Source organism: Odocoileus virginianus, chromosome 22 (assembly GCF_023699985.2).
Source record: "Odocoileus virginianus isolate 20LAN1187 ecotype Illinois chromosome 22, Ovbor_1.2, whole genome shotgun sequence".
Taxonomy (NCBI): domain Eukaryota; kingdom Metazoa; phylum Chordata; class Mammalia; order Artiodactyla; family Cervidae; genus Odocoileus; species Odocoileus virginianus.
This window is the reverse complement of record NC_069695.1, coordinates 28515993-28588081: the sequence shown is the minus strand read 5'-3', so window position 1 is coordinate 28588081 and position 72089 is coordinate 28515993. Positions and strand designations below refer to the sequence as shown.

General features: G+C 39.3%; 1 long non-coding RNA gene across 2 annotated transcripts; it reads right to left on the bottom strand.

Annotated features, from left to right (window-relative positions):
- Nucleotides 1-47634: 47634 nt before the first annotated feature.
- LOC110123141 (uncharacterized) lies at nt 47635-67190 on the bottom strand. 2 transcript variants are annotated; one of them, XR_011482806.1, is made up of 3 exons: nt 66964-67190; nt 66358-66497; nt 47635-48004 (listed from the first exon to the last, which is right to left on the bottom strand). It is a non-coding gene; the product is annotated as an uncharacterized lncRNA (long non-coding RNA). The 2 variants fall into 2 exon arrangements; XR_002309443.2 differs by having other exon boundaries at nt 66868-67189.
- Between the last annotated feature and the right edge of the window lie 4899 nt (nt 67191-72089).

Here is a 72089-nt window from a genome sequence, read left to right as displayed (position 1 = left end):
ACAATTTTGTTCTCTCTTGATTTAAAATGAAATCCTTAATCATTTGACCAGCTGGCCATCACTGGTGTACATGGCTTAACCAAAGGCTGATTTAATTTGCACAAGTATTTAATATCTTTAGACTGTGGTAAATAAATGCCTTCTAAATGGAGCAGGATGTTGTGTTCTTATGGATCAATGATATCATAATGGGAAATGAATGTCATTTATATTATCTTGCTTACTAGAGGGTGAGAAGATATCTTAGATTTCTTTCAAGTCAGATATCTATAATTGGAGGGTCTTGTAACACAGGGGTACAGAGCTTGGGACAGTTAGGGCTTTGGCTCATGTTGTTTTCTGAGCTGAAATATTGTTTCTTTAGCTTTAAGTCCAATAGTGTCTCTTTCTGAGACTGAATCCTCCAGAATGGGGGAGACGTTCATCACGTGACCTCACATCTCGCCTGTACACACAGATGACATAGATGATGCAGTGAAATTACTGCATCACTGTGTCCGCACCATCCAACTAGAGTGTTTCGTTGACTATTACACCAGCGGGTCCAAGTTCAGACTCCAGTTTCTAGCAGCTGTTAAATGAAAAGTATTGAATGGGGAAATGAGTGAATGTGTCCAGACCTTGTCATTTTGATATGTAAAGTTAGTAAAATAGTCTGCCTAAAATCATGAGGGCTAACTTCCTACTGGGATGGGTTTTCTAAAACTTAAAAGCTGTGATTCTCTCAGGACAGTTTATACCAGAAGTCTTTCCACAATCTGGGATTCTCAGAAAATCCCCTAGTCTCACAACACCTGGCGGGGTGTTTCCTAGCTCTCAATTTGTGGGTAATTTTCTGTTTCTCTTTTTCAAATTGCCATAGCTTTTTATGCTTTTTTTCTTTTTTTGAGATTTGACACAATCTGAGATGTAACAGAGCTACTTAAAAAAACTCGTCCAATAAAAGTTTTAAAAAAGGCTTCCCCCCAAATTAAAAAAAAAAAATCTTTTTTTTTTTCGTACTGACTTGCAATTTATTTAAAGGAAGGGATTGCATTTATTACCCACAACAAAACTTAACACTATGCATTGCTTATAGGTAGTGATTAATAAATATTTTTATGTTGAACTTCATTAGCAACTATGACTTAAATGCAGCGGCAAAATGCCAAGGGACTTCGGCACAGTGGCGGTAGTTTACAGTGTCGAAGTGGGACCAATGGTTGATGCTAATCACCGCTGAGTAATGACCCCTCTCATCAGCAGGCTCCCAGGACTCTTGACAAAGCCAATTTCAGGGCCCCTGGCCTCCTGCTTGCCAAAGTCTGATAGACTGAGCTAATTTGTGTCCCAATTGCCAGCCAGTCATTTGCGAAGTAGATCAACATGGCATGGTGGTGAGAGAAACCCAACCAAATGGTAAGGATCTATAGGGAGTATCTGGTGCTTTTCAAAGTTAACACTCTTTGTAGGAAAATAAATCTCAATATTCCTTAAGTAATAGGATTCTATTTGCTGTTGAGGTTTCTTGGGGTGCCTGGCATTGTATGAGACCTGGTGAGGTAGGGTTGAATAAAACAGGTGAAATATTTTGTAGTTTGTTATGACAAAACTTACACATTACAAAGAGAGAATCTTATCTAAGCAGGTCAGATTAAATAGTCAAATATCTACATATATGAAAAATAGATGAGACAAGTTTCATTCAAAGTCAATGCTTGATACTGCCTTTGTCACATTACGGTCTTCAGTGCATTTAAAATCTACATGTAAATGCATTCCACAGTCACAACTGGATTTCAGCAATGCTTAAAAGATAGCTTAAAATGCACTATCTTTTCATTTACTAAAAAGATGAATCAGTCATCTTATAAAATTGTTTAACATCTGTAGGATTTATAAAGCAGAACAAAATAACCTTTTATTTATAAGTGGTTTATAAATACAAAGAATACAAAGATAAACATGTTAGCAGTCCATTATTTATCACACTTAATAAATTTAGGTGATTTAGAGGACTGTGGACTAGAAAACATTTCCTGCCAAACACTAATTTTTGGAAACGAAATTATTTAGGAAATAAGTATTTATATTTTAAATTCTGGTTACATAGAAAAATCAGTGTTAAATAAAGATGGCTTTATTAGATTTTGGCACTATATTTAAGGTACAAATGAAAACATTAAGAGGGAAATATGACAATAAACTTGAAGTTTAATGGTTTCTCTTATAACTAAAGAAAAAAACAGAGATCTGTGATTGTTGAGTTAGTTATAGTAGATAGGCTCATTCAAAATTCTTATGCATAAGAATAAATGATTGGCTTCAAAGTATTACCCTCAGATTATTTACTGATTACAAAGATAAAAAGCATCTTTACAGCAGAGAAATAGGGAGGATGTGCCAGTAAGTGGTAAAAGCTAGCATTATTGATAATGAATGAACGCATTATCTTGACAAAACTCTTTAATATAAGTGCAATATTTAGGGAACAACAAAGAAAATGCAAATTGAAGGACATTCTTCAAAAACAATATTTATTTATGTATTTTTAAATTTATTTTTGGCTTCGCTGAGTCTTCGTTGCTGCACAGGCTTTTCTCTAGTTGTGGCGAGGGTGGGTTCCTCTCTAGTTATAGTACAGAGTCTTCTCATTTCTGTGGCTTCTCTTGTTGCAGAGCAAGGGCTGTAGGACGCAAGGGCTCAATAGTTGTGACACACGGAGTTAGTTGCTCCTAAGCATGTGGGATCTTCCCAGATCAGGGATCGAACCCATGTCTTCTGCACTGGCAGGGGGTTCTTTGCCTCTGAGCCACCAGGGAAGCCCAAAACAATTAAAGGGATGTGACAACTACCTGCTGTTGTGATCCTTGACTGGATCCTGGATTGCTATCAAGGATGCTATTGGGACAACTGGAGGAATAAGAATGTGGATTTCATGTTTGATAATATATGGGCATCAACATTAATTATCCTGAATATGACAACTGACTTATGGCTATAAATGGAATATGTTTGTTTTTAGGTGAAACAAACAGAAATATTTGAAGTGTCATTATGACTGCACCTAACTCTCAAAGTAATTGGTTAAAAGAGAGAATAGATAGGAAGAAAATATGACAGTGCTAACAGCTAGTGAATCTAATCTACAACATTTATTAATATTTTAGTGGACATTCATTATACTATATATTTTCAGTTTTCTATAAATTTGACATTTTTCAAAATATAAAGATAGCAGGAAAATAGTCTCAGTTGTTGTTAAACCTAAGTTGGAAGAATTGCCAGGAGTGTTTATTAACAATATAAATTCCTGTGCTTTACTCTCATATCGGGCTTCCCTAGCGGCTTCCCGGGTGCCTCAGATGGTAAAGAATCGCCTGCAATGCAGGAGACCTGGGTTCAGTCCCTGGGTTGGGAAAATCCCCTGGAGAAGGGCGTGGCAAGCCACTCCAGATTCTTGCCTGGAGAATCCCCACGGACAGAGGAGCCTGATGGTTTGTAGTCCATGGTGTTGCTAAGAGCCGAACACGACTGAATGACTAATCACAGCACTGTACAGTCGCTCGGGGTAAAGAATGTGCCTGCCAGTGCAAAAGATGTGGATTCAGTCCTTGGGTTGGAAAGATCCCTTAGAGAAGGAAATGGCAACCCACTCTAATATTCTTGCCTGGGAAATCCTATGGACTGAGGAGCCTGGCAGACTATAGTCCATGGGATTGCAGAAGAGTCGGAAATGACTTAGTGACTAAACAACAAGAATAACCCTCATCTATTCAGTGGAACTGAAGTGGGGTCCACTTGGGCAAAAGCTACCTAAGGACACAGGAAGTAGACAGAAGTATCAACTCTTTGCAAGTCTATTCATGAATACAGTATTATTCTGCTGATTTGGTCCTGCCCACCCATCCCTTCACCATGAGACAAGTGCTCAGGCCTGGTGCACTGGGAAGACCCAGAGGGATCGGGTGGAGAGGGAGGTGGGAGGGGGGACTGGGATGGGGAATACATGTAAATCCATGGCTAATTCATTTCAATGTATAACAAGAACTACTGTAATGATGTAAAGTAATTAGCCTCCAACTAATAAAAATAAATGGAAAAAAAAAAAGAAATAGAAAAAAAAAAAGAAAATGGATGGATGAACAGCACTTGCTGGGTCTGGAGCTCTGGGAGGGACTCTGGAACCATGGTGTCATAAACCAATACAAATCCTAGGTGAAGGTTCTAGGTTGTCCATCATTAATGGGGTAAAGGTACTTTCTCAGTTTTGCATCCAGGTTCTCATCTGCCCACAGATACACGGTTACTAGCAAGTTACTTTCCATTTTCTTGGGAAGAGTGTGAGAGACAGGATCAGATGCTAGTAAACCTAGCATGTGGATGTCCTTTGAACTGAGCCACATACATCTGATCTGGGTTTTATTAAGTCCTGTAAATTTATGAAAATTGAGGGATCATTCATACAACATACAGTTCACTCATATATTATACAAGTTTAAAGAGATTTTTATTATATTTACAAAGTTATTCAAGCATTACCACTATTTAATTTCAGAATAGCTTTATCACCCTCCAAAGAGAACTCTGTATCTGTTGGTAGTCAAACACCATTGCCTACTCCCTCTAGCTTCCGGAAAACGTAATCTATTTTTTCTGTGTCTATGGATTTGCTTATTCTGGACATTTCACGTAAACAGAATCATATAATTAAATGGCCTTTTATGTCTGCCTTTTTTCACATAGCATATTTCCAAAGGTCATCCAAGGTGTAGCATGTATCAGAATTTTATTCTTTTGTATAGCTGGATAATATTTCATTGTATGAATATAACACATTTTGTATATTGATTAGTTACTTGGTTTGTTTTCCCCCCCATTTTATGGCTATTCTGAGTAATATCTACTGTGAATACTGTGCATAAATTTTTGTGTGGGCATACATTTTCATTTATCTTGGATATAATTTACCTGGAAGTGGAATAGCTGGGTCATATGATAACTCCATGTATAAATTTTTGAGGAACCAGCATATACTTTTCCAAAGTGACTGCACAAGTCTATATTTCTACCAGCAGAATATGAGGGTTCCAATTTCACTGCATTCTTGCCAACACTTCCTTCTGTTTTGTTTTTTAGAGTACCCATTTTAATGGACGAGAAGTAGTGACTCATTGTGCTTTTGATTTGTATTTTCCTGATTAGTGATGTTGAGCATCTTTCTATTTACTTACTAGCCATATGTACATCTTCCTTGGAGAAATGTCTATTCAAATCCTTTCTCCATTTTTAATTTAGGTTATTTTTGTTGTTATGGAGTTATAGTACTTCATATATAGGATATTAATCTATTTTTCATTTCATTGCCTGTGCTTTTGGTGTTATATTCAAGAGATCTATTGCCAAATCCAACATCATGAAGATATTCCTCTATGTTTTCAGAGTTTCTACAATGCTAACTCTTCTACTGAAGTCACTGAGCCATTGGAGTAATTTTTTTTTTATATGAATTAAGAGTACAGCTTTCATTCTTGCAATGTAGATTTCCAGTTTTCCCAACATTGTTGAAAAGACCGTCTTTTCTCCATTGAATGGTCTTGGCACCCTTGGAAAAAATTTCCTTCCACGTGGGGTGGGGTGGAGCCTCTTTAAAGGGGCCAGCAGTTTGGGAATTTGAGCAGGACTGATTCTCAGGGGAATGCCAGGGCAAGCTGCCTGGTGTTAGCTAGTTTGATGGGCAATGACAGACACAGCATCCTCCAGTACCTGGTCAGCTACTATCATTAAAAAAATGATGCCACCAGCACTTCTATCCCCAGGGAAAGTTCCACTAGTTTCCTCCGCCTCCAGCATATGCTTTAAACCTAGCCCATGAAATTCCTTCTCGTATGACCCAGTTGCTTTTCAAGCTGCTGCCTCTGTGCTGGGGCTCAGAACAAATTGATGAGAGTGAGCATCTTGGTCTCAGCCTTCTGGTTCTCTGGGACAAAAGCCCCACCAGTTTGCAAAGCCAGATGTTATGGGGGTTCAGCTTCCCATTGCTGGTCCTCTGGTCTGGAGAACCCAAAGTGGGGCTTGATCTCCTCACTGCTCAGGGGGACCCTGTGGTTGTACTATCCCTCCCATTTAGGAGTCACCACACTGGAGGTGTGGGTCCTGCTAAGGCTACATCTCGGCCCCTCCTACTATCTTGGTATGGCCTTTTCTTTCTACCCTTATTTATTAACAACACATCTGTTCTCCTGGTCTTCGGGTCATTCTTGGAGATAGCTGTCCTATACACAATGGTAGTTTTGGTTTAGGAGGTAACAATCTCAGAATTTTCCTGCTCCACCATCTTGGTCCAGACCTCCCTTATTTGTGTACTATAATCTAAAGGACACATTATAGTAAGTACCCAGTAGTACCTATTATTTTTATCTTCTCATCAGATTTTGGTTCAGTCACATGACCAGTTCCAAATTTAGGCCATGACATTTAAAGTGAACTGATTGAACCCTTTGGCAGATGGGACTGGCTTATGAAAAGAAAAGAAAATCTTATTTTACTAAACCTACAGTTCTACCTGCACTGTGCTAGATCTATATAATTGATTCTTTCACATTGACTGTTGACAATTTGATCAGTTCTTTGTGGCCAACATTAGTGACAGAAGCCAAAACAGTTTGGCCTACAAATATTGAACTTGGTAGCGTTATGAAATGTTAACTCACATCAAGCAGCCATGTAGCAGTTTAACAACACACATATTGGGAGGTTGAGGAACAAAAAAGCCACAGAGAAAAAGTCATTTGAGTGATGGGGCAAATTCTTCTAGGTCAACTACATTTGGAAAATGTTCTTTTTCTCCATCTAATATCCAGGGTTTCATAAAAATATTCCAGGGCAATAGTATAAACTTGGTAATGAATTAGCACAGCCAGGTGAATGCTGAAGTCAAAGTGTTAGTCACTTAGTTGTGTCCGACTCTTTGTGATCCCACGGACTGTAGCCCACCAGGCTCGTCTGTTCCTAGAATTCTCCAGGCAAGAGTACTGGAGTGGGTTGAATTCCTTTCTCCAGGGAATTTTCCTGACCCAGGGATCACACCTGGGTCTCTTGCACTACAGGCAGATTCTTTACCATCAGAGGCACTCAGGAAGCCCAGGTGAATGTTACATGAGTGGAAATTATATAAAAATGGACTTTAATCAATTAGTACTTCTGGGATTTCTCACATTGGAGAAATAAGATCAAAAACAGAGACAAGGATAGCAAAAAAAAAAAAACCAAACAAGAGAAATTGGAACACAGTTGTTTAAATTTGGGTGGTTGATGCTGAAAATTTTGCCTTCTAAGGATTCTTTGGATAGGGAGAGAGAAAGGAATTAAAATTGTTTTCTTTTTGACCCCAGAAAGTGACAAGTTTGCTACCTCAAATAATAACACAAGCACTATTGTGCATTTGTGTTCAAACTCACTAGCAGGTAAGGTAAGCAGGATTTGTTTAAAGAAATTTTGCTTTTTCTGACATAGGGATAAGGACAGATACTGCCACTACCATAGGTCTGACTTAACTAATTAGCTTCTGAAAGAAAATAGTTCTGGTTTCCATTTTTCAAATTCCACTGAAAAGGGGCTTGTTTATTACAGTAATTACACTATAAGCATCCATTTAAAGAAAACTACTATGGAAAATTTGATGAAAATGGGCTTTAAGCTTTCTTTGGACCCCATGATTTAAGATTTTTTCAAAAACAGAGCAATCTACAGAAACCTGAGTCTGTGAAGTGGCAGTTGCCACCCATCTAAATTCATGTTGAGTATTAAGCATGGGTAGAGTCTGAAATGATGAACAAACAGTCACTTAGACAGCACATATTGCAGAAATATCCCATAAAGATGCAAGAGTCTGCATTAATCATCTGAGCAGGACAATGTGTGACCTTTTCTAATAAGAACGGGAGCATCTAAAGTGAACATTAAATTTCACTGCGGCCCTATTTGCTGTCTATCTGTGGCATTCATCACTGCTGAGATATAAACGTCCTCAGACTTTTGGAATCTGACAATCATACTTCCTGGAGAGGGAATGTTCTGAGGAGTGTGGAAAGCTTGTTCACCCCCCAGTTTTGGCAACCTTAGAGCCATTATGGCTTCGTGTCTCTTTCATTATGAAAGCAGAGCAGCTGTTGAGTGAGCAAGGTTAACAAACCTTGGAAAAATATTAAAGTTAATTTGTTTGTAGGGCTTTCCTAAACCCAGAAGTTAGAAGAAGATTATTTTATATGGGCCCATTAGTCTTTCAATAGTTGAATCTGCAGAGCTACTTTTAAGATTGACTCTTTGGGTTTTAAGTAGATATTATTGAGGGTGGGCATCTGTTTAACTGGCATGTGGAGTCACGAGGGGCTGATGGGTTGGCATAGAAAGTGCTTTGGACTAATGACCTGTTCAGAGACTGGAGAGTCATGAAATCTCAGCTCAACTTTTGACATTTAAAAGCCTTTGAAATTAACTGGTGAATAGGATCAGTGTCCATACAGAATCAAAACAACTAGGTGGAGAGAGAAAAAGTAAGTATAAAAGTTATTTGGGTGAATTCAAACTTTAAAAATAAGATCAGTAAATTTAAGTCAACCAAATTTGAGCAAGTGGTAGGGAAGGATGACAGGAATGGCCTGAGGTTCGGTCACATCTACTTCTTAGGTACCCCAAAGCTATGCAGTCTTCTCTGAACCTCAGTTGCTTCATCTTGAGCTTGTTATGATGAGTCTGGCCTGTAGATTTAATTTGAAGATTAAATGTAATAGATAAGACCATAAGATTAAATAAAATAATGCCCTAGAGCCTAATCTTTATGTGGTTGGTGAACTACACAAATAGTACAGGAGTTGCATTTCTTAGGGAGTTGCATTTTTCAGAAACTCTAAGGGCCTTTCAGATAGAAAAAACAGAGTACTTTTAAGACTTAAATATTAATGCATATATATGGAATCTAGAAAAATGTTACTGATGATCCTATCTACAGGGGAGCAATGAAGATGCAAACATGGAGACGGGATTTCTGGACACAGAGGGGGAGGGACAGGGAGGGAAGAATTGAGGGAATAGCACTGAAACATATGCATTACCATGTGTAAGATAGCCAAAGGAAATATGCTGTATGATACAATAAGCTCAAATCAGATGCTCTGTAACACCCGAGAGGGGTGGGATCAGTGGGAGGTGGGAGGAAGGTCCAAGAGGGAGGGGACATGCATAAACCTATCGCTGATTCATGCTGATGTATGGCAGAAACCAACACAATATCGTAAAGCAATTATCCTCCAATTAAAAATAAATAATTTTAAGAAAAGGAACTTATAATGATCAAATCTAACTAAAGAACTAATGTCAAGGTATGAGAGCTATATATAGATGTAAACGGTTTTTATTATCTTGAAAAAGTGAAAGTGTTAGTTGCACAGTCATGTCTAGCTCTTGCGATCCCATGGTCTGCAGCTCAGCAGGCTCTTCTGTCCTTGGAATTCTTCAGGCAAGTATACTGGAATGGGTAGCCAGTCCCTTCTCCAGGGAAGCTTCCCAACCCAGGGATCGAACCTGGGTCTCCTGTATTGCAGGCAGATTCTTTACAGTCTGAGCCACTAGGGAAACCCTTTTATTATCATAGTATGAACAAATTAAAATATTTTATTTGGTTGAAAAAAAAGGATTTAAACCTTGAATGCTAAATATTTTGGATTTTGACAGAGGGACAATAAATAAGGATTTTTTTTAGAGACCTGCTCCCTGCTATTCAAAATATTTCCAGTTTGGGTTAAATATTCTGAATTTCAACTCTAACCTAAATGTTCTTTGTGAGGATCAGTAATTTGTGCACCCTGAGCAGCAGCATCTGTTTCTAGATTGGGGTCTAGAAGCTCAGTGTCTGATGGACTCAGGCCAAGGTTGATTGGCATATCAATCAAAGAGATGAAGCTGAAGGCCAGTTCAAAAGGGGTGGCTGGATCTCAGTCTGAGGAAGTTGAGATTTGAAGAACAGAAGTCCCCAGGCACTAGGGGTTGAAGTGTCTATTGAGAGGTCCACCTCAGAAGTCTTGAAATCAGTAGGAAATGGCACGGCCTGGAATTAATTGTCACCAGGCTAATGCGAGCTGTCTGCGGCTCGTTTCCCTCCCTGTAGCCCCTGAATGCTCTGAGACACTTTGCTAAAGGCAGAGCAGTCAGGGATTCAAGAACTGTAAGATCTTACCAGATCCTGTCCAGCAATACTCCTCCGTCTTGGTCAGGGTATGTGGTGTCAACACACAAAACATAGCATCTGTCACATCAGGTGAATTCAGGGAATCCCACTATTCTCAGGACATGTGTGATTGGAGAGACTTTGGAGAACCCCCCAGGCATCTGAGCCCTCCTGCATCTGGGCTTTCTGCAGGGTCATGAAGAGACCAGTGCTGAGTGCTCAGTGCAAAGCGTCCTAAGGAAGCCTCTAGAAGAATCTGTAGTAGTGAGAAATTGATTGCCAATGACTTTTGAATGTAATATAGGGAAACAAATATACTTCAAAATATTTTGATTTATTTTGATACTTGCATTCAGGTTCAATGAGCTGAGAGAGGAAAGAGGAACAATTACAGAAAAATGGAAAAGTGAGGAAGTGACATTTTTGCTTTTGGAGACCAGTGATAGAGGTACTCTGCCTTTTGTGGTTCACAAGCTTGCTTTATGTCAGGAACTGTTTTAGTTACTTAGCTCATCTAATGGCCTTTCTTTAGGCCTGTAAAGTTGATATTATCAACACTGCCATTAAACAGAGTTTAAATAATTTGTCCAAGGACTCAGAGCAGAAAGTCAGGTCTCAGATCCAGGTGTTTTAGCTCTGGAGTCCACATCCTCAATCCCTATGCCCAGCTCACTTCTACTTATGTCTCCATCCTTAATGCCACTTAGTTTCCACAGAATAGAAAATCACTGTATTGCTTTGCTTTGTCAGCATTCCCAGGAATACATAAAAACCACCTTTGTTAACTGGACAAGAACATGACTAACATTGACAAATACAACGGGCTCTCAACTTGCTGGAATCAATTCATGTAAATTAGACATTACCACAATGTCTTTAAAAGGAACTCATTCATTAACTTAACAAGTCCTCATTGAATGCCCACTACATGGCAGGCATTAAGCTAGATATATAGGGTTTTGTGGTGTGCTAAAGACTATTTAATAGTCTCATCCGACTCTGAAAAAAACAGCATGATATTTTAAGGTTGAAATATTCTACATTATCAGGTGGCAGACTTACACTAAAGATAAACTTCAGGGTTCACACTCAAGGTAAACTTCAATATCAAACTCCAGGCCTCAGGAGACTGCCTATATCTACCTTTAACTAGTATCAGCACAAAACAAATTAAAAGAACTCTATATATAAGTTTAAGTACTGTGTACAAATAATGCAGTCACACTCCTATAAAGGAAAAATTGATCAGTTCATTTACAAGAGAAGGATGAGAAACGTTAAAATTAAAGTCATGCCTTTCTGATATTTCTACACAGGAAAGATAGGGGGAGCATTTAAAAAGAAAAGAAAGATTTGCTATGAATCAGTGAGCCAACAAGTGTAGAAACATGACAAGAGTTTTGGTCAAAGGTTTTCTGCACTGTGCTTTCCATGACCTCTGAAAGCAGAGTATCAGACAACTGGTTGGAGAAAGAGTGAAAGTTGCAGTTCTATTATATAGTAATTTCATGTCAAAAAGGAATTAATTGTCCCTTCTCTTTGTGCTCTTGATAGTTGTGGTCAATGAATTGATCTGACACTGAAAATTAATGCCTGCCATATATTTTGTGTGAAATGATGATACTCTGCTTATCAAGTTGTCAAGGCAAGCCGTTACCTTTGCTGAGATATCTATCTGAAGTTTAGCTTTTCCAAAAAATTGAAAAATCTAGATGTTTTATGCATCAACCACACTTCCTATTCAGTGATGAGGTTCTCTGTACCTATCCAAAAGATCAGCATTCTCTTCAGTTTTATTTACAGGTAAAACATAAGTGAGGTAAAACACTGTGAGGACAGGAAAATTCAAACAACTAAAAGAAACTGATGAACAGGCCATGCTATCTCAGGCAGAATCATACAGAATAGTCTCTTTAAGAATTTCAGAGGTGCAAAATTCAAATACTGTTCAAGTGATTAACCAGTGACAGGTATGTACATCAATGGTTAGTTGAAACTTAAAATGGACTCAAGGTGTTTTGGGGGGCGGGGCTAAGCTTATCTGCAAAATGTAGATAACACTATCCTTGAACAATGTTAGAGATCGATGAGGTAATTTATGTAAAATGAAATTGATTGTTCCAGGAAAAAAATTAAAAAAAACCTCATCTACAGACTCATCTAAGTATTCTGGACATCAATTTTTACCTGATCTTATTGTTAATGAAGCAAATTAGTGCTATTAAGGAAAAGTCAACATTAAGTAGCAAGTCCTTCATCTGAGAGCAGCAAGGGGAATTTTGGCTAGAATCTAGAAAGAATCTAAGCTGATGTCTTTCCTATAGCAGATAAGCATTCTATTTAAGAGTTTGAATATACTGGCTGTACTTTAGTTGGTTTCTACTTATATTTTGTTTTTGTTGGGAAAACATATCCTCTTAGAAAATGATAAGAATGATTATTATTTAATAGTCTTGATAATCAACATCTATGTAGAATACAAAGCATTTAGTAACAAGTTGAATGTTTGCATCTTCTTATATTTATATCTGCAAAGGACCTCAATATATATATATATATATATATAGTTTATGTTTACTTGCTAAGTCATGTCCAACTCTTTTGCAACCCCATGGACTGTAGCCCACCAGGCTCCTCTGTCCACAGGATTCTCCAGGCAAGAATACTGGAGGGGTTGCCCTTTCTTTCTCCAGAACTATATGTGTGTGTGTGTGTATATATATATATACACACAAATATATATGTATACACTCTTGGATAGCATAGCTTAAAATGTATTAAAAATTTTTAAGACATTGATTATTTTTCAAGAAGCATGTTCTTCTGTGTGCATTATGCATTAAAAAAATTTTTATACAAGTTGCTACTTCACTAATGACAAATTGGCAAGGGATCGAGAGAAGTAATAAATGCATGTCGATTTTCCTACAAAATTCCCTTGTAATGTTAATAAAAGGGGCACAGTTACAATGTCAACTGAAGAACTGTTTCCTTTTCCAGACACTTGTTCTTAATGATGAGTTATACTTGAGGAAGACAAATACTGTTCTTTCCTAAAGAACTCATTTTTCCCCCATGATGGAAATTTGAAGTCTATGATTTGTCACAACTCTCAGCAGGAAGTAAAATGGCCAAGCATGGCTTAACATGTCATTTATTCAAGTAATGTGGTCTCAATTTTGTGGGTGACAAAATTCTCCATCTCTGGTTTGCCCTTGGCCACCATTTTAGTCAGTGATTACAATGAAAGAGTGAAGTTTGGACTTTCAGAGTGGCTTTATCCTGGCTCAAGTTCAGAGTCACCTTGTTCCATCCTGTAGGAATAAAACTTAGATGTCGTCCAGTAAGAAAAAGAACTTCACCATCACTAAGTATCTTAATTACTTTTCTGTATATGGAAGTTAACCTGAGCCTCTAAAGATATTCCTTCCATGTATGGTGAAAGTTCCCCAACAAAAATGTGCATGTAATATAAATAGATAACTTTCCAAACATTTTTAAAGAGCACAGCCCAAACTGTAAACCCTGCTGTAAAGGAAAGTAGCTTTACAGAAATCAGGGATTAGTCTATAAATTTGCATGAGTATGCCTCAAGCCTTAAGGACAGGATATCTGCATTGGCAGCTGAATGTGGTTCTGAATGAATGGAAATAAAGTCACCTTCCAGTTCCTGCCACTTAGAAGAAAAGCCACCAGGAAGGAACTTTCCCCAACAATGAACTGTTTGACACAAATCCTCTGCCCTGGTTGTATGGGCTGAGTACATTACTTCTTTTCATTTTATCCGCCTAACCTTTCTCTTAAGTCATACTGTATCTTCAAAGACCAAGTGTCCTTCAACCTCAATTTCCAATGCTCCAGTTTGAAATGTTAACAGTATTCAACTTTTCCCAAGTATTATACTCTAGGTCTGTGTAAAAATTAAAAACTTAAAATCTCATCAAAATGTTCCTGAAAAATCTCTTAAATATTTGATGAGAAAGAGTACAACCACTTGATTTTGTATGTATAACCTGCAGACATCTTGAAATGTTCTTCTATTAGTCAGTGTTTCTCTTTGACCCTCAACTAAGCACTTAATATTTTTCTCCAGGATTTAAGCAAGTCATCACCACCCACATTTTCTGGGCCATCTTCATAAAAAATCAGAAAACCTTTAAAATCATTTATACAGTCCTTTCATATGTCTCATCAGTGTACAAACACCTTTTCTAAAGCTTATTACCTTAATTCCTTGCAGGACACAGTCATTTGAATGGTTTCAGAGGAAACTGTCAAAACTGTTTAAAACGCTTTCTTTCATTTCTCAATATTTTTATTATATGTTCATTATATACCTTATGAAATAGTAACAACTTCTTGTTTAACTTAAATTTTGAACACTGACCCATATCAAAGGGTATATAGTCTTTACAAACTTTGATTTGTGAAGTTATAGGGGCGCTAGCCCAGTTAACAAAGCAATTTGTTTCTCGTGAAATTAAAGGAAATCTCTCTGGATCCAGACACCATCTGTTGAACAAGCTAGTTAATACAGTAGAAAGAGCATAGGGGTCAAATTACCTGGATTCAATTAAATCCTGGTTCTGCCTTTTCCTATACAAACACCCTGAAGTGAAATTCATTACCTTAGCCCAAGGCTTGTTTCTCACATTTTAAATAATTATGATAATATTGCAAAGTTCATAGGATTATTGGGAATTTGAATAAGATACTGCTTAAAAAAATCACTTGCATGAAAAATACAAATATTGTTCTTAACTGTTTTTGTGTTTTTTAAAAAGTGTGTAGCTTGGAGAATAAAGTAATATAGTGAGTTTGACGGAGAAGGCAATGGCACCCCACTCCAGTGCTCTTGCCTGGAAAATCCCATGGGCAGAGGAGTCTGGTGGGCTGCCGTCCATGGAGTCGCAAAGAGTCGGACACGACTGAGCGACTTCACTTTCACTTTTCACTTTCATGCACTGGAGAAGGAAATGGCAGCCCACTCCAGTGTTCTTGCCTGGAGAATCCCAGGGACGGTGGAGCCTGGTGGGCTGCCGTCTAAGGGGTCGCACAGAGTCAGACACGACTGAAGCGACTTAGCAGCAACAGTAGCAGTAGCAGTGAGTTTGAATGTATGTGTGTGTGCATGCACATACATGCACTCAGTCACTTCAGTTGTGTCTGACACTGCAATCCCATGGACTGAAGCCTACCAGGCTCCGCTATCCATGGAATTCTCCAGGCAAGAACACTGGAGTGGGTAGCCATTCCCTTCTCCATCAGTTCAGTCCAGTCGCTCAGTCGTGTCCAACTCTTTGCGACCCCATGAATCGCAGCACACCAGGCCTCCCTATCCATCACCAACTCCCAGAGTTTACTCAAACCCATGCCCATTGAGTCGGTGATGCCATCCAGTCATCTCATCCTCTGTGGTCCCCTTCTCCTCCTGCCCCCAATCCCTCCCAGCATCAGGGTCTTTTCCAATGAGTCAACTCTTCACATGAGGTGGCCAAAGTATTGCAGTTTCAGCTTCAGCATCAGTCCTTCCAATGAACACCCAGGACTGATCTCCTTTAGGATGGACTGGTTGGATCTCCTTGCCATCCAAGGGACTCTCAAGAGTCTTCTCCAACACCACAGTTCAAAAGCATCAATTCTTTGGTGCTCAGCTTTCTTCACAGTCCAACTCTCACATCCATGTGTGACCACTGGAAAAACCATAGCCTTGACCAGATGAACCCTTGTTGGCAAAGTAATGTCTTTGCTTTTTAATATGCTATCTAGGTTGGTCATAACTTTCCTTCCAAGGAGTAAGCATCTTTTAATTTCATGGCTGCAGTCACCATCCGCAGTGATTTTAGAGCCCAAAAAGATGAAGTCTAACACTGTTTCTACTGTCTCCCCATCTATTTCCCATGAGGTGATGGGACCAGATGCCATGATCTTAGTTTTCTGAATGTTGAGCTTTAAGGCAAATTTTTCACTCTCCTCTTTCACTTTCATCAAGAGGCTTTTTAGTTCCTCTTCACTTTCTGCCATAAGGGTGGTATCATCTGCATATCTGAGGTTATTGATATTTCTCCTAGCAATCTTGATTCCAGCTTGTGCTTCTTCCAGCCTAGCGTTTCTCATGATGTACTCTGCATATAAGTTAAATAAGTAGGGTGACAATATACAGCTTTGATGTACTCCTTTTCCTGTTTGGAACCAGTCTGTTTTTCCATGTCCAGTTCTAGCTGTTGCTTCCTGACCTCCATACAGATTTCTCAAGAGGCAGGTCAGGTGGTCTGGTATGCCCGTCTCTTTCAGAATTTTCCACAGTTTATTGTGATCCACACAGTCAAATGCTTTGGTGTAGTCAATAAAGCAGAAGTAGATGTTTTTCTGGAACTCTCTTGCTTTTTCGATGATCCAGCAGATATTGGCAATTTGATCTCTGGTTCCTCTGCCTTTTCTAAAACCAGCTTGAACAACTGGAAGTTCCTGGTTCACGTATTGCTGAAGCCTGGCTTGGAGAATTTTGAGCATTACTTTACTAGCATGTGAGATGAGTGCAATTGTGCAGTAGTTTGAGCATTCTTTGGGATTGCCTTTCTTAGGGATTGAAATGAAAACTGACCTTTTCCATTCCTGTGGCCACTGCTGAGTTTTCCAAAGATCTTCCTAACCCAGGGGTTGAGCCTAGGTCTCCTGCATTAAAGGCAGATTCTTTGCCATCTGAGCCAGAGTTTGAATAATTACATCCAGAACAGCTTCTTCCTGTGAGTTGTTCATATGGCCTCATCAGAGAGCAATTTAGAAAAAAAACCAAAACACTAAAGAATGGTGATATCTCTTCTTCTATACTTATTTCCTTTTCATACATGCCTAGTTCCCAGGTATTTTGGTAAAGTTGAATGTTGGGGTTTGTTTGTTAGGCTTTCAAGAAGAGACTTGGATAGGGGTGGTATGGTGCTTTTTACATTTTAGAATAATCATCCTTAAAGTGACCAGGACCTCCTAACTGAATTGTATCTCACTGGCCTTTAATCTACCACCGCCTCTCCTATCTTCCTATAGGAGTGGAACATCTATTGTGGTATATAACAGAGATCTGGGCTGGATGGCTATTGGGATTAGACCACAAAGTCTCTAATACCATCCACTTTATTTTCAACATCAGAGTGATACTTCCTAATCATGATGCTCATAACTGGGGGTGCATAATATTTGTGATTTTTAATTTTTTTAAATTGAAGGATAATTGCTTACAATATTGTTTTGGTTTCTGCCTTACAGTAACATGAATCAACCATAGGTATGCACATGCCCTCCTCCTTCTTGGGAGGGATGTTTAAGGGTGTGATTCTTTTTTTAAACACATGTATAATTATCACCTTTGTTGTGAAATGTCCATTCTCTTTTGTGTGGCTGTGTTAACTGAAGGCATATTCACTAAAGTCTCCATTGGCTGACTCATGGCTGCAACCTGAATGTGGCTTCAGTTTTCCTGGAAACTTTGGTTAAGTTGATCATGTCCTTCTTTCACAGGCTCACATTGGCTTAGCTTTTAATTACTAGCATTTTCTCCTAGAGTCAGTCTTCAATTTTCTTTTCTTACTGCAAACATCAACATGCAATGAGATCATCATCTTCCAATCGTTAACTGGCACTGACACAATGATAGCTTTCAAATATTGGTTTTCGGACATTTGCCTGTATTTGCACTGTGGACGCCTACAAATCAAACATAGTGCTAAAATTAAAAAACTTTTTATCTTTCAAAAAAAAAAAAAAGGAAAGAAAAGAAATTTACCATTTCTCCTACAATTCTTCTTTCAGTTAGTTATATCACTTTTCACTTAATCTGGTAAGACAGAAAACATAAAGAAATCTTATACTCTATCCTTCATAACAAGTCAGTCAGCAAGACTTGTCAATTGCCTTTTCAAAATGTTTCTTTAATCCAACCATTCGTTTCACCAGAGCTGCCCATGTTCTAGTGTAGGTCCTTAATTATTAAGTCTAATTATTTAATCTAACAATTATTAAATCTAACACCTAATAGCCTCTTCTTCCTTCCATTCCCCTTCCATGCAGCGACCCAGTCAACTGAAAATGAGATTCACCTATGTCAATCTTTTTCTGCTTAAAAACAAAAAAACTAAATAAAAACTCAGTAAATAAAAGCTGAACGAAAGACTACTTTATTAACGACCTATTCTCAACCTATCTGTCCAGATTCATGGCTCTAGGATTTTATACTTACATTTTTTGCATGGCTCCCCCTTTCTTCTTGTTGAAATAAACATTGATGCACTCTTTAGTCCCTTCGCTGGGACACTGGGTACCAATTCCTCTTAGCTCTTAAAGGACAACACTCCTGCCATCATCCCCTCTCTCTCTCTCTCCCATGTCATAAGGTATTCTCTTTCCACTGAATAATTCCCTTCACCATATAAACATGCTAAAATATCTCATTTTAAAAACCCTACCTTTTTCATGTCCCTCAAGAGATAATGCTCCATGTTTTTATGGACTTTTTAAAAAATATTCATTTTAGGAAAAAAAAAAAGTGGGAGAGAAATGAAATAAACTTATGCTTTAGTTCTGCCACTTTAATGTCCTAATTACTAGAGATTATAATACCTGATAATTATAACTCAAAATTCTTTGTTTCTTAAGACAGTTTTGACTATTTTCATAGGTTTATTAGATAAGTTTTATGATCATTTTGATTGGTCTTACCCAATCCCACTTCCCCTTTAAATACCCTTCAAATTTTGATCAGAGTTGCTGATGTTTTTCAGTCACTAAGTTGTGTCCTACTCTTTGGGACCACATGGGATGTAGCACACTAGGCTCCCCTATCCTCCACTATTTCCCTACTCAACCACTGTTGAGTCAGTGATTCTATCTAACCATCTCATCCGTGGCTGCTCCCTTCACCTTTTGCCTCAGTCTTTCCCAGCATCAGGTTCTTTTCCAATGAGTCAGTTCTTTGCATTAGGTGGCCAAAGCACTGGAGCTTCAGCATCAGTGCTTCCAATGAATATTCAAGACTGATTTCCTTTAGGATTGACTAGTTTGATCTCCTTGCAGTCCAGGGGACTCTCAAGAGTCTTCTCCAGCATCACTATTTGAAAGCATCAATTATTTGGCTCTCTGCTTTCTTTATGGTCCAAATCTCACACTGGTACATGACTACTGGAAAAACCATACCATTGACTATATAGACCTTTGTTGGCAAAGTGATGTCTCTGCTTTTTAATACACTGTCTAGGTTTGTCATAACTTTCCTTCCAAGCTGCAAACATTTTTAAATTTTATGGCTGCAGTCACTGTCTGCAGTGATTTTGAAGCCCAAGAAAAGAAAATCTGTCACTGCTTCCACTTTTCTCCCTTCTATTTGCTGTGAAGTGATGGGACTAGATTCCATGATCTAATGCCCTATTTTTAAATTCACCTTTTCAGCAGAAGTCATTCAAAGAATTGTCTATACTCAAGACTTCTTCTTCCTAAACTCCTCCCCTGATTTCATTCTAATCAATTTTTCATCTCCAGAAATCCACTAACTCCTCTCCAGTCAACATCAAGTATGATTTCTATGTTACCATTTGAAGATACTTTAGGTTTCATCTTACTCTATTTATATCCTTCAACAAAGGTACACTCTTCATTTTTGAAACATTGTCTTCACTTGAACTCTGGGCTTCCCTTCTCTCTTGAATTCTCTCCTTTCCTATCCCCGATTGTTTCTTGATTCCACTGTACCTACCAGATTCCAAAAGTTGGAACACCCGAGGGCCGAGGGCCTGAGCCTCCAATCTTCTCTGCCTGCACTTACTCCATTGATGATTTCATCCATTCTGACTGTAGTAGTTCCACAGGTAAACCAATGACTTCCAAATTCATACCTCTTGCTCTGACCTTATTCTTTAACTTCAGATACACTTGAGTACTTGCCTACATGAGATTTCACTTGCATGTCTGATAGGCCTCTTAGGTGTTCAATATTGAGCTCTGCCCCTATCAGTATCAAGTATGCTCTGCATAAAGTCTTCCCATCTCAGTCACTGTCAACTCCTTCTTCATTGTTCAGGCCTCAAAATCCATGGAGGCATTTTTAGACAAGTTATTCCCACATTTACACCATGGCAGTGGCCTCCTAGTTTGTCTCTCTGCTTCCATCTTTGTCGTCCGTAGAGTTGGTGTATGTGTACAGTCGTGTCTGATTCTTTGCAACCCCATGGATTATAGCCTGGCAGGCTCCTCTGTCTGTGGAATTTTCCTGGCAAGAATACTGGAGTGGGCTGCCACTTCCTCCTGCAGGGGATCTTCCCGACCCAGGGATGGAATGATTGTCTCTTGCATCTCCTGCATTAGCAGGCAGATTCTTTGCCACTGCCACCATCTGTGAATCCTGTGTCCTTCTTTGGTCTTTTCCTGACACAACATCCAGAGTGATCTTTTAAAGTATCAGTGTAATTGAGATCATATCAGTCCTTCTCTTCAAAATCTTCAATGCCTCCTTGTTTAACTCAAAGTAAATCCCCAGGCTCTTACTCTGGCCCCAAGACCTTCTGTGGTCTTTCTCTTCTACACATTTCAAGCCATGATCACTTGATACCCTCCTTTCCTCACCCCTCAGCTCTAACCTATAGGCCTCATTTCTGTGTCTGCAACATCCCAAGGATGCTGTGGTCTCAGGGCCTTGGTACATTTTTCCTTTGCCCAGAAAACTTCTTCCTCATATCCATATTGCCTTTTTTTTCCACTTTCTTTGGATCTCTGTTTATCAATTTAACCTAGAGGTCTTCTACCACAACATCATGTAAGTTACACACTCCTCCTGCTATATCTCTTTATGATACTTCCTAGTACTTATCACTTAAGGAATAGGAATTTGATATTTAAGCCCAATTTATAGCATTAGGATGTAAGCTCCAGTGAGCAGTAGGACTTACCTGTTTTTATTTGTTGATAGCTTCTTTGGACCTAGGTAAGTACTTTGCTGGGCTTCTCAGGTGGCACTGTGGTAAAAAACCCACAGGAGAATGCAGGAAACTGAAGCAACTTAGCCCAAGCACAAAGTACTTTGTCATGCCCTACTCCAGGGGATCTTCCTGATTCAGGGTTTGATCCTGGGTCTCCTGCTTTGCAGGCAGATTCTTTATCATCTGAGCCACCAGGGAAACCCTAGTTAAGTACTAAGAGCAGGAAATATATACTGAATAGAAAAATGGTTAACATTGTGCACGTATACCTAAGTAAGCAAGGCTTTTTTATTTATTTATTTTTAAGAAAATTCATCACAATTTCTGGCAAAATGACTCAGAATGAAAGTGGTCTGCCATTTGAGTAATCTGAAGAGAGCAGCCCGGGGCAGTTCACATCATATTTTGTTCAGAAATAAACATCAATAGTAATTTAATTTTTAGCTAAGGCAGTGGCTCTTCCAAAAGGATAATTAAACCTTCTGAAACGAAGAGGGGATTAAAATTAGTGAGACTGGAAAACCAAGAGGAGTTTAACGACCAAATCGAGATCTCTACTTGATCTTGGCCTTGATCAACATGCCCCAGTCTGGTGACCCCGCAGAGATCATTAGGACAAAGTTCACTTTTTCTCCCACTCTTTTTAATGCTGGTGATGGTCATGCACAGGCTGAATGTAGGGAAGTTTGCAGCTGGGAAATTGTTCTTCTTACAATCAGAGTGGAATGAACCTGATAGATTCACTGGGCCAGTGATTTTCAACCATTTCCCCCCAAAAGTGATACATTTAATACCTGCCAGGTAGCCTACCCCTGAACTTTGTCCTCACTTCACTCACTTGAGTTTGCTGCACAGGTGATATCGCCCGTGGGTTCTGTGCAATTTCAAATCGCTACCTAAATGCCCCTCTGCCAGAACCGTTTCTCCCCTCCATTTATTTACTGGCATCATGAAGCTGGGAACTGTTTTCTAGATGAAACCTGTCATTTTTCAGAAAAGAAATCTGAGGCTTACAGAGAATAAGCAACTCACCCAAGACCATGGAGACAGAGAGTAAAGATCTCAAAAGTCAGAGACTAAGAGATCTGGAGACTGAGCAAGACATCTTCCTGGCATGATATTTATTTCTCTGTTAGTGAGAAACAAGTGTCAAAGGGACAATGGCCAAGCCATCAGTTGGGTTCAGTTGCTCAGTCATGTCCAACTCTTTGCAACCCCATGGACTGCAGCATGCCAGGCCTCCCTGTCCATCACCGACTTCCGGAGTTTATTCAAACTCATGTCCATTGAGTCGATGATGCCATCTATAGATTGCATCTAAATATGGCCAAGACATATGCAGAAATAAACCCTGACCGACCACCTGCCGGGACCAGTCCAGGAAGCCAGGCTGCTCTCCACTATAACCAATCCAAGAAGTCAGAGTGCTGTCTGTAAGAACCAATCCAGGAGACTAAGCACAGCCATGTGACAATGGGTCTGAAATGGCTAAGATGTGATTAATATTAATAACTGACAACTTCCCTAATTTTGCCCTCTCTTCCAACATAGGACCAACCTGAGAACCCCAAACATGAACCCCTGACCAATCACAAAGGATGCTCACAAAGAATGCCCCACCTGTAGCTAGCCCACCTGCAGGGCCTCCATGTCAACAGCCTCCAATCAGGGCACACCTGATGTCACCCTGCTTCCACGAGAAGGCTTGCCCATGTCTCTACCTGCCTTTAAGTTTCTGCCAAACACAAGTGATGGTGGCTGACCCCTTGCTATAGAAAGCTCTGAATAAACAGCCTCTTCTTGGTCTCATGTGGATGAACTGATTTCCACAGCTCTCATGGACATCCCATCAGACACAGTGGGCGCTACCCAACTCTGCAGACCCCAGACTTGGACCACGAGTTTCCTGAGAAGACAGAGAGGCCCCTAGTGCCCCGCTGCAGACAGCTTGTCAAGTCCACGCTTATGTGGTAAGTCAGCTTTAGCTCCGAAGTTTGCTGTCTTTGTGTTGAATTTCTCAGCTATTTATTCCCAGTTTGGTCCCCAGATTTTGTTGTTGGTTCCTATTTGGTTGGCATCCTTGGTGGAAACAGGCTTTTTCATCCCTGTTGCTCTCTCTTTTGTTACTGTTCTTTGTTGTGCTGTGTAAAAGTGGGTTGTGGTTATAAAAGGAGAGTAATTGTATGACAGGCAGGGATTCTTGAAGTCTGTTGTTCTAGCTGACTTCACACACTGGTGACTTTGTGGTTCTCTATGCTGGTATCTACGTGGACAAGCTTTGTTGTGGGTCACCAATACATCCTAACCATGTCATTGTAAATGAAGACTAAATTCTCTTGAATTCCTACTGCAGTACTGTATTTCACATTACCAAATGGTGTTGTCTTCCATATTTCTATAATGTGTAATGTGTTTATTACTGTCAAAAAACTTTACATTATTACTATTATTCATTGTGTTCTAATACTCTCTGCCAGAACTCCTGGAAGAGAAATTTGGCTCAGTTGGCAAATTTATCTAAGGCCGGTTCTGGGCACTTTTTGGTTCTGTCAAGGTGTCCTGCCTTGTATATGATAGACATTTGTACATGGTTGCTTTTCTTAAATGGGAAGAGAAGGAGGGAAGACAGCTATAGAACTTCAAGCTGATACCCATATATTCATTTGATCTGACTCCATGACTGAGATTTTATTATCTGTATCTTAAACATGAGTAAAAATAGGATTGGAACGATTCAGTAACTTGACCAAATCACACAGCTAGCTAGTGGTGGATTCAGGTGTTCAAACCTAGTCTGTCTAACTTCAAAGCCTACTTTCTTTCTGCTTTGCCGCATTAACCCTTAAAGCATAAACACAATCACAGCTTAAAATCTGCAGTAGAATTGGATGAAATGATGTTAACACAAAAATATTTAAAGCATCACGTTTTTTTTTGGGGGGGGGGTGCAGATTTCTGCTTGAGGTGGAAGAATCCTGGGTTCTTCTGTTGCTAGAGCGCTTGTTTTGGAATTCTGGCTCCTAAAGCAGGAATTCAGCACAGCCCGCTTTCCTAGTTAATGAAGTGTGTGCTGCCCTCTACTGGTGCCGAGAAAACACTACCTCCCGCTTTGTGTTGGCTCAGCACAGCGAAGGATGTCAAGATTCAAGTCTCCCTGTCGTTTTCAGAGATTCCCAGTGCCTCTGGTTTCTCTCTGTTGCATTTTCTCCTTGAATAAACTTAACGAACTTCAGATTCTTTCCTTACCAATCTCTTCTGGCTATGTCGTTCCTGTTGATACATTTTAGATTTAGCAGAGGAACCTAAAAAAACGAAAGCTACATCTTCCTTAATGGAAATGCAGATTAGAAATTGGCACGTGTGCTAGGATCAAGGATGCAGCAGTCCTTGTTATTTGCTCTCAATATTGCCCTAGATTATAGGTGACTAGTATGTAAACTTTTGAAGCCATTACTCTTCCCTGTGCTATATAAAACTGATGATTGATTCTCAGTAAGCCAATTTTAATATTCACCTGTGCATTTAATCATTCATTTATTAAGCTAAAACCTGTTAAAGTCTACTCTGTTCCACCATGCTAGTGGTGAGGTGGTACAAATGAGAAGAAGCTACCTACAGTTCAGCAGTGAAGATGGGCATGCAAACAAATAATTGCAATGCAGTTTAAATAATGCTGTGATCTTTACAGAGTGCTGCGCATTCTCAGAAAGAATGACTAATCTTTGCATGAATGTTACCAGGAAACTTTACGGATGAGAGTGTGCTTCCATTCCCAGATGGGGAAGAGTTTACATGATGGATAACAAAGGAGGGGGATTTCAAATTGAGGGAATTCATGTCAAAGGTGTGAGGATAGGGAAAAATGGAAAACAAAGCCAGAACACGTGGTTCTATGTGTTGACATGAAGAATATCCAGGGAGTGTGTGAATGGAGTCTGGGATATAAAAAGAACAGAGTTTTGAAGGAGAAAACTTCCACACATGATAAATTTGGGCTATGTATTGTATGTATTATGTACACAGAGAAAGATGGCGGGAAAGTATTGAGTATTTTCAATCAAAGATTCTTATTCAGGTTCTATCTTGTGCAGTATAAAGTGGGAAATGACTAATGTAAAGGAATCAGCGGGAATACCAATTCTACTTTGGAAAATGCATGTTCTCTGGGATATTTTCTGAAATCTTCTGCCTGATGGCCTAATTAGATAACTACTGAATTCTACTCAATACTTTAATATGTAACCATATATCAACTCTTTAACGTTAAATTGAATTTGAGGGTAAGATATTTTGTAACTATCGCTTGAATAAGAGAAATAAAACAAACTTTCTTTTCCAATAGCCACCACCCACCTCCATTTCAGAAAACAAAATTCTCCACTCTACTTTGTTCATATAAAGTAAGTTTCTGACTACATTTTATCTACTTTATGTGGGTTTGATTTTTTAAAATGAACTTTACATGTGTATTATAAAGAATACTTGATATAAAAATTCAAAAAATCAAAAAGTGGTTAAAAATTATCCTCTTATACCCAACAACTACCCTGAAGAAGGAAATGGTAACCCACTCCAGTATGCTTGCCTGGAGGATCCCATGGACAGAGGAGCCTGGTGGGCTCATGGGGTCGCAAAGAATTGGACACGACTGAAGCGACTTAGCATGCACCAAACAACTAAAGATTCCCATTTTAAAGTGAGCAACACTTTGCTGCTAAGGTTTTCTAGGCTACATGTTTTATAGGAAGAGTTAAAAATCTCCCATCAGAAGCTCATATGGTGTCCAATTCAGTGTTACCAATCACGGGTAAACTGGATGTTCAGATGGTGCTTCCATGGCCATTGTAATTTGTTGCAATAAACTAATAGTTAATAGAAGTTTAAAACAATACTACCGTTCATACCTCTGGTATGGCTACAGATTTATTTACTTCATCATTAATTAATTTTCTATTTATAGGTAACCAATAAAGTTGCTGCTAGGAAGTCTGCCATGCTATCATATCTAGCTAATGAGTTTTACCTAAACTCTCATTAGAAAACTTTTCAATTAGGCAGCACTGCCTTATTGGGTACAGTGTGTGGGAGGAAGTGATATGAAGGAAAACCTCTTATATTAACGAAAGAATTTACTCTAATTTTATTAGTAGAATTCATGGCTCAAAGCCTTGTTTATGAGGCCTGTTCTCACTTCCTGCATCTCTGATTCTGTAGGCATTTTTACATGCAAGATATACTCAAATTCTATGAATATATTGTCATTATTTTGCATTATATGTAGCTCTTCATTTGTAATTTGAGGCTAAGTTTATCATTTTTAAATTTAATTTCTTTTAATATCAATTTTAAAAGTTTTTGTATCATTTTGAAAGATTAATTTCCATTGACAGTTATTACAAAATATTGACTCTTTTCCCTGTGTTGTACAATATATCCTTGAGCCCACCTTACACCCAATACATGTTGTTTAAGGACTCCAAACTCACTTTTGGATAATCACCACTTATTCTTTTATATGCTAATAACAAAACAGAAAATACCTAGAAATATGCCAAAGAACGATGATCCCTAGGTCTTTTGCCTTGGTCTTAATTATTCACCAGCAGTTCCAGGAACGACATACTCCCACTTTTAAGGGCACCCTCTCCTTGATGTATTTGATGTAGATGAGCAGCTGACTGGGGAAACTGACCTAGTAGTGAAATGCTCTACTACTGAGAAATTTGAGTACTAAAAAGCTAGTGTTGTAAACCAGCTTCCGCCAGGTAGGCCATGCCTCTGTTTCTATAGCAGGCATGACTCAGTGGGAGAAAGTCATCATTCATCTCAGCACAGACACTAAGTGGGAATTCAAGTGAGAATTACTGGCAGGTGTCACCTGCTCCCATCGTTGGGTTGAGTTGTATTCATCTTTCCATAAAGAGCATTCTCCAACAGTATCACTTGGTCAGAGTAAAACATGCTGCTGCATTTTCATTTCCAGAAGCAGGGTGAGCATCAGTGTTCTCTGAGCTCAACTTACCTCTGAGGCAAGTCAAGCCATGTTGGCTTTTCAGATGATTTTGAGTAGCCTTAATGGTCCTCTGGATAGTAGCAGGCCCTGATCTTTCTTGGTTCTGATGTGGATAACTATTAGTCAAATAATAGACTCATCATTTGATCTGAAGGGTATTTGCTGTTTTCCTTGAAATGTGAGAAAGTCAAAAGCCCAAAATTTGGAATGGCTTTTATTTGCCCCTCAAAGATCCACTCTCCACCCGTCTCTACCTTCCTCTGTAATTTAGGAGGCTGACTGCACGGTTGCATCAATCCATCTTCATTGTCCTCTGCCTTTCTGTTGGATTTCTGGAGAAGGGGGAGAGGGGAGTCAGGCAACAGACAGAGAACTGGAAGAAGGAGAAGCTCTGGTCCTTATTCCCCCACTTGTCCTGCTATGCCACAGGTTGGTAGTGGTTGCATTCTACACTGAAGGCCATGGGCACCACTGTGGTTGTCTTCTCCTATAGCTAGAGTCTCATCCTATTCTAGTAACTGGTAATCCCCTCTCCTTGAGCACAGACAGGTAGAATCTGTGATTTGTTTCTAAGCAACACAGCATGAAAAGATGATCAGATATCACTCCCTTGATTAGGGTTACATGGCAGAGATCTATGGGGGTCTCTAAAGCCTTAGGGAAGTCTTTAATCAGCATGAAAATGGGATCTCAGGCCTACAAACACAAGGAGATAAATTCTGCCATCAGCCCAAGAGTACTTGGAAAGGAATCTTTCCCTGTTCAAGTCTTTGATAAGACCATATCCCCAGCCAATACCTGGACTGCAAAACAGTGAGACCTTAAGCAAGGGACCCAAGAAAGCTGTACCAGAATCCTGATCCACAGAAATTATGAGATAACACGTGTGTGTTGTTTTAAGCCACCAACAGAAATAAAGCCAGCAATAGAAAACTAATACAAGTCCCTTCGTTAATGATCTTTTGAGGGTGACATCTATTTCTTTCAAGGACACTAAATGAAACAGGTGGACCAGACGTTGGCCATTACTTTTTGTAAAAGGCCCATATAATAAACATTTTAAGCTTTGTGGGTTATAAATGATGCCTGTTGTATATTCTTTCTCTCTTATAGTCTTCTAACTATTTAATAATGTAATAAACATTCTTAGTTCTTGGGATATATGAAAACAAGTGGTCTGCTAGATTTGGCTCATGGGCTGTAGTTTGCTGACCTCTGTTTGACAATCATATGGTACTATGAGATGAGTTTGTATTATATTATTGTATTGCTATATATTCATCAGAATCTATTTCCTATACTTCCTGAGCACAAATCTAGATACCATTTACCAGCACATGAAGTCTGTGTGTAATCACGTGTCTGAATTCTGTCCGGTGGAATGAGGGTGAAAGTGCTCTAAAAAACCCCAGGTCTGGTCTACAAACATCTTGTGCGATTCCCCACACTTGTTGATCCCCCATGTTCTGGCTGGAGTGAAGGCTTCAAAGTTCTCATGGATGGAAGTGCCACAATGTTGAGGAGGGCGGCGTCCCCATATTTCATCATGGAAGACTGCTTACAGAGCTCTCATATTTAACTGCAATATGTATGAGAAATAAGTGGTTATTGTTGGTAAAGCCACTGAGATTTGGGGATCCATTCATTTGTACATATCTCAAAGCTAGCAGTACTGAGACTGAAGTTAAAGTGTTAATTGCTTAGCTGTATTCAACTCTTTGCAACCCCATGGACTGTAGCCAGCCAGGCTTGTCTGTCCATGGGATTCTCCAGGCAAGAGTGGGTTGCCATTTCCTTCTCCAGGAGATCTTTCTGACCCAGGGATAGCATCTGGGTCTCCTGCACTGTAGATAGATTCTTTACTGTCTGAGCCACCAGGGGAGCCCAGCAGTACTGAGGAGGAGCTTATTCTATACATATTTCCAGAAGAGAGTGCCCCAGAGATCTATTTAGTTGCATCAGTAAGGGAAACATTTCTGCTATATATTCATCAGAATTTATTTCCTTTACTTCCTGAGCACAAATCTAGACACCATTTCCCAGCACATGAAGTCTGTGTGTAATCATGTGTCTGAATTCAGTCCAGTGGAATGAGAGTGAAAGTGCTCTAAAAAAACTCCAAGTTTGGTCTACAAACACGTGGAAATTAGTAAGAGCAGGAAAGACCTGAGTTAGATTATGACTCAAGTTAATGGAAAAGTCCATGTCTGAAGACCCAAAGGCCCTCGGTTCTGTGCCCATGTTACGACAGATTTTATGGTCCCTGTGCTCCTTAGAGCGCTCCTCTGCTCCAGGCCCCCTCCCTGAAAGCCTCTCCAAACCCCTGGACTCGCATCTGCTGTACGTGGCAGAGAAAGAGGGAATCATAACATCCTCCCAGTCTTGACATCCATTCCACACACTGGCCACCCCCCAGCTTGCTCATGACTGTGGAACCGCAGCCTTTCACGTTTCTAATAGCCCTTCCCCGAAGAGCTACTACTGAGTGGTGTATAATCACCCCTATAAAATGGATATGGATCTTTAAATTTATTTAAATCACATTCCTTTAGAGCCCTTGAAAGGTAGTTCCTATTCAACAAAATAATTTCTCATGCAAGAAAATCCTTGTACTTTGTTTGATCAGTTCAATTGGAACACAGGAGTGGCTTTCTTTCCTGAGCTTGTCTTTGCCCTGTAATGCAAAATGACTTAGTGGTCTGTGGGCTTCTTCTGATGCCTCTGGCTCAGCTATTGACAACCAAGCCCTTTGAGGGTTTGGAATCAATAGGAATAGAATAAAAGGACACAGTGCTTTTACACATGGGTTATTGCAGCGTATATCTATTTATAGTGAACTTCATCAATATGGATGATTGCCTTCAGCTCCTGCATTGTTAGTATTCATCGATTTAAAGCCTTCAAAGAATTCAAATGCCAAGCATAGTAAAGAAGCATGTCTGGAACCCAGACTATTCAAATATAAAGGAGTCAATAGAGAGAGACAAAAGTTTCCTAAATAATTAATTACTAAGATCGTTGCTAAAGTAACAGACCTCTGTCTCTTTCTCTCTATGGAGGACTGTGTCTCTGACACAGAGAAATAAAGCCGAGGCAGTGCCTGTCCAGTAACAGTAGGTGGCAGCAGTGGGTTTTGAGCCAAAACACTGCCTTTTCCAATGGGCAGAGTTACCATCAGAACCAACCAGTTAATTTATGAATGACTAGATTTTGATTACCTATGAAGACATGGATTTCTTTTTACTGCCTTTTAAAAAACAAATAAAATTCGTCCAAATATTATCGGGGAGGGAGTGGTGAGAAAGCAAATTTGCCATGCAAGGGAGTATCAGGAATGTTGTGATTATAGTCTATGAAATTTGAATAAAACACACATAAAATTAGAAGCAGAAAAATAATTTCCTCTTGCAGAAAACAAACTATTCTTGTAGGGGAAGCGCTGGTTTCACAGAAGACTTGCATTTAAAACATTGGCAATTACTACCAGCTAGACTGTTCTCAGCAATTTGTAATTTGAAAGGGACTGACTTGTCAGCATATGATTGATATTTGAAAAGTAATGTGAACTTTTGTTGATTTATTTTCTGTAATGCTACTCAGTATTTTTAAGAATCGAGTGTAAATATCTCTTAACACAAGAGGAACCTATTAATCCATCTGGAAAGGACTAAATTATGTGTCAATTTTTGAATCAAGAAATAATGCAAGATTAACAATCTGACCTTAGTCTGGCAAGTTGGGTCAAGAAATAAAGATCGGGTGTGTTCTCAGATTCTCACAGGGTTTTACTCAGCATTTATGTGAATAATTGAAGCAAGTTCAGAGTAATGTTGCCAACAGAGGCAGCAAGATGTGAGAGAAGTCTGGACAGAGAGTGAATTTTAGTTCTAGCTCTAGCTCTAATTTATTTTCTGACCTTGAGTCAATAACATAGCAGTCCTAGATGCCACGTATTCATTTTTAAATATGTAAAATATGTCTCTTGTTTTAGATGATTTCTTCTACATTCTCATTGGGTTTCATGATCAACAGATTCCAATTCCTTTGCCCAGTGATCAGTTAGTATGTGTATTTGGTGTGTAATGTGTAGAAAGTGTGTGTGTGTGTGTGTGTGTGCGCGCACACATATGCATGGTAGAGGATTGACCCTGGTTTTAAACTCACAATGAAAATAACATAGCCAGTAAGTGCTGCCTCTTGTACAGGACTATGAAAGTGTGAAAGTGAAAGTGGAAGTCGCTAAGTTGTGTCCAACTCCTTGCAACCCCATGGACTATACATAAGTCTATGAAATTCTCTGGACCAGAATACTGGAATGGGTAGCCTTTCCCTTCTCCAGGGAAATCTTCCCAACCCAGGGATCAAACCCAGGTCTCTACGCTGCAGGCGGATTCTTTACCAGCTGAGCCGCCAGGGAAGCACAAACAGGACTATGTTGTGTATTTATTTATTTACTTCACAAAGAGCTCTTGAGAACACTGTGTAAATGTGTATAGTTTTGTACCTAGAAGAAGGAAAGAGGGATATAACAAGTGACTCTCTTACAACCCCAGAGAATTAATTGTATTTTTCATTGTTGTTTTCTTTACTCTCATCTCAGGATGGAAATCAAGTACCTTTACACAGAATCTGCCACGGGGAATGACTTCACTACAGTCACTAGATCTTGGCTTAGGCTCTACAGAGATCAGACACTTCTGATTCTGCTAAAGTGGAAAATGTACCCAAGGCTGATGAAATTTAATCTATTTAGTGTTTATTACATAGATTGGACTCCAGACATTTTCAAAAATGATGAGTTCAATGTGGCAGGTTTCAGGTCTTCCTTAATTAGAAATATGTGTTAGTTATGAGCATAACCCCATCGTCCAGTTAGATCATGGTTATGATGTGTCATGAGAGAAACGATGGGAGGACTGGACTTCATGAGTTTGTGGGGGACTTAGAGTTCCAATCTGACAACAACTAACATTTAATGAGTATCTACCATGTTCTAAGCTCATTCTAAGTGCTTTGTCATTAGTGTCTCATTTAATCTTCCTATCAGGAATAAGAAATTTACATGATCAATGTCCAGATGAAGACAATAAGCTGGAGGAAGGTTAAGAAGCTTGCCCAAGGTAATAAGTGGCAGAATCAGGATTCAAAACTAGAAAGTCTGGGTTCTGAGCCCAAGGTCTCAACCATCACTTAGGTAGCTGGGTCTTCTGTTGTGGAAGCCTCAGGAAGCTAAGCGATGTGACTTTGTTAAAGAATTAGTGCAGTCAACATGTGGTTGCCGTTTAGGTTTGTCAACTCAGCCTTACTCTGGAAGAATTGGAGTTTTAATACCTAACGAGAACAATCAACTTTTAATTCTTGCAATTCTTGTGAGAATTCTCTCACGTCATTAGTGGGGACTCTTCGAGCTGTTTGGTCAAACCACTTGCTTTGAAAGTAAAAACCTCAAGAGTCCTGAAGAATCACTTCATTATTTCAGAATAAGTCATATGAAAAGCTGTTACATCATTTTTTCTACAAAAGAATCACATCCCATCTCCCTTACTCTTATTATTAACGTGCCCACCCGTCAATAGATGAATGCTGCTCAGAAGGCTTCTATTGTTATTTCTCTACCATTGCTGTTACACCAGAGAGAAGCACAGAGAGTTAAAAACAGCATAATTTATTACTATTAATAATTGCTCTCCCCAGTGCTACCTGGTTAAATGTGCAACAAAGAATAAATTAAATTGGTTGGCTTCAGATAGCATATGTATTCCATGACTGTCAATGGGTTACATTATTTGTGATTCTCAAAGGTGCCGGAGAGAGTAATAACAAATTCCCCATTAACGGAGAGGCGCAGACCCATGGGAAATTGCATCATTTGACCAGTGATCTCTTCACTGGGGACAGAACCATCTCTTCGGCTTTATGTACTGCAGAAGTACATTTTTTCCTTACCTCAACCCAAAGCTGAGTATCACCAGGGATGATCATTTAATTTCACATTTTATTAAAACACTTAATGCAAAGCCATGTTATAACTGAAGGCAAAGCACAGAGCCTGGCGTAAGGAGCTCTTCTTCAGAACATAGTAATGAGAGAATTACCACATTAATCTATGTATAAAGGCCCTTTAGAGATTTTACATGCCTCCCGTGGTTTCATTTTCCGTGGAAATGTGGAGTCAGAAGAGCTTCAAACAAAATTATTCATCGTTAAACATTTCACTTTTACAGGTACCGCTCTGTCCAGGTGCCGCTTCCATGGCGACACGCGCCGGGACTCTTCTTTCAGCTCGGTTCTCTGGAGCAGGCCCCAGCACCGCCATTCCTCCATCTGGTGCCCGCGGAGGCATCACTCTGTCCACAAATACATCCCGGAGAGGCTGAGCCTCCTCTGGTATATGCAGGGATGTCCTCCAAGCAGCAACTCCATCATCTGTCTAACTGTATTCAGCTGAGAGATGCTGGCAAATTCCAAAGAACGCTGGGTAGTGTTCTTAGAATGTTGTCCCTAAAGGGCACCCATGTAGCCTGGACTGTCGCCAGCCTGCCCAGCTGGCTTTGAAGTTTCAAAAAAGTGGGTGTGGGGGGAGATCAGAGGTGAGACTAAAATTATTTTCATATTTCCTGTCACCACTCCTCCCTGCCCCGTCCCCGGATTTCAGAAATAACCCGAGCAGATCATACAGTGAGTGGCAGTGAGCTAATGACTGCTGGTGATGAAGCAGTGTTCATTTGGGCCACTATTCGCGTTTCCCTCATCTAGCCGACCACGGTGTCAGCACAGGATTTCTGTTACCAAGTCAACAGTCAAAGGTGGTTAAATGGAAGAAATAAAATAATAGAAGTTTAATAAATGGTTTCAAACCAAAGCCTTGAGACTTCCCTGGTGTTCCAGTGGCTGACTCTGGGCTCCCAATTCAGGGGGCCAATTTAGGTCTGATTCCCGATCAAGGAACTAGATCCCATATGTGGCAACTGAAAAAAAAAAAAAAAATCCCACAATGAAGATTTAAGATCTTGTGTGCTACAATTAAGACCTGGGGCAGACAAATGTTTTTCTTTTTTTAAAAAAAAACTAAAGTCTATTCATAATTTCTTAACAGTTTTGTGAAGTTTTAGGGATATGGAGCTAAGAAAGCTTGAAACATCTTAAGAGGCTAGAACATGGTCTCCTTAGTAACAAAAAAAGTCAAATGCAACTTGCAGTCCAGACCTGTTAGCGAATGGTCCTTGTTGCTATTAAAATGATCACCAGGGAGTTCAAGGACGGGGGTGTCGTTTCAAATGGCCTTGGAAAATATGTTGAAAGAATTGCCTCAAACCATTTTCCCTGCTGCTCCTTCTTTGTCCCTGTACTCTCACACACGGTCTGTGATAAAATACATCCTGTATATTTATGGTGTGTCCAGAAAATGCCAAAGTGCTTAAGGCTCCAACGTTGTTTTCATTAGAGATGGATACTTGAGGGAATTGTAAATGCCAACTTTTCAAATGTGCTCGAGATGGAAAAAAATCCTAAAGATGCCAGCTTTTACAAATATTCTTGCTGTGTGAAACTCTGGACAAGCTGCTTATGACTAGAATGGAGAAAGGCTCATGTGTCAAATGTAAACCGTGGTATCACAGTATCCCTAGCTCCTAGCATAAATGCTGGTGGTCAAACTAGCCAAGGCTTGGAAACGAGATTACTCAGCTAACCTTCGTCTTTCTTCAACCTCACCAATGCTAGTCAGTAAATGCAAGATTACATAGGTCTAAATATCAGTAGCCTTTACAATATGGTTCTGTCCTTCCTTTCCAGCCCATCAATTCCCTGTCCTCATTCATTTGCGGGTGTCACAGGACAGGTATTCTTTTATCTGCATTCTGATTGGACCTCTAGCGCCCAATGGACCTCAGCTTCTCTGCCGCTAGAAGGTACCAGACACTGCCAGTCCTTGCCTTTGCTTTGCTTCTCACTTAGAAACCATCACATCATGTCGCAAGGAGAACAGGCCAGGTTCTCTGGTGTAGCAACCCCAGTTTCTCTCTCAAATAGAGTTTATAAGAATCCAAGCCAGTGCTTTTCAAATCTTCCCCTGCCTGCTTGTGAAATCAGCCTTCTAAGGCATTCACAGCAAGTGAAAAGCTTAGAGTCATCACCCATTCCAGGTAGGAGGCCGCTGGATGACTGGATAGCCGCACTCAAGCCTGATTTTGTATGCAGTGCTAGCAGAAGGCCCCCTTGTCATTTTCTCTTTAAGCAGAGAAGAGGTAGTTATCCTTTTCTCAGCATGGGGATAATGAAAGGATGATAATACCTACTTCCAGCCATGGCAGAAGATGAAGGTGAGCATAATAATGATGCTTCTGTAGTTCCAATTTAGTGCTCTTGTTGTCTTCAATAGACATGATTATATCACATAGTTTGTACCCAATAATGTGTCAGATATTGGAAGTACACAGAGAAATAAGACATCTTTAAATGTCTTTAAACTCCCTATTGTTCTAGAAGTTCACAGCTGAATGGAGGAGCTAGATTTCTAAATACATAAGATGGTACAGTCTCATGAGAGTTGTGATGATGGTTGCCATGCTGAGGGCATTATTATGAGCACATACATAGGGTCTCCTTTCTCAGGAAAAGTTTCTGGAAGGGAAGATGCTTGAGCTGAAAATTCAGAAATGAACGGAGCTAGTCAAAGAAGGGATATGGATGGGGAAGTGGTAACTGGGGCAGAGACAGAGAGGAGGAAAGGAGTAGTGGATAGAGGAGATTCAGTGACAGGTGTTGGCGACATGGAGCAGTTGTGCACATGGTTGATTGTAGAGTGCGTTACGGTGGCCAGTGGGGATGGGGGCATGGGAGGCCAGCAGAGAGCTGACCTGAGGGACCCTAAATGCCTTGGTGGGAGGCAAGGTACAAGCTGACCTGAAGGTTCTAAGGAGCCCGTGAAGAATGTCTTAGGGAGGAGTAACATGATCTTGTTTATTTCAAAAGATCACGCTGCCGTTGAAATGGACCGTGGCTCAAATATAGTGGAATTTGGAAATGAGTTGGGGACGAATAGTGGAGGAAAACTTATGTGACATTCAAAGATAAATATACCTTTGCCCCTCTCCCCTCTTTAACTATTACTTAGTTTAGGATTTTCAAATTTGTGCATAAAAATTTTTAAGAAAAATGTATTAGCAGTGTCATTAATATTGAAAAGAATATTTTTTGCCCAGAAGGTCAAGACATTTAAGCCAGGGATGGGCAAGATTTTGCCTGAGAGCCTCAGTCTCCCTGATAAAATGATGGCTGTTGTAATCCTAGAGAAATGGGCTCTCTAAACCTGATGTGAAGACTTCATTGCCTAGTCTCTATCTTCCCGGTCTAGGAGTACTTTGAGATGTGTATATAGTCTGTCCTCTTATGTTGACAGGAGACGGGACTGTTTCGGCTTCTTGAGCAACCAGTGCTGAGCTGGCTGTCTGGATCTAAATTCAGATGAAACATTTTCCTTTTCTGCTTAAATTCTAGCTAACATTGGTACCTGTATAAGAGAATCATGAAAGCAGGTTGTATTTGCATCATCAGTGGGTTGACCATTTAAAAGTTTATTCAGTGACTCTGGCTTTCTTAGATTGCAATCTTGATTGATTTGACAAGCACTCTGCACTGGCCATCAGCACAATACCATATTGCCCCTTCACATCAAGGACACATGGTCTAAATATACAGTTTTTATTTCCAGGGCTATATCATCAAATGCAAAGTTCAGCAGTCAACATAAATGTGTTGGTCATAGTGTTGGTGGTGGTGTTGTCATAGTAGGCATTAGTTAATTTTTGGTTAATCGGTACATGACTTTCTCTTCTTAATAGCATCTCTGTTTCCTGTGGGAGACTTACTCTTCTTCCCTGTGTGTCATCTTGGGAGGGCAGTAATTGAGGGGCCCTCTCCTCTTGCTAAGGAAGCTGAGAGGGCTATGAAAGCTCCTTGTGATAGACCCCTCTCACTGCTCTGTTGGAGCAAGGGGAAAAATGTGTCATCTTATCTGAGCTGACTGAATCTCTTGTCCACAGTTTTGGATCCTCAGTAGAGATTCCCTGTTGAAGGAACTACTGGAGGAGACTCAATCTTCTAGGAATGGCTAGGTAAGACTGGGGGGACTGTTTCCACATTTACACCCTCGTTCTCATCTATGCTAAGCTAGTTACTCAATACTTCCTTTAAATCTCTGAGGCCCCTTACATCATTCTAGTCAACTCCCTTTTTGCTTAAAGCAGGTAAACTGTGTGTTTTCTGTTGCTTATCATCAGAGAATCCTAACAGACAAAATGGTAGGTAATGAATAATTTGCTTTTCACTGAAGCTCAAGTATGTTGCTCATGGCTCACTCAAACTCTAACAAAATGCTTATGAAATCTGGAAGAACTAAAGGGTCTTACCTCCATCTTACAATGAAGGCAGCTGAAGTACAAAGAAATTCAGTATTTGGTTTATGTCACAGATCTCATCAGTAGCTAGAATAAAGAAGAATAAAATAGAGACCTATTGGCTCCTAACTCTGCCAATAATTAGTTGTATGACCTTGAGTAAGTTGCTTAACCTTTTTTGCCTTCTGTATTGTGAACTGTAAAATTAGAGGATTGGGTCAAATGATCTTTCAGACCTCTCACACCTCAATCATCTGTTTTTTTTTTTGTCTGAGGCTGTTTCCTAGAGGCTTCTGTTCCTTGATTGGAGACCCTCATCAGTAGACAGAATATGTCGATAGCTAAGATACAGTGGTCTTAATAAAATACATTTTAATTAATCTGTGAAAGAAAATATGATAATAGATTTCTCATTTGTGTTTCCTTAGACTCTATGGCTGTCTCTCCCAAATATCAAAAATTTTTTTCTTTTCCCACTTAGAAATTTTGAGACTTCCTTACTGCTTATTGTCAATGAGAAAATCAGTGGTTTTTTTTTCTTTTTTAAAATGTAAATGAAGTCCATAATTCAGTAAAAAAGACAATTTTAGAAGAACACAACACTTTTTAAAAAAGTATAGTTGATGCACAATATTGTGTTAGTTCCAGGTGTGTAAAAAACTGGTTGGTTCGTGGTTTCAGGAGGTTTGACAGTGGTTCTGAATCCACATGCTCATAGAGGTGAAAAGCACGACCTTCCTCCTATAGATTCAGTAAAAATGCCACTGTGACTTAATGGCTCTTATTGGGTGATATATCTGTGCATGTAAATGTGTGCTTGGCAAGACTTGGGTCATGTGCTTTCTCCCTGCACTGAAGGAGTATTAACTCCAAAAGTGCCCCTCATAGGGTGAGGGTGGACCTCCAGGGGAAGAATGACCGAAGAATGGACAGGTGCTGGATGAAGAGGAAAAAAATCCCATCCATCCTTCCCACCAGTCTGCCATCCTTCTTTTCTTGAAAATATGGCATTTCCAAATCTTAATTTCATTTGAGGAACTCCTTCACGGTCAGTCCTCAGGAACTGACTTTTGACTACACTTATAAATTTAGCCCTGTAGCTTATGCTGTTGTTCTGAGCTCTTCGTTTGCTTGTAGATTTTTCAAAATTCACCCCCACCCCAGAGTCTTAAAAGTGAGATACATAAATCCTGGGCATGTGAGGAAAACATTTTCCAGAGCACTTATACATAGAGAGTTCTAAGGGTGTTAATTTATAGATCCTCAATTTCCATACCCACTTTTCCCCAAGGTGGCCCTTCCTGAGAACAGATCTGTATTTCTATTACACCTTCCCCACTTCAGAAAAGAAAGGCAAACATCACACTCTTTCCAGTTGTGTATGACTCCTTGTAACCCCTTGGGCTGCAGAACCCCAGGCCTCCGTTTGCTGAGGTTCATGTCCGTTGAATCGGTGATGCTCTCCAACCATCTCATCCTCTGCTACCCTCCTCTCTGTTTGCCTTCAATCTTTCCCAGCATTGAGGTCTTTTCCAAGAAGTCAAGTGGTTAGCTCTGGGCTATTAATTCTCTCTAGACATCAAATAGTCATAATTTGAAATGCTGGCTTTTCAATCTTGAGAAAGAAGAATGGAACTGGAGGAATCAATCTGCCTGACTTCGGGCTCTACTACAAAGCCACAGTCATCAAGACAGTATGGTACTGACACAAAGACAGAAATATAGATCAATGGAACAGAATAGAAAGCCCAGAGATAAATCCACGAACCTATGGACACCTTATCTTCGACAAAGGAGGCAAGGATATACAATGGAAAAAAGACAACCTCTTTAACAAGTGGTGCTGGGAAAACTGGTCAACCACTTGTAAAAGAATGAAACTAGAACACTTCCTAACACCATACACAAAAGTAAACTCAAAATGGATTAAAGATCTAAATGTAAGACCAGAAGCTATCAAACTCCTAGAAGAGAACATAGGCAAAACACTCTCCAACATAAATCACAGCAGGATCCTCTATGACCCATCTCCCAGAATATTGGAAATAAAAGCAAAAATAAACAAATGGGACCTAATGAAACTTAAAAGTTTTTGCACAACAAAGGAAACTGTAAGCAAGGTGAAAAGACAGTCTTCAGAATGGGAGAAAATAATAGCAAACGAAGCAACAGACAAAGGATTAATCTCAAAAATATACAAACAACTCCTGCAGCTCAATTCCAGAAAAATAAATGACCCAATCAAAAAATGGGCCAAAGAACTAAACAGACATTTCTCCAAAGAAGACATACAGAGGCTAACAAACACATGAAAAGATGCTCAACATCACTCATTATCAGAGAAATGCAAATCAAAACCTCAATGAGGTACCATTACACACCAGTCAGAATGGCTGCTATCCAAAAGTCTACAAGCAATAAATGCTGGAGAGGGTGTGGAGAAAAGGGAACCCTCTTACACTGTTGGTGGGAATGCAAACTAGTACAGCCACTATGGAGAACAGTGTGGAGATTTCTTAAAAAACTGGAACTAGAACTGCCATATGACCCAGCAATCCCACTTCTGGGCATACACACTGAGGAAACCAGATCTGAAAGAGACACGTGCACCCCAATGTTCATCGCAGCACTGTTTATAATAGCCAGGACATGGAAGCAACCTAGATGCCCATCAGCAGATGAATGGATGAGGAAGCTGTGGTACATATACACCATGGAATATTACTCAGGCATTAAAAAGAATTCATTTGAATCAGTTCTAATGAGATGGATGAAACTGGAGCCCATTATACAGAGTGAAGTAAGCCAGAAAGAAATACACCAATACAGTATACTAACGCATATATATGGAATTTAGAAAGATGGTAATGATAACCCTATATGCAAAACAGAAAAAGAGACACAGATGTACAGAACAGACTTGGACTCTGTGGGAGAAGGTGAGGGTGGGATGTTTCGAGGGAATAGCATCGAAACATGTATATTATCCAGTGTGAAACAGATCACCAGCCCAGGTTGGATGCATGAGACAAGTGCTCAGGGCTGGTGCACTGGGATGACCCAGAATGATGGGATGGGGAGGGAGGTGGGAGAAGCATTCAGGATGGGGAACACATGTAAACCCATGGCTGATTCATGTCAATGTATGGCAAAACCCACTACAATATTGTAAAGTAATTAGCCTCCAACTAATAAAAATAAATGGGAAAAAAAAAAAGAAATGCTGGCTTTAAAGATGTCTCCAGTATTGATGAATTAAAGTATCTTAAACCTACCTGGCCTTCTGTCCTTCCTCTTACATCTATTAAGAGAAAAGTTTATCCTACTGCAGAATGTTCAGAATTCAGAAAAACCAGAGCAGTATAGATTATGGTATTAATTTAAAAAAATAAATAACTGGAATATTTTCTGGAGTTACTGCATTTGCAAGACCACATTAGATTAAAATCCACTGATAAAATATTTACATTAATTTTTCTCAAATTCCATGGATGTTATTTAATAAAGTCATTGAAACCCATTTTAATAAATTATAATGTTATATAATAAGGTGCTCAAGCTTATTTTTTACCAAAACATGAAATATGTATTCCATTAGAATACATTTTCATATTTTACCTTGCTCAATCTAATTTTCTCCTTCCAAATAACAGAAAATAAACTGATTTAAACTCATGTTGTAAAGTTTTAAAGGCAACTTAAAATGTGTCAGAGGCACATTGTGTTTGCAAACTTGTAAGGGGCTGTATGTATTAAAAATACTTGTAAGCCACAGCCCCCAACTCTAAGGAAGTGACTCTGGGAGTCACTGGTGGATTTAGCATGAATGTGTGTATGGCCTAGCTTAATTAGGAAGTATCACTCTGGCCTTCTTTTTCTTTTTTTTCTCAGTTACCAGTTCTTCTGCTTGTCCAGAGCTTCCTTCCATGGCATGTTTCAAGAACTCCCCTCAAAAATTCCTGACTTTTCCAGATATTCCTTCTTATGAGAAGCAACATAGCACCAGTTCCAAGTAGGTCTTGTTTTCTGTTAGGGAGTTGAGACATCAATCAGAGTAGAGTGACATGTGTGAAATTACTATTTTCATCAAATAGCATGTTTGGATTTTAATGAGAAGTAACATTTTCCAGAACAAATTCTGCCATTTGAAGAAATTCTAATGACTTGATTGTGGTAATTCAAATAGTGAAGAATGCGGTGGGGGGAGGGGGGTTACACTTTATCCTATCTTTCAAGTTATTTTACTTATGTGAGCATGAAGCTCAGCTTGAGAAATAGTAAATGACCATTACACATGAACTAAAATTGTGACCACCTGGTGGCTCAGAGGTTAAAGCATCTGCCTGCAATGCGGGAGACGTGGGTTCAATCCCTGAGTTGGGAAGATCCCCCGGAGAAGGAAATGGCAACCCACTCCAGTATTCTTGCCTGAAGAATCCCATGGATGGAGGAGCCTGGTAGGCTACAGCCTATGGGGTCGCAAAGAGTCGGACACGACTGAGCGACTTCACTCACTCACCCAGTGTAGTCTTCAAAAAAGGTAACCAGGTAGATTTCTGGTTACTTTTTTTTTTTTTGGTTGGTTTGGTTTTTAATTTTTATTGGAATACAGCTGCTTTACAACGTTGTGTTAGCTTCTACTGTACAGCAAAGTGAATCAGCTATACAAATACACACAACAACTCTTTCTTTGGATTTCCTCCCCATTTAGGTCACCACAGAGCACTGGGGGGAGTTCCCTGTGTATACAGTAGGTTCTCATTAGTTATCTATTTCACGTATGGTTTGGTTCAGTTGCTAAGTCATGTCCATCTCTTGCGATCCCATGGACTGTAGCCCGTCAGGCTCCTCTGTCCATGGGCTTCTCCAGGCAAGAATACTGGGGTGGGTTGCCATTTCCTTCTCCAGGGGATAAATAGATTGACAATACTGACCCAAAAAGATTTATCTTCTCTAAGAAACAAGCTTAGAAAATATAATTTAAAATCTATTAACTTAGATAAGATTTTTTTGATTGCATACTCTAGTGTATGCTATAGCCTGAATGTTTTTGTCTCCCCTACAAATTCATAGGTTGAAATCCTAACCTCCCAAAGGTGATGGTATTAGTAGGTGGGGCTTTTGATAGGTGCTTAAGTCATGAGGTTGGAATCCTCATAGATGGAATCAGTGCATTACGGAAGAGGACCCAGACCAGCTTCTGCCATCTGAGGATACAATCAGAAGACTTCAACACGAAAAAGGGTCCTCATGTGACTATGCTGGCACCTTTATTTTGGACTTTCAGCCTCTTGAACTGTGAGAAATAAAATTCTGTTGTTTATAAACTGTCTTTATAAGTTGTGGTCTTTTGTTAGAGAAGCCCAAACAGACTACACCAGTGTGACTTCAGATATCTTTATTTACATAGGATATTGTCTTTATCTTAGCCTTAAGAGTATCTGTGGAGAGAACTATCTGGATCATCCTGCACCTAGCTAGTGTCTTGGCCCAGCATAAGTTAACCAGCATTCCTAACTATTCTGTATCAGAGAAATGTTAATGAGACCCAAGATACTTTAAATTATTCAGGCGTCTGGAATTGCATTGTTAAGGCATCGGGTTATTTGAACTTTAAAAATTGTCTGGACATTTTGGAAACACACGCATAGGGGCTTCCCTGGTGGTTCAGCAGTAAAGAACCTGCCTGCCAATGCGGAGACACGGGTTCAATCTGTGGGTCAGGAAGAACCCCTGGGGAAGGAAATGGCAGCCCGCTCCAGTATTCTTGCCTGGAGACTCCCATGGACAGAGGAGCCTGGTGGGCTACAGTCCATGGGGTCACAGAGTCATGTACAACTTAGCAACCAAACAACAACAAACACATACACAGGGTATGGGTGGATGTGTGCGCCGTATGGTCAATAGCTTATCCTTAGATATCCTTAGAGCGGGCTCATGGAAAAGGCACAGGTCATCTTATAATTACCGCTATAACATATTAGAAAGCACTTCAAGCCTTTTCTTCCAGACTATTATGGAATAGCATCTAGTTCTTCTCTATTTGGATTTGAAGGTGATGATGATTTTTATTAATCCTAGTCATAAAGTGAAAATTCCATGGACAGAAGAGCCTGGCAGACTATAGTCCTTGGGGTTGCAAAGAGTCTGACATGACTGTATGACTAACACTTCATAAACTGCATCTGAAAAAAGTTCCTTTTAGACTAAAAAAAAGCCCACCAAAACCCAAACACAAAACAAAAGCCAGCTGTTTTTCTAGGTATTCTGTTCATAGACTCAGTGTGTAGCAGCCAACTTGCTGTGAGTTTCATGTGGACACCGCCTGGGAGGGCTCCCTGCTGCCCACTTGGCTAACTGCACTTCTTTCAGCACCCTTAGTTGCACTATGAAATCATAAGAGAAATAAAATCATGATGCAGTGCACTGTTTGGGTGGCTTCTGTAAAATGTAAGAATTAAATGAAGCCAAGACTGTTTGGAAGTTAGTAATGTCCCATCCCTGACTCACATAGTCAACATAAGCTCCACAGGGATTTGACATTCAAATATTAAAAAGTGAAATTGGAAAATTATCTCCCAAAAGAAATGTGGGTGCTTATTTACGTGGTTCTGGGTGGAAGATCATGATGAGTACACAAAGAGAAGCTGTAGTGAAAAAAATGATAGATGGAAATACCTTAAGTACTACATGGGTGTGCATCTCACAAATATGAACACACACATATACACACATGCACACACTCACACCCCCACCCAACTGTTTCTGGGTGTTAAAAGGCCATTAAGAAAGGCAAAGAGAATATGTGGGAAGTTGCGAGTGGGCAAGGCATTCATTATTGTAATGAATCTCTTGTGGACCATGGAAATAAGACAAACATCTCTCAAAATGAGCAATTCCTAGAAAGGAAATGAAGTGACCAATGGAGAGGAAAATATTATTGTTTTACTAATAATCCAAATGAAAGCCAAGAAGAACAGAAGTCTTACAAAGAAACTGGCCAAAAAAGGTTTTCATTACTAGCATGAAAAATGTGTATTTTCAGGCACAAGTGAGCAAATTGTTGATGTGCTCCAGGAGCCTCAACCATGTGCATCTTTATGACGCAGACCTTCCACGTCCAGGAACTGATCACAATGAAATATTGATGGCCATGTGCCATAAATAGAAAGAGAAACCACAACGTTGTCAATAAATTCTGAAAAATTAGAATTGTACAGACTGATCAAAAATAAAATTTTTGATATTCATATGGACCTTTGTCGTGTTACCTACAACTATGTTGGATAACATTTAATTCCTTGTTTTTATTTATTTACAGTTATGTGATACATGCTACTGTTAGATGCTTTTTGGAAGACTGACAAATGCATTTGATCATAGCAACAGTTCTGGAAGTTGAGACAGTTACTATAAGTATCCTTATTTTGCAGATGAAAAAATGGGAGGTCCAGAGCACTAACAGGTTCAAGGTCACATAGCCAGTATATGTATATGGCTCTCTGAATTGGTGGTGGTTGTTCAGTGACTCAGTCGTGTCTGATTCTTTGTGACTCCATGGACTGTAGCCCACCAGGCTCCTCTGTCCATGGGATTCTCCAGGCAAGGATACTGGAGTGGGTTGCCATTTCCTCTTCCACGGATCCTCCCCACCCAGGGATCGAACCTGCATCTCCTGCCTTGGCAGGCAGATCCTTTAACACTGCACCACCATGGAAGCCCCTCTGAACTGGTTACCTTCCTTTAATATTTGGGCTCAGTTCAGTTCAGTTGCTCAGTCGTGTCCGACTCTTTGCAGCCCCAGTGTCCAAGTTATGCTGGTAGAATATGATATAACAAACATTCTTCTGAATTGTGTTTTCTTTCAGATCAAGAGCTGATTTTCAGTATGTATCCATCTCTGAGGGTGCAGGTAGAACAGACTTGGAAACATGCCACCATGAAAGCCATTCTGAAGGCTTTCAGACCCCATTTTATATCATATTTGTGCTGTACTCATTTGGTATAAATTTCTTCCTCCCTCTCTGAATGATTTTCCACTATGTACATAAAAAGCAGTAAAGATAGACAGCATATCTGCACATGTGTTCCCCGTCCCCCTGTACTCTGGGTGCTAGCTTATGCTCTAAGCCAAAGAGTTAGATTGTTCTGAACATTTTTGGCTAGTGAGTTTTAGTGCAAATTTTCTCAGCCAGTAACCATTCTAAAGTGCTATTCAGTACTGACTTCTGTGCTGTGTATTATTTATTGTGCTCCGACCTCAATTTCTATCATGGATTTGATCTTTGACCGGAAGTTTGGACACACGTAGAGCTGACAAAGGATGAACAAATGTGAGCGCCTGCCCTGCCCGCAAAGAAATGAAAGATCTATATGTCTCTGCATATTACGATGGCAGGATGTGTGTGAGGTCTGGGTGAGCGAGGTGAGTAGGATAGAACATAGCTTGAGGTAGAGAAAGCATGGCAAAGAGCAGCAGACAATGAAGGATTGATGGTAATTATGAAGGGCAGCATGAATATCACCACAGTATGAAACTTAATGAACACTGGATGGATGGTGAGAGGAAGGAAGTTGAGAGGAGAGGAAGAGCAATTATTGATAAGATGACTTCCCTGGGCTTCCACGGTGGCTCAGACAGTAAAGAATCTGCCTGCAATGCAGGAGACCTGGGGTTGATCCCTGGGTTGGGAAGATCCCCTAGAGAGGAAAATGGCAACTCACTCCAGTATTCTTGCCTGGAGAATTCCATGGACAGAGGAGTCTGGTGGGCTACAATCCATGCGATAGCAAAGAGTCAGACACGACTGAGTGACTAACACATTCATTATCATTTCCCTGGTAGTTCAGTGGCTAAGACTCTGAGCTCCCAATGCAGGGGCCCGGGGTTCAATCCCTGGTCAGGGAATTAGATCCACACTGCAACAAAATTCCTGAAGCCAAAACTAAGACATGATGCAGCAAAATAAGTAAATAAATACATATTTTTTAAAGGATAACTAAATCTCACACTGATTTGATTACTCATTCATTTACAATTTTCATTTTCTTGATTGAATCCACTCCCCTCTCTCTTTCTGTCAATATTGTATTGGGTTCCTGGTACTGAGAAGGGGGAATCCTACTCAAGTATTTTCACCAGTTTGAATTTGGAGACCTCTTGGTCTTTTAAGAGCCTAATAATAAAGATCTAGTCTTAGTACAGACTTACCTCCATTAGTGATCAAGCTAATGTTTATAATCAAACTCTTGATCTCCATTTATTTATGCCCACGGCTAAATAAAAAAAATGATTTCAAGAAGGTGTGGCCTTTCTCTAAGGCAGAAATCCCCAAATTTGTGTTCCTGGGAAGTAGTCCCCAAAGCGTTATGAAAGAAAAACACCTGAGATTTCTCTGGTTAAAAGAGAAAGTTCAGGAAAAATTGAGTTAAATGAAATTCCTCAGTGTTCTTTAGTCAAAAAGTTTAACAGCTTTCGCCTGTGAATGTATCTTAGACATTTACAAAGAGAGGGCTATAGTATGACTCAGTGATTCCCAGAGCGCTGATCATAAGAACTCTATTTCCTGGAGTACACATTACCGTCCCCTGCAGCCTGAGCTCTTCAGAGTCACATGGGGAAGGCTTCTGTTAGGTTCCAGCCAAGCTTCTTTGGATTCTTTCTGTTGCCTCGCCTCTCTCTCTCTCTTTTTTTTCTTTTTCTTTTTCACTTAGCTCTTTAATGGCAAACGACTAGTGGTAGAACTCTGCCAAGGAGTGTTCATCTGTTTAAAAATTTTCCATGTATTTGAAAATTTGAGTAAAATTGCATGAATTTTTTTTTAAATTTTGCTTTTTTCCTTATAAAACAATACATACTGATCAGAAAAAAAGTTTAATGTGAGAAAAGCCTAAACAATTTTGAGCATGCATAATCTACCACCTATAGAAAACTTGTTTATATTTGGTTACTTTTTCCTTTAAAAAATTCCTATCTGTCAGTATAAAAAGTCATAATTACTTTATACCTTATCATACTTTGTATCTTTATTTCAACTTTATATCATATCATTATCTGGTTTAGATTAGTTAGGTTACAAACTCTCTGCAAATGTAATAGACTAAGATCCAAAATATTTACTTAAACCCATCAGGCCCTCTGTGTCTTGTCTCCGGCTTGCAGCTCCAGGGGGAGAGCCTCCTTCTTTTTAATGACCCTTTGAGCATACTTATGTCCTTGTTCATTTTTACATCAGAACTTCATCATTTGCTTTTGTTCTTCTGGAATCTTCTTCTCTTACATCTGTACAAAGTGTACTCCTTTTGATCACAGATGTTAATGATAATCAGACAGGCTGGTAATAATTGATTTTCTGTACCTCAGGATTATGGTTTATTTGCTCTTCTTAAGAAGTGAAGTTTTGGTATTTCTGTTGGTATTACACTGTCACTGTAATAATACAAATAATCTGAAATTAGTCATTGATGTTTTGAAATCAAGGTTTAAAATTCAATTATTAAATTTATATAAAAAGGAAAGAAAGTCTTATGTACACTCTAGAGTGGCCCACATCTGTAAATAACAATGGATTATGATGTTGCAGAGATTCCATTGAATTAATAACTCACTCTTCAAAGATATTTCAAATGAGTGGAATATAAATGTAAGAGTAATGATATCAATTCAGGCAATTATCTACACAGGAAAAAACTCAAGGGCAAGCTACAGGTCTTTTTTTGACCAAAATCTACAGCTTCCTATCAATAAAAACACTATAGTCTTTTTAAAGATATTAAAATAAACATATAAAATTTTCTAAAAAGTCTCTTCAAAGATTTCTAGTAAGAGATAGGACTGTTCAAAGAGTCAAGAGAAAATATTTGGAGTGGGCACAAGATTGCTTCTCACTGACTTCTTTAGTCAGAATAAACTTAGCTATAAATTTGCATATAATGACCTTTGATACAAAAATGATGATAGTATCAATGAGCTATGCTTTTTAGTAAATGTGTTACATTGTGTTGCTTTTGAGACTTTCAGGATTAATTAAAATTTCTTTATTTTTGTGGAGTGTCTGTTTTAAATCTTTTAAAAAATTTTTAAAATTTATTTTTGCCATGCTGTGTTGGCATGCAGGATATTAGTTCCCTGACCAGGGATAGAACCCATGCCCCTGCAGTGGAAGCATGGAGTCTTAACCACTGCACCACCAGGGAAGTCTTTTAGTTTGTTTTTAAGTAATAATTTTCTACTAGTAATTTTATCACTTAATAACATACTAAAATGACAGTGCTTATTTGACTTCTGAATTTATGAACATGTGGGTTAGTTGGTGTCATAACATAGTTGTACATTTTTATTTTTGAAATTATTAAACATTTGACTTCATGGATTTTTATTGTATCAAATCTAAACTTATTTGTTTATTTTGCAAAATATAAGTAGACCAGTATTATGTAAAATAAATAATGAAATATGTGTCTTTTTTTTTTTTTTTTTTAGTATAACATTCACTAGTCCCTAGTTTGATCTCTTTATCAAATGTTACCATATCAGAAAGGCCTTTCTGGCTCCTCTGTCCAAAGCAGAGCATTCTAAACGCCACACTCGGCCACCCAATACCTCACTTGGCTTAATTTTCCTGCCACTTAGATATTGTTCTGAAATAATATTGTTTATATTTTACCTGACTTAGTTTATATCATCCCTCAGAGGAATATAAACTCCCTTAGAGTAGGAATTTTCTCTTTGTGTCCCCAATGCATAGAAAAACACTTTGTATTCAGTAGGTGATGAATAAATATTTATTAAATGAATGTGGTAATAAATGAAGTAAAGAGTCACTAATTCCAGTTTTTGAAAACATAGTAATAATCATGGTAAAAATATGAGTTGCTGCAATCTGGGGGTTATTAAATATTAACACTGAGATGAGTATCAGTTATTTTTAAATTTGGTATTATTTATTTTAGATTAAATCTCATTTAAAATACTAATGGATCAAAAGTAATGAATATTCTAAAGTGACTAAGAATCCATTTCAAAATTGTTCTTCAGTAAAATTACACCAATTTACATTTCTACCAATGATTCATTCTCACTTTACTGTTTGACTTTCAAACTTCTGTTCACAGGCGTCTGTCTCCACCAGTATTGGTCTCTCTTTGCTTTCCTTCATTCAGCTAATAGTATTAGATCTGTGTCTTTCTACTAAAAGCCACAATGCCCTTTGTTACAGAAGAAAAGATTTGAGAAAACAATGTGAAGCACCATTGTTTATTTCCTTAAAATTTAAAGACACTTTAAAAGATGCACCCATTAAATTTGTTGTGGTAAATGATCTTAAAGCTTAAAAACAAAATTTACTGAAAAATCATCAGTGTCTTCGAATATGCCCTTGTAATCATGATTATGAACAAATACCTATATGCTTTTCACAGGATAGACTTTATATTTTTATTTAGTTTTATACTAACAAACTGTTTTATGGTGATTTATGTAATCTCTAACAGTTTGAATTTTGCAATATACGAAGAAAGCAATCCTCTTTAGGTTTTATTAACAAGTTGCTTGTCAAAATCTGTATGTGCATTTGGCCATGGAGACATATTTTTTCCTTCATTTTTTAAAAAATACCTGCTTTTATTTTTTCTGTGCCTAATTGCCGTGGAGTGCTGTGTATACATCTGAAAGGTAGCACCTTTAGCTCTGCAGGCTTTTATCCCAGACATCTGATAATAATTACTGCATAAATAAATTCATAACACCAGGCAGTTAGAAGCAGTCTAATTGCAACAATTAATTTGTAGACTTACCTAATTAAATTTCCCTAGCCAGAATGTGTTGTCTGCATACATCAAAGTTTACAAAAGAGAAGTAACAGAGCAGAATAAAAAGTGACAGTGTCCCTAATAAAGTCCCTTGAGAGGAACTTCTAAGGTTAAAATAAAAATCTATCAATGCTGAACAAGAAAATATGCAGTTCCACTGAAATGATGGATGGCTCTGCTAACCTTCATGCAAAACGATCCTGACACATATTATTACTGAAACAGAAATGAGCATATCTTTGTCTACCTTATTGCCTTTATAACGTGGGTGAGATGGTCTGAGAGTCAGAAAACTCTCTTTTATGTTGTACTTGGGAACATTAAGATGATCCTGATCTCTTTCCTCCTCTTGAGACTCCCATAGCTACTTGTTTATCTGCTCTCTTGCCTTCCTGTAAGAATTGAGTAATTGCAAAAATGTGCGGTGAGGAGAGAAAACTGCATAGCCTGCACCTTTGGCGAGCACAGACGTGCTTGCCCTGCCACTGGGGGACACAGGAAAATTCACGTTTTCCAGTCCGAGTGTGACATATACAAGAACAAATGACAATTACCATGTCATACTGTCTTTAAAAAGAGAGAAAAAATAATTTAGTGGCTAAAAGGACAGAGCACAAGTCAGCTTAACTGGGGAATAATACTATGAAAGCTTTTCAGTAAGCCTTTTTTTTTTTTTGGCAGAAACATTGGTTTTTATTTCTCTATCACCCACATTGGTAGCTATTTCTCCTCCTTTCCTTGGGATTTATTAATATGTAAGGGACTTCCCTGGTGGCTCAGTGGTAAAGAATCCATTTGCCAGTGCAGAAGATGCGGTTTGATTTGGGTAGGGAAGATGGCCTGGAGAAGGAAATAGCAATCCATTCCAGTATTCTTGCCTGGAAAGTCCCATGGACAGAGGAGTCTGGCAGGTTACAGACCATGGGGTTGCAAAGAGTCAGACACGACTTAGCAATTGAATAACTGAACAATGAAAGTGAGGGATAAAGCTTTATTATCAGGCACCACCACAACATACCTCTTCTTCCAGCTTGACCTCTGAAAATGTTGGTAGAAGCAAAAGGCAGACACAATAGGATACATCTGAGTTTCCTTATAGAAACTTACATTAAAGTTTTATTAGCAAATAAAAGAATGCTGCTGCTGGTGTGGTTTAGTTGCCAAGTCATGTCTGACTTGGGATTTCCCAGGCAAGAATACTGGAGTGCTTTGCCATTTCCTTCTCCAAAATAAAAGAATAGATCACACCAAACCAAAATTCAGATACTGTATTGGAAATCAAAGTTTGTGACTGCTGTACCTTCACTGACTGCCAGTTGTCCATTTCATGAAGAAAAACATAGATTCTTAACTTTGGGATAGAGATCTACACAAGGAAATGTACTGACTTCAAATCTTTTATTGATGTCATTACAATCTCTCTCTCCCGTATTTTTAAACCAAAAGGAGCCTTTAAATGCCAAAGGAAACACTCCCCACAAAATTGTAATAGTTTTCTCTCCATTCTCTTGAGGAAAGAATAGTTGCAACAGTTTTATCTAGAAAGATTACCTTTGTGTAGACTGTACTCTATACAACATGGACTGATGTGTTGAGCAAAGATGGGTGGATACAAGGTAGGAAATCCAAAGAATTCCATGATTATAGTTAGGATATTAGTTTGTTTGTTTGTTTGTTTTTATAGTCAGGATATTAGTTTGACTTCACCAGTTTGTTTTACATGCAGATTCCCAGAGAATTATTAATAGTTGCACTCATATTCAAGTGTCACATCATGTAAAATAGAGCTCATCTTTGATCCTCTGTAATAGTGGATTATTACCACCCTTTGAAAAAGTAGAAAACTATGAGCTTTCAATCCCAGTGCCTATGATATATTATTCAATTTATACATCTGATTCAAGTACATTTGAATTTGAAATGTATCTGCCATAAGAAAGGTCTACATACGGAATTAGGGTCAAAATAAAGTAAAAGGAAATCCTATCTTCTGATGTGAATTAAATTAGAAACTCTCAGAACAATAGGATGAGAGAAAGATAATGAAGTTTGGGTAATGGAATTAATCAGGAAAGCACTTCTCCCCCCTTGACCTCCCTTGGAACACTCTCCTTTTGTCTTCTCTGACACCACACCCCCTTATCGTGCTTATTCTCAGTAACTTTACTGGCTCTTTCTATTTTGCTGAGATCTCGTCAAGGTTTTTTCCCAGCCTTTTTGCCCTCTTGTTCTATTCTGTTGGGTCTCCAGGGGCGATCTTTGAATCAAGATCACCACCTCAACATCAACACACTGTTCAACACAGAGCAGGTGCTCGGAAATATTCATAGAATGAATGAATTTCTGAATCCCTGCGGACACTGAGACAGTTATCATGTAGTCCAAAACGTACCAGACTTACAGAGATGAAATTTCAGCTCCTTGTGTATCCTAGCTATGGATCTTAAGTCTCAGGCTCCTATTTTTCTCCACTTAAAAAAGTGATATAGTACAAGGTAATCTTAAACAGTAAAGGAATAATGAATGTTTAAGCCATAAACAAACTTTAGAGCAAAATACAATACAAAATAATTGTCTTTAACAATTTCACAGTGTTTTCAATATCACATTATTATTTCATAGTGTTGTAGAACCAGGTGGGATTTATATATATTATTAATAATGACACTTTGCTGACAAAGGTCCATGTAGTCAAAGCTATGGTTTTTCCAGTAGTCATGTATAGATGTGAGAGTTGGACCATAAAGAAGGCTGAGCATCAAAGAAATGATGCTTTTGAATGGGGGTGCTGGAGAAGACTCTAGAGAGTCTCTTGGACAACAGGAAGATCAAACCAGTCAACCCTCAAAGAAATCAACACTGACTATTCATTAGAAGGACAGTTACTGAAGCGCTAATACTTTGGCCACATGATGCAAAGAACTGACTCATTGGAAAAGGCCCTGATGCGGGAAAAGATAGAAGGCCAAAGAAGAAGGAGCAGCAGAGGATGAGATGGCTGGATAGCATCACCAACTCAACGGACATGAATCTGAGCAAACTCCAAGAGACAGTGGAGGACAGAGGAGCTTGGCGTGCCACAGTGCATGGGGTTGCACAGAATCAGACGTGACTTAGCAATTGAACAACAACAGTGACACAGTGCAATGCCACAGTATCCAGGTATCTGAGCATTTCAGGGTGAAGTAGTGAAAGAACCACGGGCTCCTCCTGTGTCTGAACCTGCTGCTCACAGGCTTCCTGACCTCAGGTCTCCAGGGTTGACCTCATTTGAGAAAGGTGAGCAGTGGTTTCCACATGAAAGGAGTGGAAGCTTAGCACTACGTAGACAGCAATGAAACTTCTTTTCTCTTTACCTTTTAATACTGTGTGTGAGCAATTACAAAAAACAAGGTTCATTGGGTTTTCTAGGGTAGATCTAATTGTGATATTTTTTCTTTATATATATATATATATTTTTTTTATTGAAGTATATTTGACTTACAATGTTTCAGGTGCACAACAAGGTGATTCAGTTGTACATATACACATAGATTATTTTTGAGATTATTTTCCATTATATGTTATTACAAACTATTGATTATGATTCCCTGTGCTATACGGTAAACATTTGTTGCTTGCTGCATGTCTATATTTTTAAATTAGAAAGCTAGCATTCTATTCATACTAAATCAAACAAGTGGAGTCAAAATGTCATGTTTTTTTTTAGTTAGTAAAAAATTCATAAATTTTCTAAAATAACATATATATTATACATACTTTTTATATATCTATACAAAAGCTTTTCTACTACACTTGATAAAGGTTTGAGAAAGAATATCAAAAAAAGAAGAGATGGAGAAATTGGAAAACATAAACTAAATTAAATGGGAGCACTGAATATGAAATAGAAAAAGTGAAACAAACTAGATAAAAGTAAAAATAATCATATAGTCCAGTTGTTTTAATATATGACTGCTCGGTAAAAACATATCTGGAACTTTGGAGAAAAAAAAAGTAACACCTGGTCATTTGTATTTTTCAAAAAATTCAAAGATAATTCTGATATGCATCTGGATTTTATAAAGTGATTACAGGTTTCTCTATTAAATGGTCATTTTGGTGACATAGAATTCTGTTATTTTTCTGTTGACCAATCATGATACAATGGTATTAAGTGAGTAACAGTTACAAAGTCACAATAGTAAAAGATGTTCATCAGTTTTCACAATCAATATTTTAAATACAAGAAACAGACACTAATTTTAAGATGAGAGAAATGCAGGTCAGTTCCAGTGGATTTTTTACTGGATCTCATTTTTTTTTAACCTCAAACAATAATTAATTATATTGTCTATGTCAGCTTCAACCCTCTACTTACATGATTCTGCCCTTTTGCTGTTGTTTGCTTTGCTTTTCTAACTCTATGTCTTGGCAGAGCTTACTTGTCTACTACCATCTCCCCACGCCCGTGTCTGGCTCACAACTAGTCTGTTTAAAAGGGAAACGTTGTTCTGAAGCTTTTAAAAAATCTATCTTGGGGCAGAAATGATGGGCAGCATTGAGAGGCTATCATAAATCTACTAGTGCATCTGAGGTGACTGTAATTGGTGGGTTTTATCTCTGCTTTTTAGTAGTAACTTTAGAGAGCAGGTTTCTTTGGAGAGACATTCCTCACAGGAGCTTTGTAATGTTACAGTGCTGCTGGTGGTGGTTGGTGAATTTGTCTTTGGTGAAGGATTACATGCAGATCTCAATGTGACATACCTAACTACAACAACAGCTACAACCACAGATGCTAATTATGTGTTCCTGGTGAAAACAAAACAAAACAAACCCTTAATTGTAAAGGTGGATGATAGGGATCATATCAGGTCCATAATCTGATTAGGAGTCTTCCAGAACAGAACATGAACAGAATACTTTCACGTGAATCCTCACTCAGATACTCTTACTGAAATACACTGATATATTCCAGACTGACTGGAGAGTCTAACACATTAGTTTCCTAAAACAAACAAACAAACAAACAAACAAAAACCCCTCATCGAAATGAGGGCTGCAAGTCTGCCCTCAACCCCTCACTCGTTGCTATTTCCTTGCCCAGACCTGAGGAGTGGGTGGTAATTTCTGCCAGCTCACCTGTGAACACCACTAGGAGGAAAAGGGGGCAGAAAGGAGTAAGCCAGGCAGGTCCTCTGAGGCTTATTTCTGCTTAAAATGTGGTTAAAATGACCATTTAGACTTGGCTGGAATTACCTTTTCACTTCATTCTGCTATGAAATAAACCATTAAACAGTGCAAATAATGTGCATGAAATTACAGATGCAAACAGACCTTTTCCCCAGGGACTCCCTTGCCTCTCAAGGGATGCTGGGACCACCATGGTCTCATGAGCTTGCCTGGAAGGAAGAAGTCACCTGATCAAAAGAGCGCAAAGCCATTTAAAACCATTTTCAGGTGAAGAAGGAGGTGGTCCAGTGGCTCTACATCACCTCACCTCATCTGAACTTAATATCCATATTCTGGGTTCATCATCTGTTTTATCATAAATATAAACTTCTGGAAGGATTTTTTTTTTTTTTTTTGGTATCAACTCTACTTGAAGTTTCAGTTCAGTAGTCCTGGCCAAGGCTATAACACAAAAATGAAATATTTCTGTCGGAAGGAAACATACAACTTCAGGGAACGGGCACTTTGATTGAAAGAAGGAGACAAGGTAATACAGTCAAAAGAGCTATTCTGCCCCTCCGAGGTCCTTCCAGGAAAGCACCAGCTAATTGAAGTATCCACTTGGTTAGGACTATATCTGAATGTTAATGTCTTTTTTAAAAATTCAGAATGCCTCAGGCTTTCAGCAACCAGTGGCATCTTGCCTTTTCTTTTCACAAGCTCCCTTTTGACTACAAGTGTGTACAGCATTTATTAATTCATCTACTCTATTCAGATGTTTTGAAGCCAGTATATCCTTTTTCCGCTTTGCTTTTAAATGAAAAGAAAGTAAAATTGAAAAGAAATCTTTCATCTCACTACCTTTCCCTTGAATGTGAGAACTAGGCTTGAACTAGCTTTTCTGCCACTCATAACTTCTTGTGGAGTTGTTGAGTAGGTTTTCTTACAAAGCAAGGCAAAGCATTTTGCTTTTAGGGGATAAAGAAAGATTTTTAAAAAAATACCATTCATCATCAAGTAGATTTCCATTAGCACAGTGGTCAGTTTCATTACATGGTATGAATATCTCTATTATGTGCTAGAAGTGCTTGTTCTCCTCTCAAAACTATATTGAAAATAATTTGATGTCAATTTCCATGGTGATAGAAAAGAAGAACATCACTCGGAAACATAACGAGCACATGTATCTGAGTTATTGTGAAACACTGAATTGTTCCCTTTGTGTCAAGTTCTCTGGTTTTTGTTGTTATTATTGTTTCATTACCTGATAAGGAAAAAAATTCTTTAAAAAAAAATGTAGGGTAATTATTGAATTGCATCCTTTTTTTATCTTGCTGGCCATCATTTTTTTTTAGGAGACAATGCTTCAAAAGAAGCCTCCTAATTCTGCTTTGTGAAAATGTTAATAATGAAACTCTCTTTGGGTGGAAAGAACTTTAGGTAAGACAGCAGAATATCATATTCCCTTTGTATGGCCAAATGCCACCATTTAAGTGTTTTTATTGTTTGTGAGGCAGAGGAACTATTGCATAAGTACTGTATTGATATAACTTTCTGGTCTTTTTCTTCTACTGTTTGTACCTGTTTGGTATCATGTATTAAACCTATGCAAAAATGAATCTCTTTGGTGCAGTACAGGTGACGGATGTAATTAATCTGGTTTGCTTTTTTGGGTTCTGGAGTCAGGCCAACAATTGTTAGATAGGAGCCTCCCAGCCCAGATAGGTTCTACATCAGGTTTTGAAGAACTTTGGAGAGAGAATCAGTTGAACAAAAATGAGATCACACTAATTTACTGTATATTTTATCTTATTGAATCCAATATACTTGGATAGTATACCTGCACGGGTCAGATTAAATCCCAATTGCTCATCACAAAAGAACTCACGAAGACCCTGAAACCTGTCATCATGTGTTTCCAAGGCCTTTGTCTTTTCCTACTCCAATCTCCCAATTTATCCCCCTCCCTTTGAGGTTTCATTTTATAGCAGGATAGCTCTAACTTTGTATCTAATTTTTACTCAATTATACTGGATTATAGTTTCTTTTTAGTTTACCTTGTTATGACTAAATCTGCACTGTTATTAATATATTCAATTTGTGGTGTTTTGTTTGGAAAAGGCTATGACTAAAGATGAGGAGAAATTCCTTAAAAATTAAATATGTGAAGCAATCATCATAACTAGGATGTATCCAGCTGTAAAAAAAAAAAAAAACCCAAAAATAAACAAAAACTGAATGACTGGGAAAATCAATATATGCATCATTTATTAGAACTATTTCCACAGAAAATATTTTAATATTCTACCCCTTTTTGAAGTGGTTAAAAATGTGACCATATTCACTAACTGTACATTCACCTAAACTGTCTGGTGGCAATTTTTTTATAATTAATTCATAAAAGGATTTCTTTCTTAAAAGGTGACTGTTTGTACATGGAAATCAAATCTTACAGTGAGAGTACAGTTGGCTCATGTCTGTACCCCTGTACTCCCCAACAAAGTTACATGAAATTCTCCATTCATAACAGAAACTCTGTGTGACCTTCAAAAGTGTGGTCATGTAAAGCTGCCCAGGAATTTTGTGTTCAGCTCTTTAGGGCAAGCAGCTGCTGAAGTTCTTCCAAAAAGTTTGCCATGAATGTGTACGTGACTGAGCCTTCCAGGGTGAAGCAAGTTGCGTAACTTGGATTCTCTCAAGATAGATATTTGATGACATGATCATGGGTCCAATTTCATGGTTATTCCAAGAGAAATGCTGATCAGCATTGCATTTATTTTAGGAAAGGGAAAGCAATCCACTCTGTGTGTTTCAGGCACCTGCCAGCTCTTCTGTCCGATGCTGGGTTGCCTCAGCCAGCTGTCGTGGCCTTCCAAAGCACTTCAAGCCCTGTGTTGGCTACTGTTCACTACTGACCGTTGCCTCTGGCAGAAACTGCAGGGAAAGACATGACCTCAGGGCAGGCTCACTCTTCATGACATCTGAGTTTGGGGAAGTGAAGTCTATTTCACTCTTAGCTCACCCTTTGAACTCAGGTTACCCTAGAGTTGGTCTTCCCAGGTGGTCCAGTGATAAAGAATCTGCCTGCCACTGCAGGAAACCTGGGTTCGATCTTTGGGTCGGGACGATCCCCTGGAGAAGGAAATGGCAACCCATTCCAGTATTCTTGCCTGGGAAATCCCATGGACAGAGGAGGCTGGCGGGCTATGGTCCATGGGGTCACAAAGCATCAGATACAACTGAGTGACTAAACAACAACAGAAAACCCTGGAGTCACCCCAACTAACAATAAACATGGGACTTCTATTTTATTGATCTAAGTAATCATCTTTATATTTGCTGGCAAGCTTGGGCCACAATGTGGATAACTGGTTTAAATAGTTTTGTAAAATTAATTTCTTTGGACACACACCTCTAGTAACTTATGCCCTTTACATCTCATTAATGACTAACCCTCATTAATGAAATTAATTTGAACATGGTTAGAGAAATCAAGTGGACATTTCATATTTGTTAAAGATAAATTATCTCTCAAGGACAATATGGCTTTTAAACAAGACTGCTGTATTCTTTCTAGAAATTCCTGTTTAGAAGACTTCTGAGAAGTGCCTTGGAGGCATTCATTCATTCAAAAACTAGTCACTATCATGTATCAGATAATTTTCTAGGTACTAGGAATCCAATAATGAATAAGACAGATGGGTGCTAGGATAGAAGCAATTGTTCCTGGGTGAGACAATCAAAAAACAAGTTAAAGGACAGAAAAAAAAAATGTGTTGAAGAGTAATAAGTGCTGGGAAGGGAACAAATGAGGGGCTAAGAGAACAGAAGTTACTTTAGAGATATGTTCTAAACAGGGGCATTTACCCTGAAATCCAAAGGAAAAAGAAGGGGAGACATGAAGTTAGCTGGACCCAAAGGAACTTGAGGGATGTTGAAATGAGGTAGGAGATAGATGGGTCCCCAGGCTGAGCAGGTGGAATTCAATTCCCTGTGGACCAATAATCCAAGATGAAAACAGCAGGACAATCAAGAGAGGAAGCTGGGCCCTGAACACCTAAGAGATAAAAGACCACATATCTCTTGCTCTCAAAGTCAAAGATACCTTCCCACTGGAAAGATTCTTGGAGGTCAAAGGGTGATCTACCCTAGGCCTCCTCCCTAGAGTCCCTCTTGGCTGAGAGACGCACATGAACACATGGGAGGATCCTGAGATTTGCCAAATACAGACTCAGAATGAGGCAAATCAAAATGATTGACCAAAGGAAACCCTAAAGAAATGCCCCACATAAATGATCTAAACCACCGTGAGGGCATGACTGAGTCTGCCCGTGTGTCTATCCACAAGTAGCTTACTCTTTTTCCTCCTAATAAACACTTCGATTGTTTAACTGCTCTGTCTTTGTGGGAATTCTTCTCTGCAAAGCTGAAGAGCTAGGGCCTTGTCACTGACCACGGGTCTAGTGGTTAGGACTCAGCTCATGGTTGTGACTTGACCACAATCTCAGGCCAGGAACTGAAGCCCCACTACAAGCCACTGCAGGCCAAAGCTGGCAGAGATCAGACACATGATGAGGCTAAAGAGGAAGGCAGAGGCCAAGTCATGCACAGGTTTATAGCAAGGAGATCAAAGCAAGGAGATGGATCATATCCTAATTACAATGGAGAGTTTAATAAATCTGGGTGGTGTTGTTTTGATCCAATTTTTGTTTTAACAATGCCAGTTTTTCATAATGCCTGTTTTCTCATCTATGTGTTGAAAAGCTTAGAGGGGATAGTAAAGTACAAGAAAAGAAGTAGGGAGACCAGTCAAAAGATATTTGCAGGAATCCAGGAAAGAGAAGATGGTGAGATAACACAGTGACTCTGGGAAATGAGCAAATTATTTGGGACATATTTTGAAGGTAGTATGAAAAGAAATGCCTAATTCATTGTATGGAGGGGGCATGATTTCTGCTGAAATATTATGGTAGGAAACGGAAGAAAGAAAAGAAGACTGGACCTTATATTGAAAATAGTTTTATCCCAACCGGTCTATAGACTACAATTGTGCATATTTATTTCTCAGACTTGGAGAATGACACTTAGAGCCTTTGTTGGAGAAAGAAGCTGATGTAAAGCACCTTTCCTAGGATGACTGGAGTGCAGAGTTTTAGAGGACAATTGCTTTTTTCTAGGTAGTGACAAAGACTTTCTCCTTGACCTAACTCTAATCAGATTCCTCTGAACCTTCACAGACCCAACCTTGGGCTTGGTGTTTGATGCTGTTTAGTCTACTTTTAGCAAAAATCCTGCTGGCTTAGTTATTTGAAAATCCCCTACCCTTGATGTTTTATCCTCTGGCCTACCTTCAGCAAATATTCTGTTGAATTGTTTTAGCAAGAATCCTCCTAGCTTGGATATTTCTTCTTAATAATTGTCCATCCACCAGCCTCCCCTCCTACTTAGCCATGAATCTCCACTGGTCTTTATACTTAGAGTTGAGCCTGGTCTCTCCCAGCTCCCGCAGAACCCCCTTGCTCTGGTCCCCCTAGATAAAACCTGTTGGCCTCTTGAAAAAAATGTCATGAGTAATTTTTTTTTTAAACAGTAAGAGAAAAAACAAAAGAAAGCAGTGAGGGAAGAATAAGAGAGGGTAACAAGAGCCGACAGATCGGAAAACTGAAAGTGAGAAGATAGAGTTAAATGGCAGGGGGAGCCCAGAAAAAAGAAATGATGACCAAATGGTTTGCACTAAGAGCCATCTGACACAGCTTGTGGGAAACATCCCAGTATCTCCTTTTGAGATCTGCTCATCTGCTTCCTACTTCTCAGAAGAAGGAAAGATAAAGTCTCTTGCTCTAGCATGGCTTCCCCCACCCCTTTCCCTCCCAGCCCATAAGCTGTTTCGCTGCTACAAGGATATTTCTCTTTAAAATCTCACAAGTCCCCATTATGACAACAATTTGGTGGCAATGAAAACACTGTGGTAACACTTGTTTACCCTGAGGAAGCACCTGAATCTGTGTCTTCTTAAAAGAACCTGAAATGGACATGTACATTCTTGGGAAGAAACGAATACAGCACTGCTAGGTGAGATGGCATGCTGAGTTCATTATTACTGTTGTTTCAATGACACTTATATTTGAATTATGTCCAAAGCTCTTGATTATTTTGAATGCATCTTTTCAGTGTCATGTAAAGCAGATGAATTGGAAATCTACCCCCTGCAAACCCCACATATCTATTAAGGAGTGTATGTAATATCAATTCAGACAACTCTAGATCTTGACTGAGTATGCCATTTTTCATTTCAGGTTTATGTCTCTCAGAGATTCTGGTTTAAAACTCAATGCAGGTTTGGCTCAGTTTTCAGTGTACATCTCTTTGAGAGTGGTTAATGGATTGACAATTTAAAATCCATGCAGATTATTTTAGCATTGTTTGTTCCTTGAATCCAATATTTATGAGTATACTGGCCAATATTAATTCCTTAAATAGTTTCACTGTGTAGGCATTTGTCATGCTTCTAATGAACCAAGAGACTACTTTAGAAGTATGTGGCTTGGGTGAAGTGGTTTCTGGCTCCTCTGTGATATTGTCTTTCTCTCCTTCCAGAACATCAGTGGTGGTCTGTCATGAAAAGGACCTAAGTACAGGATATAATTTCAGTATCTTTGAGCTCTGGCATTAGGTTATTCATCTAGAAGTCATAATGTGTGAGTTAGTCACTCAGTCATGTCTGACTCTTTGCAACCCCATTGACTGTAGCTTGCCAGGCTCCTCTGTCCCAGGAATTCTCCAGGCCAGAATACTGGAGAGGGTTGCCATTCCCTTCTCCAGGGGCTCTTCCCGACCCAAGGGTCAAATGTAGGTCTCCCACATTGTGGACAGATTCTTTACCTTCTGAGCCACCAAGAAATCCCAGAAATAATAAAAAGGGTTAAGAATTGAGAGAGTAGCATTGAAACATATACATTACCATATATAAAATAGATAGCTAGGGGGAAGTTGCTATATAGCCCAGGGACCTCAACCTGGTGCTCTGTAACAACATAGAGTGGCAGGATAGGGTGAGGGGTGAGAAGGAGGTTCAAGAGGAAGGGACATTTATATACTTATGGCTGCTTCATGGTGTATGGCAGAAACCAACATAACATTGTAAAGCAATTATTCTCCAATTAAAAACTTTTAAAAAAATCAGTGACCAAATGGTCTCTGGTATTGGAATTGCAGGTATCTCATTAACAGTATGATCAAGCTATTTCATCAGATGGATGACTGAACTTGTACTAGAAGCCTTCTTTACAGAATGCCATCTCTCAGCTGTCAATCAATCCTCCAGGGTTTTGCACACTTGAATAGAAATAATACCCAACCACAGTATTTATCATCAGGCCCAAAGTCTTTCTCCAGCGTGAGTATTTTTTATCACTGAATCAGGATGAGCCAGTAAAATAATTTGTTAGAGGGAAAAAAAGTGTCTTTTGTCCTTTGGTTCTTGAACAGAAAGACGAGGCTTTCTTGTAATCAATCTGCAGTCAAACCAGAGCCTACAGGTAAATCAGAAATCAAAGTTTTGTGGATGACAAAGGGTAGTGATATCTCTGAAATAAAGGTGGAAAAATGAAAGTTTTGGTTGGATCTATTTTTCAGTTTCAGAACTTGGAGCAAATGACAGTGGTGATACTGAAAATTTTTCCAGATGCTAACACCCTAAGTGGAGAAGGAAATGGCAACCCACTCCAGTGTTCTTGCCTGGAGAAACCCAGGGACGGGGAAGCCTGGTGGGCTGCCATCTCTGGGGTCGCACAGAGTCAGACACAACTGAAGCGACTTAGCAGTAGCAGCAGCAACACCCTAAGTATCACTGACTCAATGAACATGAGTTTCAGTAAACTCCGGGAGTTGGTGATGGATAGGGAGGTCTGGCGTGCTGCAGACCATGAGGCTGCAGAGTCGAGCATGACTGAGTGACTGAGCTGAACTGAACTGAACTGAACTGAACAGCCTAAGTTCTTCCTAATATATTTATCTGTTAATGGGAAACAGACGTAAAGCACAGAACACACCCACTCTCCAAACAACCAAAAACTCTCACAAGGAATATGAAAGCAGAAATTTGACGATGATAAACAAAATTAGAAGCAGGTGCAGAGAGAATCCAGGGACATGCAAATATACCTTTAATCTGCTTATAACAGCACCTTTTCTCAGGTATTTTTCATAGGCAAATTTTAGTTCTACCTTGAACAAAGCTGACTTTCTTGCTTCATAATTTATCTTTTCTACTTGACATCTCTTCTGTATTTGTATTATTTCCATACTTCAATTTCTTTTCTGTACTTTGGCTCGATGGCTTTTAATACAATCAGCTGAATAGCTGTGCGTGTGCGTGTGTGTGTGTGTGTGTGTGTGTGTGTGTGCGCGGCATCCAGGTGTGTGTGAGTAGGTGAAAGTATATTGTGCCTTTTAAGCAGCACTATTAATGAGATCACGTATAACAGGAGTCCACTGGTTCTATGAAATTAAGCAGTGATGGCAATTTCTTATTCTTAAAGAACATCCATATGGACTTTCTTCTCAAATTCTAAAAGCAAACATAGAATAACATCTTGTGCATGCTGTGTTTGAAAATTCTTCTACACTGACTGAGTTGCAATTTATTTTTTCTGCCAGCTGAGTTGCCCTTGCTATCGTATGTGTTAGAGTCTGCCTGAGCAGAAAGTCTAACATTTCTTCTCATTCCTATTGTTTACATATAGGGATCTGCCAACAAGAGAGGCAGTTTGCATTTGTGAAAGGCAAAAATAAATTAATTAGGTGCTTAGGGAAATAATTATGTAAATATACTTCAAGGATTCCTTACAAGGCAATAAAATAAGAAGACTTGGCTACTGCTGGGTTTGAATCTATGAGCAGTACCCAGTCACAAGAGTCATTTCTAAGGAAAAGGTTGCAAATAATAAATAATTTGAAAATTTAAAACTGTGATCATCTAGCACACTTAGATGGTGTTTGGAATCATTTACCACAACCACAGATTTTTTTAGTGTTCCTAACTTAGCAGCAGAAAAAAGTAAATATGAATCCTTAGGTAATTCAGGAATGAGTCTATTGCTTCCTGATCCAAGCATGAGATTTCTCTGAAGTCTTGTGGTTTCTCATAAATATTCATGATCATTTTGCATTGTATACATGTAATATACATGTTTACTTCAACAAAAAATTAATATGTCCCCAATCTCCTTGAATAAAATGATTCTGAAAGATATACCAACTTTATTCTGTGGCCTCCGGTTGGTGCGGAGGTTCTGTCAATATCATCAGGTGTCCCCGGGGTTAAGAGGCATACAGCAACCTGGCTGGCTTGTCACAACAGCCCCCGCAGAGTCTTCTACGAATGTAGTTTTTGTTATCTTTAGTTTACAAGGGCAAGAACTGAAGCTCAGAAATTCTAAGTAACCTAATACAGGTAAGCTATGATCTCCCAATGATTCCAAGCCCCACTGCTCTCTTAATGCCACTGAGCTGCCTGAATAAATAAACTTCTATCCTAGGTGCTTTCAATGGAGCCCAAAATAACCCCCCCCCCCACCTGTCATCACTTCTATGCTTCCCCACCTCAGCGCTATATAGAGACATGTTATACAAGGCTGATATTTTTCAGTGGGACTATTTTTGCTATAAATAAACTCTGAAAAATGTCACTGACCATTGGTAATTTTCTGGGTCAGGTGCATGGATAAAAGGAAACATGCAAACATCAGCCTTTCTTTTCCAAGTTCTTTCACTTTCTAAGTCACTCACTCACTCAGTCATGCACTCTGCAGGCTGACACGTATCCTCCAAAATTGTAGGCGCCACGTTCTAAGTGCTTGGCTATGAAAATTATATGTTCTCCACAGACAAATCACAACCACATTTAGTTGTTCTTTCTTCTTAGTTACTTATGTCCCTTTCACAGACCACTGAGTGGGAGAGAGAACTAAATATAGAAGATGACACAGTATAAAGTGTGCTTTCATTGAGTTATGTCCAGGGTTTTATGAGAACACAGGAGTGATGTATCAAAATGAAAAGGATCAGTCAGGGAAGACTTCTGGGAGAGGTGGTAAGTGAGCTGGAATTTGAAGGATGGGTAGGAGTTGACTAAATTAACCAGGGGTGCAGAGAGGGAGGAAGTGACTGTGTCATGGAGGGCAAATGGATTTCCTTAGGTTATTGCTTCTGATCTCATGATGGAGTAAAACAGAAGAAGTTAAGGTGGATGTAGAAACCTGGTCCAACCTCTGTTAAATAAAGCTTTCAAATTTAACTGTGATATCTGCCAGGGCATGAGGAGAATGCCAAGCAATCACTAGATTACCTCTATTCCCAAAGTGTTGTTGGAAGTGAAACAAATGGAAAAATTCAGGTTTAATTATTGCGATAAGCATGGAAATAAACCTGATAAATGACAACCTTGGAAATATACAGCAGAATTAACAGGAGGGAGTTATACTTTTGCCCATCTCTTCTGCATATTCTTATCTCTTCTCATTTAATGGAAGAAACATACAATTGTATTTTTCCTGGAAGATTCTAAAAATGTCGTTGTTCTTACTTGCACCTTTATTTATCTATTTGCTGCTTTGGTCACAATGCCAGTTTTCTTATTTGTACAGAGTATTTTGAGAAAGTGGAGATCTGGGCAGACTATGGTCTATTTGTTAATGTATTATACATAAGGGCGGTTTGAATCTATTTTATCTAAGCCTGTGCTATCTATTCAGCTCTGAGTTTGCATAAAATACATATTCCTACGGCCCTTAGAATACATGACATTTTATCAAAAGTGACCTGTATGCTCCCGTATGTTTCTCCCGTGATGATACCTCCTGGGTTTCCCGTAACAAAGAACTTCAAGCTTCCAAGGAGAGTTAATGCTCTTCCTTTTGAAGATGGTGAGTTGGTGAGATCACACACTAGGTAACTGAAACCTGAAACATCATAAAGGTATTTTCAAAACTCAGGCATTCTGTGAATGAGACATGAAATGAATTTCATGCCCATCGGCTCCCTGGAGCCTTGTCACAATAGATAAGGCCAAATCGAAGGATGCAGCATTACTTCTTGTGGGCTAGTGAGCAGCAGAGTTAATAACTGAATCATCATTTCACTCCAGGACATAGAAGCTTGCTACATCCTGTGTCCTTTTGATCCCTTTATAATAGCAAACGAAGAAATACTTTTAAATCAGACCAAATGATGAAGACATCTATATATGCTCTTCTATAATTTGGCCTAAACACTTATTCAAAATCCCTTCCTCTGGGTGGGCTTCTCAGGTGAATCCCACCATCTGTTTACCTTAATATTTCATTTATATGGTACGTTGATTGTGTAAATGATCCCAGTTCTTCATACCCTCACCCCCTCCCCATATCCGCGTGCTTGGCAACGTGCCTCAGTAGTCCTCAGCATTCAGGGAACCTATTTCCCAGACCCTTGGTTCTGAGTTGGGCCATGTGATTTGATTATGTGTGTATGTATGCTCAGTCACTCAGTTGTGTCTGGTCCTTTGTGACCTCACAGACTGTAGCCCACCAGGCTTCTCTGTCCGTGGAACTTTCCAGGCAAGAATACTGGAGTAGAATGCCAATTCCTACTCCAGGGGATCTTCCCCACCCAGGGATTGAACCCACTGTTCTTGCATCTTCTGCCTTGGCAGGTGGATTCTTTACTACTAGCACCTCCTGGGAAGTCCTATGATTTGATGGGGCCTCTGCAATTTCAATAGTTGTGGTGTAAGTGGAAGCTTGTTAGAGTGGCTGCCATTTCCATGTCCTTTCTTCCTCTGATTTTGCCATGAGAACAAGTCTGGACTAGTCTAGACTAGCTTGCTAGAGAAGAAATGTGTGTCCTTACTGTACCAGTTGCCAGGCAGCCAACCAGCAGACATCATTATTGTGACAACAAGCCACAGATGGCCACAGGTGTACAACCAACCCTGCTGAGCCCAGCCTACGATTGTGGAGCACTGCAGACTCATGAGCTGAGTACATAGCTACTGTCTGATGACACAAGGGCTAGTGCTTGGTACATAGCTTTACTCTGACCATACATACTGATAACAATTTCTGTTGTTTCTATTTATGTATATTATGCTTTCTAATTCATAGAAAAAAATTATATTTTGTTTTTGTTGCATGTACTAAACTTATTCCATTAGCCTCGCCTTTATTTAAAGAATTAGATTTATTTAATGAACTTTCTCTCTGAGACCCCAGAAGAGGCTACCACATGACCGTTCACTCCCTTTTGCCTTTAACTGCTTGGACTAAGATTGTGTACCTGTTTCAAAGACAAGCAAACTGGCTGGTTGGCAGCTCACCAGATTTGGTATCTAATCTGATAGGAATTTGAATTAAGGCAACTGAGATGCTTGCTGAAGTGGATGCAATGACAGGGAGGTTAGGAATGGTTTTCATTTTGAACCACGTGCATAGTTAGTTCATTGTTAGATCAAGCAGATTGCAAAACAGAATGCCGTATGCAGAAGGAAGCAGAGATGAGAAAGCTGGTGACCTCCAAAAGAAAACAAAGATGGCCTTGTGTCCTTGTGACTCTCTGGACTCCAGTTCTGGTTTTCATGGGTTCGAACTCTGATTCTAAGAGATTTCCTTTCACTTTCAGTCACCAGCCAGACTTCAACTCCTCTGTGTGAGCTAAGTGGCTTCAATTATGTTTGACTCTTTGTGATCCTATGGACTATACCCTGCAAGGCTCCTCTATCCATGGGATTCTCCAGTCAAGAATACTGGAGTCAATTGCCATGCCCTCCTCCAGAAGATTTTCCCAACCCAGGGATCGAACCTGCATCTCTTAGATCGCCAACATTGGCAGGCAGATTCTTTATCACGAGGGCCATGCTATTTTTAGAACAATTTTAGGTATCCTGGAAATTTGTAAATGTAGTAGAGAAGGTTCTCATACATCCTGCACTCAATTTTTCCTATTATTAGCATCTTACATTAGTGTGGTACATTTGTTAAAGTGAGTCAACCAATACTGATACGGTGCATCCTTTATTCAGATTTCCTTAGTTTTTCACCATTTTTTTTCTCCTGTTTCAAGATCCCTTATAGGATGCATATAATATTTGGTCATCAAACTTCCCAGGTTGTACTAGTGGTAAAGACTCCAACTGCCAGTGCAGGAGATGCACGAGTTAGAGGTTCTATCCCTGGGTGGGGAAGATCTTTTGGAGAATGAAATGGCACCCCACTCCATTATTCTTGTCTGAAAAGTTCCATGGGCAGAGGAGCCTGGCAGGCTACAGTTCATGGGCTACAAAGAGTCAGATATGACTGAGCACACAAATCTTGTTAGACGCGTCTTTGCCAAGACAGCTTCTCAGATTTTCCTTCTTCTCCCTGTTGTTCGCTACTTGGTCAGTAAGTTGTGTCCGACTCTTTGTGACCCCATGGACTGTAGCCCACCAGCCTTCTATGTCCATGGGATTCTCCAGGCAAGAATACTAGAGTAGGTTGCCATTTCCTTCTCCAGGGGATCTTTCCCACCCAGGGATTGAACCCATGTCTCCTGTATTGGCAGGTGGGTTCTTTACCACTGAGCCACCTGGATGACCTTAAAGATTTTGGGGAGTATTGGTCAGATATCTGGTAGAATGTGTCCTCATTGACTTGCATATTTTTTTCTTGATTACACCAGAGTCTTGTGTTTTTGAGAAGAGGACCAGAGAGTGCCATTCTCACCACATCATATCAAATGTACATCTGTCAACATGACTCATCATTGATGATGTTGACCTTGATCACCTGGGCGAGGTAGTGCTTGTCAGGTGTCTCTACTGTAAAGTCACTCTTTTTCTGCTCTTTTCATACTGTATTCTTTAGTAGGAAATCACTCTGTACAACTTACATCTACGGAGTGGAGAGTTACACTCTCTCTCCTTGAGAGCAGAGTTTCTACACTTATTATTTGGAATTCTTTTGCATGGGAGACTTGTTTATTTTCTCCTAATTATTTGTTCGATCATTGGAAAGTCATGAATACTTATTTTATATTTTAGGATACAGTCCATCACTATGCTATATATTGTGTTGCTGGATTTGTTTTCTTTGGTCAGTGGAAGATTTTCAATGTTTGTTTTTTGAGTGCTTCCTTACAAGATGCTCTCTGTGTCACTTTTATTAAAGTTAAATTTAGTAGGTCCCTGTTGCTTGCATTCAACAAGCTTGACTGAAACACAGATTTCCTTAGGTTCAGTTGAATGTCCTATTTTCTTTCATCTACTCATACTCCATTCATTGTGTATGTGGGCATTTGTTCACTGCGTGAATATTTACACATGTATTTGTTAGGTAAGGAGCTGGCAGGAGGGAGAGAGCTGTGGTAAAATTTTTGTTATTCAGTCTCTCAGTCATGCCCAACTCTTTGTGACCCATGCACTTCATGCCAGGCTTCCCTGATCTTCACCATCTCCTGGAGTGTGTTCAAACTCATTTCCCTTGAGTTGGTGATGTTATCCAACCATCTCACCCTCTGTCATCCATTTCTCCTCCTGCCATCAATCTTTCCCAGCATCAGAGGCTTTTCCAGTGAGTAGCCTCTTCGCATCAGGTGGCAAAGTATTAGAGCTTCAGTTTCAGCATCAGTCCTTCCAATGAATATTCAGGATTGACTTCCTTTAGGATTGACTGGTTTGATCTCTTTGAAGAGATTGGCAGGAGGGAGAGGGTTGTGGTGAAGTAAAGGAAAAAACAAGAGTTGGGAAACAGTGACTTCTAGAATACCCAAAAGAAAAGTCAGTGAAGCACCTAGCTGTTCTTGCTCTGTGCTACTTGCTTGACAAAGAATACAGATGTATCTTGCCATAGATTTTTAAGACTACTTAGACTTCATACTAATTCACCCATATTTATAGTATTTTAACTTCATTATTAGTAGTATGCAAAAATGATATCATGCTAAAATATGTTAAAATACCAATAGGATATTATCTCTTAGCATAGGTAGAGCAGAAACTACTTCACAAGCATTTGTTTCATAGTGAGCCCTGAAGGAAAATTCACATATAAGAATGATATTGGATATTATGTGCTAGGACTCCACTAGACGCTTTACTGAAATACTAATTTTAATACTCAGAGTAACATAATCCAGATGACAACATCAGTTCAGTTCAGTTAAGTCATACAGTCATGTCTAACTCTTTAGATCCTATGGACAGCAGCATGCCAGGCTTCCCTGTCCATCACCAACTCCTGCAGCTTACTCAAACTCATGTCCATAGAGTTGGTGATGCCATCCAGGCATCTCATTCTCTGTTGTCCCCTTCTCCTTCTGCCTTCAATGTTTCCCAGCATCAGGGTCTTCTCCAAGGAGTCATTTCTTTGCATCAGGTGGCCAAAGTATTGGAGTTTCAGCTTCAACAGCAGTCCTTCCAATGAATATTCAGGATTGATTCCCTTTAGGATTGAATGGTTAATCTCCCTGCAGTCCAAGAGACTCTCAAGAGTCTTCTCCAACACCACAGTTCAAAACATCAATTCTTCAGTGCTCAACTTTCTTTATAGTCCAACTCTCACATCCATACATAACTACTGGAACAGCCATAGCTTTGACTAGATGGACCTTTGTTGGCAAAGTACTGTCTCTGCTTTTTAATATGCTATCTAGGTTGGCCATAGCTTTTCTTTCAAGGAGCAAATGTCTTTTAATTTCATGGCTGCCATAAACATCTGTAGTGATTTTAGAGCCCCCCAAAATAAAGTCTGTCACTGTTTTCATTCCATCTATTTGCCATGAGGTGATGGGACCGGATGCCATGATCTTAGTTTTCTGAATGTTGAGTTTTAAGCCAACTTTTTCACTCTCCTCTTTAACTTTCATGAAGAGGTAATTCTCAACTTCACTCCTCATAAGAAGAACAGTTAGCAACGCTTGGCAGAGAAAACACCATTGTGAAGATCCCAGAACCGAGGGTGAGGCTGAAGCACACCCTTGGACCATGGAGACTGAGAAGGTCCTTATTAGAAGGGTTAGAGGTGATGTTTCACAGTGAACCCATCACCCTGCCCCCAGGCCAGTACAGCGCAGCGCTGTGGGGGGACCCCAGGGCCTATGGTTTCTCCAGTGGGAAAATAGAACCCAAGGTGGACATCCACGTCTGCAGTGTTTCCCAGAGGCCAACTCGGCTCTTGCCTCATGTGGATCGATGGGGAATCTACTGGACTCAATCACCAGAGATGAGATAAAGTTAAAGAAAGCAGGAGGGGCAGCAGTTTCAGCAGCTAGAGTTAAAATTTGAGCAGACCACATTCCTGCTTGCAGCTGAGCCTGCATAGATCTCCCAGCCAGTGGCTCTTCCCATCTTCAGAGCCAAGCCAGTGACCCTTTCTAGTCAGGGAGCGGGGCTGACAACTCTGCCTAGTTTGGGTCTCATCCAAGAGGCCACACTGAGCAAAGTTAGACCACTCTATGGCCCGTCTGGGCAAGGAAGGAGGCTCAAAGCCTGGCTTAACTATTGACGTAATTGCTAGCCCTGTGCTACTAGAAGTGAGGCC